The sequence below is a fragment of the Dendrobates tinctorius genome, unplaced genomic scaffold (genome assembly GCF_039654945.1).
Source record: "Dendrobates tinctorius isolate UK_male_01 unplaced genomic scaffold, ASM3965494v1 ptg000152l, whole genome shotgun sequence".
Classification (NCBI taxonomy): Eukaryota; Metazoa; Chordata; class Amphibia; order Anura; family Dendrobatidae; genus Dendrobates; species Dendrobates tinctorius.
In genome coordinates, this window is record NW_027361819.1 from 5815144 (window position 1) to 5887232 (window position 72089).

The following is a 72089-nucleotide window of genomic DNA, read 5'->3' on the forward strand; positions in this document are numbered from 1 at the left end:
CCCCTGCAGCAATGACGACTATACCACACACGACCGCTGCAGCAATGATGACTATGCCACACACGACCCCTGCAGCAATGACGACTATACCACACACGACCCCTGCAGCAATGACGACTATACCACACACGATCTCAGCAGCAATGACGGCTATGCCACACACGACCCCTGCAGCAATGACGACTATGCCACACACGACCCCTGCAGCAATGACGACTATACCACACACGACCCCTGCAGCAATGATGACTATGCCACACACGATCTCAGCAACAATGACGACTATACCACACACGACCCCTGCAGCAATGACGACTATGCCACACACGACCCCTGCAGCAATGACGCCTATGCCACACACGACCCCTGCAGCAATGACGCCTATGCCACACACGACCCCTGCAGCAATGACGACTATGCCACACACGACCCCTGCAGCAATGACGACTATACCACACACGACCCCTGCAGCAATGACGACTATGCCACACACGACCCCTGCAGCAATGACGACTATGCCACACACGACCCCTGCAGCAATGACGACTATGCCACACACGACCCCTGCAGCAATGACGACTATGCCACACACGACCCCTGCAGCAATGACGACTATGCCACACACGACCCCTGCAGCAATGACGACTATGCCACACACGACCCCTGCAGCAATGACGACTATGCCACACACGACCCCTGCAGCAATGACGCCTATGCCACACACGACCCCTGCAGCAATGACGCCTATGCCACACACGACCCCTGCAGCAATGACGACTATGCCACACACGACCCCTGCAGCAATGATGACTATGCCACACACGACCACTGCAGCAATGACGACTATGCCACACACGACCCCTGCAGCAATGATGACTATACCACACACGACCCCTGCAGCAATGATGACTATGCCACACACGACCCCTGCAGCAATGACGACTATACCACACACGACCCCTGCAGCAATGACGACTATGCCACACACGACCACTGCAGCAATGACGACTATGCCACACACGACCACTGCAGCAATGACGACTATACCACACACGACCCCTGCAGCAATGACGACTATGCCACACACGACCACTGCAGCAATGACGACTATGCCACACACGACCACTGCAGCAATGACGACTATGCCACACACTACCGCTGCAGCAATGACGACTATACCTCACACGACCACTGCAGCAATGACAACTATACCACACACGACCGCTGCAGCAATGACGACTATACCACACACGACCGCTGCAGCAATGACGACTATACCACACACGATATCAGCAGCAATGACGACTATGCCACACACGACGGCTGCAGCAGTGACGACTATGCCACACACGACCACTGCAGCAATGACGACTATGCCACACACAACCGCTGCAGCAATGACGACTATACCACACACGATCTCAGCAACAATGACGACTATGCCACACACGACCACTGCAGCAATGACGACTATGCCACACACTACCGCTGCAGCAATGACGACTATACCTCACACGACCACTGCAGCAATGCCGACTATACCACACACAACCGCTGCAGCAATGACGACTATACCACACACAACCGCTGCAGCAATGACGACTATACCACACACGTTCCCTGCAGCAGTGACAACTATACCACACACGATCTCAGCAGCAATGACGACTATGCCACACACGACCACTGCAGCAGTGACAACTATACCACACACGACCACTGCAGCAATGACGACTATACCACACACAACCGCTGCAGCAATGACGACTATACCACACACGACCCCTGCAGCAATGACGACTATGCCACACACGACCACTGCAGCAATGACGACTATACCACACACAACCGCTGCAGCAATGACGACTATACCACACACGACCCCTGCAGCAAAGATGACTATACCACACACAACCGCTGCAGCAATGACGACTATGCCACACACGACCCCTGCAGCAATGACGACTATACCACACACGACCACTGCAGCAATGACGACTATACCACACACAACCGCTGCAGCAATGACGACTATACCACACACGACCCCTGCAGCAAAGACGACTATACCACACACAACCGCTGCAGCAATGACGACTATGCCACACACGACCACTGCAGCAATGACGACTATACCACACACAACCGCTGCAGCAATGACGACTATACCACACACAACCGCTGCAGCAATGACGACTATGCCACACACGACCACTGCAGCAATGACGACTATACCACACACAACCGCTGCAGCAATGACGACTATGCCACACACGACCCCTGCAGCAATGACGACTATACCACACACGACCCCTGCAGCAATGACGACTATACCACACACGACCCCTGCAGTAATGACGACTATGCCACACACGACCACTGCAGCAATGACGACTATGCCTCACACGACCCCTGCAGCAATGACGACTATGCCACACACGACCACTGCAGCAATGACGACTATACCACACACGACCCCTGCAGTAATGACGACTATGCCACACACGACCACTGCAGCAATGACGACTATACCACACACGACCCCTGCAGTAATGACGACTATGCCACACACGACCCCTGCAGCAATGACGACTATACCACACACGACCCCTGCAGTAATGACGACTATGCCACACACGACCACTGCAGCAATGACGACTATACCACACACGACCCCTGCAGCAATGACGACTATGCCACACACGACCCCTGCAGCAATGACGACTATGCCACACACGACCCCTGCAGTAATGACGACTATACCACACACGACCCCTGCAGTAATGACGACTATGCCACACACGACCCCTGCAGTAATGACGACTATGCCACACACGACCCCTGCAGCAATGACGACTATGCCACACACGATCTCAGCAGCAATGACGACTATACCACACACGACCGCTGCAGCAATGATGACTATGCCACACACGACCACTGCAGCAATGACGACTATGCCACACACGATCTCAGCAGCAATGACGACTATGCCACACACGACCCCTGCAGCAATGACGACTATGCCACACACGACCCCTGCAGCAATGACGACTATGCCACACACGACCCCTGCAGCAATGACGACTATGCCACACACGACCCCTGCAGCAATGACGACTATGCCACACACGATCTCAGCAGCAATGACGACTATACCACACACGACCGCTGCAGCAATGACGACTATACCACACACGACCACTGCAGCAATGACGACTATGCCACACACGATCTCAGCAGCAATGACGACTATGCCACACACGACCCCTGCAGCAATGACGACTATGCCACACACGACCCCTGCAGCAATGGCGACTATGGCACAGTATTCGAGCACGCCGAAGACACTCAATTAGTGTATCAGTAATCGTGGCAGGGACGTCCATGTTTTCAGTTGTTGCCTTGTGTGGTAGGACGCACGATGTCACTGTCTTTGTGGTCTACAATGTCCCCAACAGATTTCATCCAAAGCCATTGCTTTTTCATGGTCCGCATCATCTGAGCCCTGAGGATTCCCCATATGTTCATTCACTTTGCAAACAAACACCAAACCCGTTGCTACTACATAAAAAGGGACAATTATATTTTTTGTGAGCTAAAAGAAGCCAAGCCAATACTTCTTCAGTTTCCAGACACCAAGCTTCTTGCTCTCCAAAAGAGATAATCTTTGAACAATGACTTATTAAACAGTCATGCTGCTGGTTCCCATCAGTCAGATATGTGAATGTTACTAAGACTGCGTTCGCATTAACAATCTTGAAAAAAGATAGATACAGTCCTAGGAGGCCTTAGTGTGTTACACCCGTATTTTCAGGGAAATGGGAGGCTTTGGAGCTCTTTCAGTTGGCAGTGAATCGATTCACCACAAATCGAATTTACTGCCAAAATTTAGTAAATCTGGGAAATTTGAATTTCAAAAGTTTGAGGATATCATTGGTATAATAGTCGTGTATTAATGAGCTGTGTGTTTCTATTCAGATTGTGAAATTCAGGCACCATGACGTCAGGAGCATCATGGACCATTGAACATCTGAGGTCGGAATTAATAGAAGCTTTGGAAGAAGATGTGGACCGTGTGTTGGATAAAATGAAATCTCTCTACCTCATCTCCCTGGAGGAAAGCATGGCTATTCAACGTGATGAAAACGCGAGAGTCCAAGTGGAAAAACTAATGGACCTTATTCTTCTAAAAGGAGAATCAGCCTGTGAAAAGTTCCTCAGTCACATAGAAAGCATTGTTCTTAGATTTTCGGCATTGCCTAATTTGTCTGAGGCCTTTGTGAAATGTAAGTAGCCTCCTATTGTGATTATAGTGACTTGTATACACACAACAGCCACAAAATAAAATGGGCAAGTGAAAGGATCAGAGTGACTTTGACAAGGAACATATTATGATGCCCAGTTAACTGGTTGAGAAAATCTCCAAATTAGCAGGTATAGCAGGCAGGGCTTGTGGGGTGTTCTCAGTATAAGTCAGGACTTGTGGAGCATTCGGCAGGTCTTGTAAGGACTTCCCAATTCATGGCAGGTCTTGTGGAGTATTCCTAGTATACAACCAAACTCTTATTGTCTTCACCTTATACAGAGTGTGTTGTGTGGTTTTCCTGGTGTATGACGGGTATTGTGGGGTGCTCCCAGGAACCAGCAGATTGTGGGTGTTCCCAGCATACATTGTCTTGTGTGGTGTTCCTGGTACACACCAGGTCTTGTTCTTGTGGGGTGTTTTTCATGTACACCAGGTCTTGTTCTTGTGGGGTGTTTCTGATATAACCCAGGTCTTGTTCTTGTGTGGTGCTCCTTTAATGTGGTTGGTCGGTTTTTTGGGGTGCCATGTGTCAGTTCCACCTACTGTATTATTCTCGTTCCCCTTCCCCCTCCATGACAACAAATGTGGGGGAGAAAAAATGTTGTCTCCTCCAGGTAGTATATGTGTTTTAGTCAACACAGGCATCATAGGAGCATTCGGGTGTGGGTGCCACACAATTAAAAAAACTGTCTCTCCATTCTGGATTCCATACTCTGCATACTGTACATGTCCACCCTCCCATCCCGTTGTAGGAAGTAGGTACTGATGTTTCTATCTGACTAAATTAATTCCATTGTTAAGACATTCATACAGCTTTCTATTTGGTTTCTCTACATCCTCCTCTAGTCATTCCTCAGCTACTTTCTTAAACTGCTCACTTTAGACATCAGACCATTGTCCAGTAACCAGCCGTTATCTCATGAACAGCTGCCACTTAGACACATCCTGACTCCCCTCTTCGGGGCATTCTGGCTTTTTTCCACATCTTTTTACAATCTGTTATAGCAGTCTTGCCTTCACCCTTCACATTCTCTGACCACTCTTTTTGATGTCTTTTCCTGGAGTCTTCCCTTTCTCCCCATCTACATAAGCAAGTTTCCAAATTTACTTCCAAGTTCCTCAGGTCTTGCTCAATGCACTTTAACACCTTGAGAGCTTGTTTCAGAGTGTCAGAACTCGATCGAGCGGCGAGCCTCAGGGTGCTCAGGTATGCTCAGTACTCGAATGAGTATCGCAAGTCCTCCAAAGCCATGCTTGAATCCTTGCCCCGCATGTTTTGCAGCTGTTAGACATCCAATAAACATGCCAGGATTGCCTGTCATACATGGTAATGCTGTAGCCATGTTGGCTACTGGTATTACTGTGATTGGCTGACCGCATCGCGTTTGGGTGTTATATAAGACAAGATGCTCCACACACTGTCCGCAGGAAGCAGTTCAGGGAGAGTTGATCTTAGAGGGAGAGTTTAGATTACAGCAGGCATTAAGGTAGTGTTTAAAGGGAATCTAAAAGCAGGATTGTGCTCAGTAACTACAGGCAGTGTCAGGTCGGCGCCGTTATAGTGATTATACTGATACCTGGTGATGAAATCCGTCTTGTGGTTGTTGCTTAATCTTTATTTGCAGTTTTCAGTAACTGAGATTCTCGTGCTGCGGAGAGGCCTGTGGGTGGGGTCACTGATCCTCCACTGACCTGCCCCCTATTTTACATACTGCATAGAATATTGTTTGGAAAAAAATTAACATTCATCAACATGACACAATGTATAATATGCATATATTCATTTTATTTAGTCATACAGTTTTGAAAAAAAAAATTATCTTAATAAAAATGGTGCCGGCGGCTGAGTGCGCAGTAGCATCTGTCATGTTCCAATAGATGCTACGGCACCATTTTGCTAGAGAGAAAAAACTGGCTCCATCAAGATGGCGCGGAATGCGATAGATGTTACTGCGCAGGTGCCGCCGACATTTTGATGGAACCAACATTTTTTTTCTCTAGCAAAATGGTGGCGGTGACACCTGCACAGTAGCATCTACAGTATCTCATTCCAATAGATGCTACTGTGCAGGTGCTGCCGGCGCCATCTTGATGGGGCCTAATTTTTTTTTCTCTAGCGAAATGGTGACTGTGGCGGTGCCTGCGGAGTAGCAATATTCTACGCACTATGTAAAATAGGGGGTAGGTCACTGAAGGATCAGTGACCTCTCATAAGCCCATAAGAATGAATATGTAAGCAGAGCAGCACATAAGGCCACTCCCACAGCCCCGCCTACAACCCACCCCTGAGCACAAGAATCTCATTAACTGAAAACTGCAAATAAAGATTAAACAACCACAAGACAGATTTCATCACCAGGTATCATTGTAATCAGTATAATAGCGCCAACCTGACACTGTCTGCAGTTTACCGAGCACAATCCGGATCACAGGGGCACTTTATTTGCTATTGTAGTACATTAAAACAAAAGTACTTTTCAGGGTGACTGTCCTTTCTCTAGAAAAAGTTCTGTTAATTGCATTTAGTATAGGGATAGCTAGCAGAGGGATAGTGTGAGATTAGAGGCAGGGTTTATTGCCTTACAGTCCCTCTATAGGTATATTGCTGCTGCAAGCAAAAAAACAAAAGTGATTTTCAGGGCTACGTATTTTTTTTTCCTATCAATACTGTAAGGCAGGGGTCCTCAAACTTTTTAAACAGGGGGCCAGTTCACGGTCCCTCAGACCATTGGAGGGCCGGAATATAGTTTTAAAAAAAAACTATGAACAAATTCCTATGGCCTGCCCTATGCACACTGCACATATCTTATTCAGAAGAAAAAAGAAACAAAACAAGAACAAATACAATTTTTAAAATGAAGAACAAGTGTTAAATCAACAAACTTACCAATATTTCAATGGGAACTGTGGGCCTGCTTCTGGCTAATGAGATGGTCAATGTCCGGTTCCATATTTGTCACTGCTAGTCGTAACAAGTGATGCAAATGTGCACCAGTTAGTCTAGATCTGGTAGGAGATTTCAGGTGTTTCATTCTGGAAAAAGTCTGTTCACAGACATAAGTGCTGCCAAAGATGGTTGCCATTTTGAGTGCATGGTTCCTGAGATTTGGGTATGTCTCAGAGGGGAGAGATGCATAGAAATTAGGAAGGCTGCTTGACTTGAACGCGTCTTTCAGAGAGTCACAATTCTGTAGTTCAGCCAGTTCCATTTGGTAAACTGTATCCACATTTTCAATGTCAATAGAAAATGGGTTACGGAAAAGCTGTATGTCCTGTCCATGGAGATGAAGCTCTTTAAATCTAAATTCGAATTGCTTTAGTAAGATTTCCAGTGAATCCACACATGTTTTGTTTGGGAATGCAACCAGTGGTTTTTGCGCTAACAGATTTTGAGTTGTGGGGAGATGGCAGAAATTTTCCTCCTTCACTTGTTTGATGAGGAGGCCTAATTTTACTTCAAATGCTTTCACATGTGATTGCATATCACAGATGAGCTTCCCCTTTCCTTGAAGTTGCACATTGAAACTGTTAAGTAACTCTGTTACATCTGTCAGAAAGGCGAGGTGCCATTTCCATTCTGCATCATTGAGCTCTGGTATTTCTTTGTTTTTTGAAAGCAGAAATTCTGTAATCTGTGGAAGCAAGTCATAGAAACGTTTCAAAACTCTCCCTCGACTCAGCCAACGGACTTCTGTGTGGTACAGAACATCTTCATAGCCAACATTTAGCTCAGACAGAAATTCCTGAAATTGTCTGTGGTTTAATGCATTAGCTCTAATGAAGTTAACACAAGATACCACAATTTTCATAACAGAGTCCCACTTCAGTGATTTACTACACAGCGCCTGTTGGTGGATTAAGCAGTGTATGGCTATTGGATGAGAATGGTTATACTTGTCCATCTCTTGGTTAATGCGAGCAATTACTCCTTTCTTAGACCCCACCATGCTAGGAGCACCATCAGTTGTCACACTGGCTAGTTTAGCCCAGTCCAGCTCCAAACCTTTTCATAGATATCTTCTCCTGTAGTTGTTCCTTTGATGCTTTGCAGTGCAGCAAGCTCTTCTGTGACTTCAAAATAATCATTCGTCCCACGAATAAAAATTAGAAGTTGTGCAGAATCACGAATATCATTACTTTCGTCGAGTGCCAAGGAAAAATAGGAAAGTTTTTTTTGCGGAGTTTTGCAAATGCTGATGCAAATTGTCTCCCATTTCTTCAATCCTTCGTGTAATTGTAGGTCCTGAAAGACTCACTGTACTAAATAAATCGACCTTCTCTGGACACATCTCTTTGGCTACAGAAAGAAGGCATTCTTTAACAAATTCTCCCTCCACTTAGGCAGAACAATGTCCCCACTAGGCAGAAAAATGTCCCCAATAGGTAGCACAGGTCCCCATTAGTATTATAGTAGTTATATTCTTGTACATAGTGGCAGTATTATAGTAGTTATATTCTTGTACATAGGGGGCAGTATTATAGTAGTTATATTCTTGTACATAGGAGGCAGTATTATAGTAGTTATATTCTTGTACATAGGGGCAGTATTATAGTAGTTATATTCTTGTACATAGGGACAGTATTATAGTAGTTATATTCTTGTACATAGGAGCAGTATTATAGTAGTTATATTCTTGTACATAGGAGGCAGTATTATAGTAGTTATATTCTTGTACATAGGAGCAGTATTATAGTAGTTATATTCTTGTACATAGGAGGCAGTATTATAGTAGTTATATTCTTGTACATAGGAGCAGTATTATAGTAGTTATATTCTTGTACATAGTGGCAGTATTATAGTAGTTATATTCTTGTACATAGGAGCAGTATTATAGTAGTTATATTCTTGTACATAGGAGGCAGTATTATAGTAGTTATATTCTTGTACATAGGGGCAGTATTATAGTAGTTATATTCTTGTACATAGGGACAGTATTATAGTAGTTATATTCTTGTACATAGGAGCAGTATTATAGTAGTTATATTCTTGTACATAGGGGGCAGTATTATAGTAGTTATATTCTTGTACATAGGGGCAGTATTATAGTAGTTATATTCTTGTATATAGGAGCAGTATTATAGTAGTTATATTCTTGTACATAGGAGCAGTATTATAGTAGTTATATTCTTGTATATAGGGGCAGTATTATAGTAGTTATATTCTTGTACATAGGGACAGTATTATAGTAGTTATATTCTTGTACATAGGGGCAGTATTATAGTAGTTATATTCTTGTACATAGGGGCAGTATTATAGTAGTTATATTCTTGTACACAGGAGCAGTATTATAGTAGTTATATTCTTGTACATAGGAGCAGTATTATAGTAGTTATATTCTTGTACATAGGAGCAGTATTATAGTAGTTATATTCTTGTATATAGGAGCAGTATTATAGTAGTTATATTCTTGTACATAGGGGCAGTATTATAGTAGTTATATTCTTGTACATAGGGGCAGTATTATAGTAGTTATATTCTTGTACATAGGGGCAGTATTATAGTAGTTATATTCTTGTACACAGGAGCGGTATTATAGTAGTTATATTCTTGTACACAGGAGCAGTATTATAGTAGTTATATTCTTGTACATAGGAGCAGTATTATAGTAGTTATATTCTTGTATATAGGAGCAGTATTATAGTAGTTATATTCTTGTACATAGGGACAGTATTATAGTAGTTATATTCTTGTATATAGGAGCGGTATTATAGTAGTTATATTCTTGTACATAGGAGCAGTATAATAGTAGTTATATTCTTGTACATAGGGGCAGTATTATAGTAGTTATATTCTTGTACATAGGAGCAGTATTACAGTAGTTATATTCTTGTACATAGGGGCAGTATTATAGTAGTTATATTCTTGTATATAGGAGCAGTATTATAGTAGTTATATTCTTGTACATAGGGGCAGTATTATAGTAGTTATATTCTTGTACATAGGGGCAGTATTATAGTAGTTATATTCTTGTACATAGGGGCAGTATTATAGTAGTTATATTCTTGTACATAGGGGCAGTATTATAGTAGTTATATTCTTGTACATAGGGGCAGTATTATAGTAGTTATATTCTTGTACATAGGAGCAGTATTATAGTAGTTATATTCTTGTATATAGGAGCAGTATTATAGTAGTTATATTCTTGTACATAGGAGCAGTATTATAGTAGTTATATTCTTGTACATAGGAGCAGTATTATAGTAGTTATATTCTTGTACATAGGGACAGTATTATAGTAGTTATATTCTTGTATATAGGAGCGGTATTATAGTAGTTATATTCTTGTACATAGGAGCAGTATAATAGTAGTTATATTCTTGTACATAGGGACAGTATTATAGTAGTTATATTCTTGTACATAGGAGCAGTATTATAGTAGTTATATTCTTGTACATAGGAGCAGTATTATAGTAGTTATATTCTTGTATATAGGAGCAGTATTATAGTAGTTATATTCTTGTATATAGGAGCAGTATTATAGTAGTTATATTCTTGTACATAGGGACAGTATTATAGTAGTTATATTCTTGTATATAGGAGCGGTATTATAGTAGTTATATTCTTGTACATAGTAGCAGTATAATAGTAGTTATATTCTTGTACATAGGGGCAGTATTATAGTAGTTATATTCTTGTACATAGGGGGCAGTATTATAGTAGTTATATTCTTGTACATAGGAGCAGTATTATAGTAGTTATATTCTTGTACATAGGGGGCAGTATTATAGTAGTTATTTTCTTGTATATAGGAGCAGTATTATAGTAGTTATATTCTTGTACATAGCAGCAGTATTATAGTAGATATATTCTTGTACATAGCAGTATTATAGTAGTTATATTCTTGTACATACGGGCAGTATTATAGTAGTTATATTCTTGTACATAGGAGCAGTATTATAATAGTTCTATTCTTGTACATAGAGGGCAGTATTATAGTAGTTATATTCTTGTACATAGGGGGCAGTATTATAGTAGTTATATTCTTGTACATAGGAGCAGTATTATAGTAGTTATATTTTTGTACATAGCAGTAGTATAGTAGTTATATTCTTGTACATACGGGCAGTATTATAGTAGTTATATTCTTGTACATAGGAGCAGTATTATAATAGTTATATTCTTGTACATAGAGGGCAGTATTATAGTAGTTATATTCTTGTACATAGGAGCAGTATTATAATAGTTATATTCTTGTACATAGAGGGCGGTATTATAGTAGTTATATTCTTGTACATAGAGGGCGGTATTATAGTAGTTATATTCTTGTACATAGGAGCAGTATTATAATAGTTATATTCTTGTACATAGAGGGCAGTATTATAGTAGTTATATTCTTGTACATAGGAGCAGTATTATAGTAGTTATATTCTTGTACATAGGGGCAGTATTATAGTAGTTATATTCTTGTACATAGGAGCAGTATTATAGTAGTTATATTCTTGTACATAGGAGCAGTATTATAGTAGTTATATTTTTGTACATAGCAATATTATAGTAGTTATATTCTTGTACATACGGGCAGTTTTATAGTAGTTATATTCTTGTACATAGGAGCAGTATTATAATAGCTATATTCTTGTACATAGAGGGCAGTATTATAGTAGTTATATTCTTGTACATAGGGGGCAGTATTATAGTAGTTATATTCTTGCCTATAAGGGCAGTATTACAGTAGTTATATTCTTGTACATAGGGGCAGTATTATAGTAGTTATATTCTTGTACATAGGGGCAGTATTATAGTAGTTATATTCTTGTACATAGGAGCAGTATTATAGTAGTTATATTCTTGTACATAGGAGCAGTATTATAGTAGTTATATTTTTGTCTATAGGGGCAGTATTATAGTAGTTATATTCTTTTACATAGGGGCAGTATTATAGTAGTTATATTCTTGTACATAGGGGCAGTATTATAGTAGTTATATTCTTGTACATAGGGGGCAGTATTATAGTAGTTATATTCTTGTGTATAGGAGCAGTGTTATAGTAGTTATATTCTTGTCTATAAGGGCAGTATTATAGTAGTTATATTCTTGAACATAGGGGCAGTATTATAGTAGTTATAATCTTGTACATGGGGCAGTATTATAGTAGTTATATTCTTGTACATAGGAGCAGTATTATAATAGTTATATTCTTGTACAAAGAGGGCAGTATTATAGTAGTTATATTCTTGTACTTAGGGGGCAGTATTATAGTAGTTATATTCTTGTACATAGGAGGAGTATTATAGTAGTTATATTCTTGTACATAGGGGCAGTATTATAGTAGTTATATTCTTGTACATAGGAGCAGTATTATAGTAGTTATATTCTTGTCTATAGGGGAAGTATTATAGTAGTTATATTCTTGTACATAGGGGAAGTATTATAGTAGTTATATTCTTATACATAGGAGCAGTATTATAGTAGTTATGTTCTTGTCTATAGGGTCAGTATTATAGTAGTTATATTCTTGTACATAGGGGCAGTATTATAGTAGTTATGTTCTTGTACATAGGGGCAGTATTATAGTAGTTATATTCTTGTCTATAGGGGCAGTATTACAGTAGTTATATTCTTGTACATAGGGGACAGTATTATAGTAGTTATATTCTTGTACATAGGAGCAGTATTATAGTAGCTTTATTCTTGTACATAGGGGCAGTATTATAATAGTTATATTCTTGTACATAGGGGCAGTATTATAGTAGTTATATTCTTGTACATAGGGGCAGTATTATAGTAGTTATATTCTTGAAAATAGGGGGCAGTATTATAGTAGTTATTCTTGTACATAGTAGCAGTATTATAGTAGCTATATTCTTGTACATAGGGGCAGTATTATAGTAGTTATATTCTTGTACATAGGAGCAGTATTATAGTAGTTATATTCTTGTACATAGGAGCAGTATTATAGTAGTTGTATTCTTGTACATAGGAGCAGTATTATGGTGGCTATATTCTTGTACATACGGGCAGTATTATAGTAGTTATATTCTTGTACATAGGAGCAGTATTATAGTAGTTATATTCTTGTACATAGGGAGCAGTATTATAGTAGTTATATTCTTGTACATAGGAGCAGTATTATAGTAGTTGTATTCTTGTACATAGGAGCAGTATTATGGTGGCTATATTCTTGTACATACGGGCAGTATTATAGTAGTTATATTCTTGTACATAGGAGCAGTATTATAGTAGTTATATTCTTGTACATAGGGAGCAGTATTATAGTAGTTATAGAATCATACTATATTCTTGTACATAGGAGCAGTATTATACTAGTTATATTCTTGCACATAGGGGGCAGTATTATAGTAGTTATATTCTTGTACATAGGAGCAGTATTATAGTAGTTATATTTTTTATACATACGGGCAGTATTATAGTAGTTATATTCTTGTACATAGGAGCAGTATTATGGTGGTTATATTCTTGTACATAGGAGCAGTATTATAGTAGTTATATTCTTGTACATAGGAGCAGTATTATAGTAGTTATATTCTTATACATACGGGCAGTATTATAGTAGTTATATTCTTGTACATAGGAGCAGTATTATAGTAGTTATATTCTTGTACATAGAGGCAGTATTATAGTAGTTATATTCTTGTACATAGGAGCAGTATTATGGTGGTTATATTCTTGTACATAGGGAGCAGTATTATAGTAGTTATATTCTTGTACATAGGGGCAGTATTATAGTAGTTATATTCTTGTACATAGGAGCAGTATTATAGTAGATATATTCTTGTACATAGGGGGCAGTATTATAGTAGTTATATTCTTGTACATAGGAGCAGTATTATGGTGGTTATATTCTTGTACATAGGGAGCAGTATTATAGTGGTTATATTCTTGTACATAGGGGCAGTATTATAGTAGTTATATTCTTGTACATAGGAGCAGTATTATAGTAGATATATTCTTGTACATAGGGGGCAGTATTATAGTAGTTATATTCTTGTACATAGGAGCAGTATTATAGTAGTTATATTCTTGTACATAGGGGCAGTATTATAGTAGTTATATTCTTGTACATAGGAGCAGTATTATAGTATTTATATTCTTGTACATAGGGAGCAGTATTATAGTAGTTATATTCTTGTACATAGGGGCAGTATTATAGTAGTTGTATTCTTGTACATAGGAGCAGTATTATAGTAGTTATATTCTTGTACATAGGGGCAGTATTATAGTAGTTATATTCTTGTACATAGGGAGCAGTATTATAGTAGTTATATTCTTGTACAAAGGGGCAGTATTATAGTAGTTATATTCTTGTACATAGGAGCAGTATTATAGTAGATATATTCTTGTACATAGGGGGCAGTATTATAGTAGTTATATTCTTGTACATAGGAGCAGTATTATAGTAGTTATATTCTTGTACATAGGGGCAGTATTATAGTAGTTATATTCTTGTACATAGGAGCAGTATTATAGTAGTTATATTCTTGTACATAGGGAGCAGTATTATAGTAGTTATATTCTTGTACATAGGGGCAGTATTATAGTAGTTGTATTCTTGTACATAGGAGCAGTATTATAGTAGTTATATTCTTGTACATAGGAGGCAGTATTATAGTAGTTATATTCTTGTACATAGGGGCAGTATTATAGTAGTTATATTCTTGTACATAGGAGCAGTATTATGGTGGTTATATTCTTGTACATAGGGAGCAGTATTATAGTAGTTATATTCTTGTACATAGGGGCAGTATTATAGTAGTTATATTCTTGTACATAGGAGCAGTATTATAGTAGTTATATTCTTGTACATATGGGCAGTATTATAGTAGTTATATTCTTGTACATAGGAGCAGTATTATAGTAGTTATATTCTTGTACATAGGGGCAGTATTATAGTAGTTATATTCTTGTACATAGGGGCAATATTATAATAGTTATATTCTTGTACATAGGAGCAGTATTATGGTGGTTATATTCTTGTACATAGGGAGCAGTATTATAGTAGTTATATTCTTGTACATAGGGGCAGTATTATAGTAGTTATATTCTTGTACATAGGAGCAGTATTATAGTAGTTATATTCTTGTACATATGGGCAGTATTATAGTAGTTATATTCTTGTACATAGGAGCAGTATTATAGTAGTTATATTCTTGTACATAGGAGCAGTATTATAGTAGTTATATTCTTGTACATAGGGGCAATATTATAATAGTTATATTCTTGTACATAGGAGGCAGTATTATAATAGCTATATTCTTTTACATGAGAAACAGCGTTATAATGGTTATATTGTTGTATATATAGTGTGGTAGATCAGCTCACTCAGCTGTACATGGAGGTAGACACGGGAACACTGGCGCTTTTAGGAATGTCCTTGGTTTATTAGCACTAACCACAGTTCTTGTATTAGCGGGGATCAGCCCGCTCAGGGTTAGCAAGACCCACGGTTCAGGAATTAGCAAAACACAAACACTTCTCTGGAGTGTTTCCCTCCAGACACTGAACACTGCTGCTTCTGGAAGCCAGCTACTTAAGCCCCAGACCAAACCCTGGGGAGGAGATAAGGTGGACATCTTCCCACCCACTCTATGATTGTCCACAAAAATCCCAGCCATTATACAAATTAGCTGTTAACCCTTCACAGCACTTAGTGTGCTGGAGGAAAATCTCTGGGTCTTACATCACTGATGCCATTAAGCGCAGTGAAACATATCTCCCTTCCAGCACCTTGCCAGTGACTTTGTCATGATGGGCAGTAGTTGACTTTTGACTTTAATGTAATTTACTATGTACCCATTCAGAATGGTTGTAGTTTCTTTTTTAACTTCCACTTATTTCAGTATTGAATATTTCTTTATATTTTTATTTTCATCTCTGCAGATAAAGAGAAAGTATTTCAACAATTGGTGGAACAGCTGGATGTGAAGACACACTTGACAACAAAGCTTTCCTTGAGTGAAGTCCTAAGTATTGGCCCAGAGAACATAAATGTTCTACCACAACAGATTAAGGATATTATATGGCATGTCCTGAGAAAACTTATGGCTTTAAACCAAACAGCACGGAATATTGAGCTGCAGCAAGATCCTTCTACCCAGGAACCTAATGATGAAGATGATGATAACTATGAAGATATGTTTGAAGATTGCATAAAAAAATATCAGTCTTGTCCCATCAACCCACTGGACATTCTTTGTGTTCTCCTTCATTGTTCAGACAGTTTTCTTCAACAGGAAATTTTAAAGAAAATGTCCATGTGCCAGTTCTCAGTTCCACTTTTGCTTCCCTCTGGTGATGGTTCAAGATTCACCTTCATGCTTTGGGCAATGAGAGATATTGTGAAGAAATGGAGACCTCAGTCTCTAGCAGATAGTAAAGGGTTCAGAGAAGACAATGTGGTGAATATTGAGATGCCGATCTTCTCTTTCGTCAGGTTGGGGCCAAATAAATTATCTAAATCTAAACTACTAAACCAGGTTCTTAACCCAGCTCAACATCATCACGAGTTCTTCATACATGACAACATGGAAGGAGGAAACATTGAGAGGAAGATATCTGATGGGCTGGTGGAAATGTCCTGGTATTTTCCTTGTGGAAATTCTGATGTTTTCTCAGAGCCGATTGCTGTGGTCAATCTACGTGGAGACCTGGAGTCCAACAGGGAGCAGTTCACCTTCCTCACTCGGATCTCATCGGCCACCTTTATATTTATTGAGACTATGAGTGAGAGACAATTCAGGTTGCTATCCTCCTTCAATCCCAATGACACTGAATTTTATTTCATAGTTTCTCCAGGTAAAGACAAGGTTGTCGACTCAGAGACAAGAAAACATCTGATGAACCTGATGAAAAGGTTTCAAATTGGTAAAAAACATATTTTAACAAAGGGAAGCAATGCCAACGATGCTGAATTCGTGAAACAAATACAAATAACCATTGAAAGGTTTTTTAGAGCAGATCACAAAACTTCATGTATAGAAAGTCTGAAAAACCACAGATACGAACTTCACATTGATGTGGATGAAAATTTTCCGGAATGTCAAAAAGCGAGAGCGCATGCATGTAACATCACTTCACTCATCACAAATGTGGAAGAATATAAAAGGGAGACACTGAAACTTCAAGGGGATCTTTGGAAACAATTGGCTAAAGTGGAAAAAGAGCTATGTAGAATGACAAAACAAGGAGGGCGAGACACACATACGTATGAGACTGAATTAAAACAGCAGCGGATCTCACTGCACCGGGAACAGAACCAACATGACTTGCCGAATGGCATTATGTTATTCATCAACGCTATAACTCATTTGTCTCGGGAAGAAAAACACTATTTCTTAAAGTGGATGAAGTTTGAACTTGATTTAATAGCTAGAATAAATGTAACTGAACTACAAGTGGAATACAAAGAAAAATCCAAGTCCAATAATTCAGAAGAGCTTAAAAAGATAGACCAGAAATTATCTGATAGTTCCCTCGGGTTAGAACATTTCCTTCGAGAGTTGGGACAATTTTATGAGGCAGAATGTTCCATGATAAAAGAAGACATACTTCCAGAGCACAGGAGACAGTTTGGTGGACTGCCAGCAATAGCTGCCGACTTACTTCTCGATGGTTTTCCATTGGAATTAATTGATGGAGATGCTTCTAATATCCCCATGAAATGGGTAACTGATGTATTGACTGAACTAAATGAAAAAAATGGACTAAAAAGTAAGATGGCAGTGATAACTGTGCTGGGAGTGCAGAGTACGGGGAAGTCCACTCTCCTGAACACCATGTTTGGTCTACAGTTCCCTGTGGCCAGTGGTCGATGTACACGAGGAGCCTTCATGACTCTAATTAAAGTGAAGGAGAACTTCCAGCAGGTGATGGGTTGTGCATGCATTCTAGTTATTGACACTGAAGGGTTGAAAGCTCCTGAATTGGCTTCTCTTGATGACAGTTATGAACATGACAATGAATTAGCAACATTAGTCATTGGGTTGAGTGACATTGCTATAGTCAACATGTCCATGGAAAATGCAACAGAAATGAAAGATATTTTACAGATTGTGGTCCATGCGTTCCTTAGGATGAAAGAAGTTGGAAAGAAGCCAAGCTGTCAGTTTGTTCATCAGAACGTAGGTGATGTGTCCGCACATGAGAACACGCTGAGAGACAGGAAAACACTTCTGGAACAGTTAGATGAAATGACAAAAGTGGCTGCAGCTATGGAAAAGAGAAGGGGAATCACAGCATTCACTGATGTGATGGACTACGATGTCGAGAAGCACAACTGGTATATTCCTGGGTTGTGGCTTGGAGACCCACCAATGGCTCCTGTGAATTCTGGCTACAGTGAAAATGTATTCAAGCTAAAACAGTATCTGCTTGATTTCATGAAATCCCAAAACAGATCTTCCAACATTCTGGGGTTTATTACTTGGTTAGAAAGTTTGTGGAATGCTGTGAAACATGAGAAATTCATTTTTAGTTTCCTAAACAGTTTGGTGGCTGAAGCTTACAATAACTTGTCTGTGAATTTTTCTCATTGGGAGTGGGAGTTTCAGAAAAAGGTCTACAACTGGATCACCAGCACAGAAAACAAAATAGAGAATCAGTCAGCTGAGAACTTGGGCAGACACACGGTTACCGAGTACAGGGGCGACCTTGAACAGCTGCTGCTCAAGGAGGAAACTAAAATGCTGGAACAGCTGGAAAAGTATTTTGAAAATAGGTTGGAAAATGTGAATCTTGTAGAACGGCATCGAGAAGATTTCATACAGAGTGCAAAATTCTTAAGAAAAGAACTTGAAAGAAACGCTGTCAGTAAATGCAACGAGGCTATTTCTATTAAAAAAGGGAAGTATGAGATCCAGAAGATCCAAAATGAGTATCAACAACTCATAGAAGAAAAGATCACAAATCTCCTGGAAAGCTGTAAAAAGAAGAACCTGGAACTGAGCGATGAAGAAATAAAACAGGAATTTGAGTGGATGTGGGAAGAGACACTATCAGAATTACAGATAGAGACATTGCATCGGAGAAATGTGTGCGAAGCAATGTTACACCAGGTGAAGACTGACCTCAGCAGAAGAGGACCTGTCATAAGTCAGACTTTGGTCCACATAAATGATTTAGAAGACTATGCAAATCAACCTTTTTCCATGAATAAAAACTATGTTGATCAGTCTATGGTTTCACATATTGCAAACAGATTGGGTTTTGGTAACGAACCTTATGATAAGGTAGGAGATCTTGCCACCTCACTGATAGACATGTGTAATAAATATGTCACAGAGAAAGTAAGAACCTCTTCAGACTATGATGATATGTACAGCCAGGAACTATTGTACAAGATTAACACAAAACTTCAGAGTAGAAACAAAAAGCTTAACTTCTCACCAGAGTTTGAGTTGCACATCAAACTTTTCATCTTCGCGAAGGCATCAAAAATGTTTCAGAAGATGCATGACGTCTTCATACAAAAAAACGACCCTAAAAAATGTTTAGAAAACCTGAAACCTCAGTATTTGACAACATTTCTCAGTATATTTAAAGAGAAGGATGAAAGCTGGACTAGAGTCAGACAGTTTTGTGAGAGATGTCTAAAGCCGGCCATCATGGAATACATCTTCAAACATCTGGGAGAAAAGATGGTAGATGACATTTTAAATGGTGTCGATAATATGAGGTTCAGCAGCAGAAGTTATTTTCAATGTAATATGTTGACAAATTTACTGGAAGAAATGTCTTTTGAAAAATATGTACAATACATCAATTCATATGAGGAATTTTCAAAAACCTGGATCCTGAATTATATCACAGACAAATATCAATTCACGGAAACCTTAGGACCATTGTACGAAAATATCTTTTCTTTCATTTGTGCCAAAATTATAATTGTTCTGCAAGATAAAACTTTTCTTCAAAGTGAGAATGTTTCTTCATTTTTGGAAAGTATTTGCGAGAAGTTGAACGGAGAATTAGTGATTTCACAGACCGAAATGAAAGTCATTAAGTTCCATAACACAGTGAAGGTGGAGCAATTTGCCTCTAAGATTCAGGATTTACTGACAGAAATGAAAGATCAAGTCCTATCAGATCTGAAATCTATGAATCTGGACACCGTGCTTTCCAGAGTCACACTGAAACCTCAGGATGAGTTATTGAAGAAAGTGATTGGATGTGGACATCAGTGTCCGTTCTGTAAAGTCCCCTGTGAGGCCGGAGGAGCCGACCATAGGGAGCACTTTGCGTCTGTCCACAGACCTCAAGGTTTGGGGAAATACAGATGGGAAAAAAAAGAAGATTTAGTGACAGATATTTGTTCCATGGCCGTTGTGTCTGCAACCAGTTTTAAAAACTCTGACACTGGTGGTAAATATCACCCCTACAAAGAGTATCGCACATACTATCCAAACTGGACCATCCAACCCGACCCCAGCATCGAGTCTTCGGATTATTGGAAATTTGTCGTTGCCCAATTTAATGAAGAATTTGCTAAAGAATATAAAGCTAAACCAGCTAAACTGCCCGAGGACTGGCACCAAATCATGGATATTCAGGCTCTTGAAAGTCTACAGAAAGTTTTCAATTTGTATTAACTAGATTAAGTGAAGGAACCTTGGCTTCTGATCTTCCTTGTAATATCTGTTTTCGTTACTTTCAATATTTCAATCTAAATATCAACCAATGAAAATGTCGTTAAAACAACACAATCTATAAAAAAAAAACCTTGTTATACAATGATACTATATAGATATAGTACAGGATCGGCCATTTATATGGCTACATCTGAGTGGACCATTTATAAAGCTGCATCCAAAATGGCCAACTTCAAAATGGCCGCCATGGTCACCACCCATCTTGAAAAGTTTCCCCCCTCCCATATGCTAATGTGCCACAAACAGGAAGTTGATATCACCAACCATTCCCATTTAAGTTAGGTGTATCCATATACATGGCCCACCCTGTATATAACTGGTAGCTATTATACAGTATATTGGAAATAATTGATAATTTTCTATAAATATCATACACTCATTAATAAAATCTTTTCATCACAATTTGAATTTGTTGGGAATGTTTTATTGAGAAACTCTAAGCAATCAACACAAGAACGGGTTGCTTGGACAGAAATACAAACCTTACAGATTATAATTCTGCACACGGATGCTCTTCGGGATTTCTGACTTGATCCTTCACAAGCATCTAGTATTGACCAACAAATAAAGGGAAAATCCCACAGAACCGTTTTTTTAGAATATGAAAAAAATGTTTATTACAATAATTTTATTTTTCCTGCTTCTTTTATCTCCACTTTTTGTAAAGTAAATACAAATTATGCCAAACCCATTAATGAAGAATTAAGAAAATTGCTAAGAAACTAAAGAAAATACCAAACCACCTACCTCATTACAACTTGCATGGTTTCCTTATTAACATCCCTTCTTCAGTTGACCCCACAGTGATGAAATATTTTGTATTTTGAGTAACCAGCCCCATTTACATTATATATTTATAGGGATGGATCTGGCTTAGAGTTGAGCGACTTTTGGTTTTTTAGGGTCGCGTTTCGTTTCGTGAAACCCGACTTTTCCAAAAGTCGGGTCGAGCAAGATCGTCCGATTATAGGGAAAAGTCGGGGTCGTCCCGAAACACGAAACCCAATGTAAGTCAATGGGGAATAAAAGTCGGCAGTGAGAGGAGGACAGGAAACACACCTACAGTGCCCATTTGAATGCCAAAAGCATCAATTCTTCTTACTTAAGCTTGTCAACCTTAATTAACTTCATAATACAAGTTACGCACTGAAAAATGGGGGTTATTTGGCTACAAACTGTGGGGGGGGAGGGCTGGCTCCAGGTTTTCATGTGCCCTGGGTGAAAGAGCGCCCCTTTAACACATAATACCACAACTCATCATGCTCCGATACGGCAGAGAAATAGCGGTATAGTACAATGAAAAATACCTCACTTTTTACATCTCATTACGAGGCCCATCTATTTCTCCATACAGAATCATTGGTCCCATATAATGTTTGAAACAGTATATGATGAGCTCCACATAATGCTACAGTATATGTTGGTCCCCATGGATGAAGCTCCACTGTCTTATGGGCCCAAATAATGCTCCAAACATAATGGGCCCCAATTCTAATGCTCTAGTGTATAATGGGCCCTGTAAATGCTGCTCCAGTGTCTGATGTCCACCTTTGGAATGTTCCAGTGTATGGTGGGCCCCATCTATCATTCTCCAGAGTATAGTGCTCCCCAAAAATTGCTGTCCCAACATTGAAAACAATCAAATAAGTCTCCTCGCTAGGGAATCCCTGTACTTGTCTGGACAGGTGCTGTAGCTTGCTTAACAGCTCGCCAGCCGTTCTCACGCCCAGTATGGATTACACGTGATTGCACAAAGGTGAGAAAGGGTACCGTATCCCCAGATAACATGTATGGATAGCGTACACATTCAAAATATATGTCTCAGGCAGGCTCAGACGGTGTTAGGCCCAGTATGGATTGCACGTGATTGCACAAAGGTTAGAAAGGGTACCGTATCCCTTGATAACATGTATGGATAGCATACACATTCAAAATATATGTCTCAGGAGGCAGGCTCAGACGGTGTCAGGCACAGTATGGATTTGACGGCCCAGATTACACAGCGGAGGAGCAGGGAGAGGTAAAGATTGCAAATGCTGGGGCCCTGCCCAAGCAAGGGGGGCCCACTCGTGGGCGTCGGTACTGGCACTGGGCCCCTCATAGTACAGCGGTGTGTCTGACGGCGGGTGTGCACCACCACCGTCAGAGACACTTGATTGCACTATGAGGGACCCTGTGCCAGTGCCCGCGCTCAAGAGTCGGCCTACCCACCTGTCCAGGGGAACGGCACTCGCACGGTGTCGTGCGGTAGGTGGTGACCCCGGCCATGGGGGGGGAGACAGCACAGTTAGGGAGTTTTAGAAAGTGGCATATGTTGATGTTGGACATTCAGCTGATGCAAAAGGCGAAATAGGTGAAGTACCAGGAAGAGGTGGACCAAAGCAAGCCATTTTTCTGTCACCCTATGTGTCATCAGGGGAAGGTGGGACAAAATCCTTGGAAACCCATGCGTGGTTCATTTTAATGAAGGTTAGATCATCCACATTTTGGGTTGACAGACGGGTCCTTTTTTCTGTCAGGATTGATCCAGCTGCACTGAAGACTCTTTCCGATAGCACACTTGCAGCTGGGCAAGCGAGCTCCTGTAAGGCATATTGGGCCAATTCAGGCCAGGTGTCCAGTTTAGCGGCCCAATAGTCAAAGGGGAATGACCTGTGTGGGAGAACATCGATATGGGAGGAAAAGTAGTTTGTTACCATAGTTGACAACTGCTGTCTCCTGTCACTTTCCATCGATGCAGTATTACCAGTTGTGTGAGCGGTATTTGAAAAATCAGTCCACAACATTGTCATGAAACCCCTGTCTCCAACGCCACTTCTGCTGTGTGCACCACGAACACCTCTGCCAAGCTGCCCCCGGCCCGTACGGCTCGTGTGAGAACCATCACCGCTGCTGTGTGCTGGGAATGCCTCAAGCAACCGATTTACCAGAGTTGCTTGTTTATTAGCCAATATTAGGTCAAGGTTCTCCTGTGGCATGATGTTTTGTAATTTGCCTTTATAGCGTGGATCCAGGATGCTGGCCAACCAGTAGTCGTCATCGTTCATCATTTTGGCAATGCGGGGGTCCCTTTTTAGGATCTGCAAGGCATAATCTGACATGTGGGCCAATGTTCCCGGTGTCAATGATGCACTGCGAGTGCTGGGTGGAGGAGCACTTTCTGGCAAATCCACATCCCTCCAGTCACGCACAAACCCTGTACCAGACCTTGCCACGCCAACATTTTCACTTGCCCCACGAGATGCATCCTCCTCCCCTAAGTAATCATCCCCATCATCCTCCTCCTCCTCTTCTTCCTCCACCTCGTCCAGGAGAGGTCCCTGAGCAGACAATGGCTGAATGTCATCAAGGATTCCCTCCTCCTCTTCCTCCTCATCAACATTGGCTGCAGACGCCTGCTCCTTAAGGTGCGTCAAAGTTTGCATGAGCAGACGCATAAGTGGGATGCTCATGCTTAGGATGCCGTCGTCTGCGCTTACCAGCCGTGTGCATTCCTCAAAACACTGAAGGACTTTACAAAGGTCTTTCAGCTTCGACCACTGCACACCTGTCAACTCCATGTCTGCTCTCAAAGTGCCTGGCCGTGTATCCTCCCACAAATGCATTATGGCCTGCCTCTGCTCGCACAGCCGCTCCACCATGTGCAGGGTGGAGTTCCACCTTGTTGCAATGTCGATAATGAGGCGGTGGTTGGGAAGGTGGAGCAATCGCTGCAGCTTCTGCATACGAACGGAGTGTACAGGCGACCGGCGGATGTGCGCGCACAGTCTTCGCACCTTCTGGAGCAGGGCTGTTAACTCCGGATAATTTTTGAGGAAGCACTGCACCACCAGGTTCAAGGTGTGAGCCAAGCAAGGTATGTGGCTGAGTTTTGAAAGGGCTACGGCTGCCACAAAATTACGGCCGTTATCACTAACTACCTTGCCTGCCTCAAGATGTACACTGCCCAGCCATGACTCAGTTTGTCGCTTCAAGTACTCGGCCAGCACCTCGGCGGTGTGTCTGTCGCCCAAACACATCATCTGCAACACAGCCTGCTGACGCTTTCCACTAGCTGCTCGATAGGGGGGACACATCGTGTGCAACAGTGGCAGCTGCAGATGGAGTGCTCGTACGACTGCGCTCTGTGGACGAGCTTTCGCTTCTGGAGGAGGTGGAGGAGGAGGAGGGTCGAACGCCTACAGCCAACTGTTTCCTATACCGTGGGCTAGGCAGCACTGTCCCACCACCGCTGTCCCCTGTGGACCCTGCATCCACCACATTAACCCAGTGCGCAGTGATGGACACGTAACGGCCCTGACCATGCCGTCTGGACCATGCATCAGTTGTGAGGTGCACCTTTCCGCTCACTGACTGCTTGAGTGCATGGACAATGCGGTCTTTCACATGATGGTGGAGGGCTGGGATGGCTTTGCGAGAGAAGAAGTGGCGACTGGGTAGGTCATAGCGTGGTACTGCATAGGCCATGAGTTCGCAGAAAGCTGTGCTTTCCACCAACCGAAAGGGCATCATCTCAAACGAGATTAGTTTGGCAATGTGGGCGTTCAAACCCAGTGTACGCGGATGAGAGACTGAGTACTTTCTTGACCTACTCATAGTGTCTGGGAGGGTGTGCTGGACTTGAGAGCTGCATATGGTGGAAGTAGCGGTGGACAGGGCGGACTGAGAGAGGGTTGATGATGGTGATGGAGTTGGTGTTCTTTCTGATGGCCTAGAATCAGTCTTTCGTTGATATAACAGTGGGATTCCCTGACTGCTGTAGCCTTGCAACGACACCTCAACATTTGCTGCTGTGCTAACCGGTGGGCTTACAGTGGGGGAAACAATGTAGCGTTGCTGACTACCTTCGTTGTGATCAGTTGCACATGTGGCACTTGAGGTTTGGTGTTGTGTCCATGCTTGCAAGTGCATGGTGTTTAAATGTCTAAGCATGCAACTCGTATTCAAATTTTTCAGATTTTTCCCTCGGCTAAAGGTCTTTGCGCACTTCTTACAGATAACCTTGGCCTGATCATGAGGATTTTGTTCAAAAAAGTGCCACACTGCACTCTTCCTACTTTGGCAGACATTTTGCGGCCTAGCACGCTGTGATCTTTTGACCCTCTGGACAAGCTGTCCAGCAACTCTTTTGATTTTTGGAACCTGTCTTTGGAGTGCTCCGGGCCTGCCGGATAACAGCTGTTGCGATGTCGATGTCTGCTGTGGATGCTCCTCATCTGAGCTATTGGAAGCAGCACCCTCTTCCCCCAATGGATGCCAATCTGGGTCAACAACTGGGTCATCCATCACCTCCTCTTCAATGTCATGTGCACCTTCCTCTGTGTCACCGTGTATGGTGGTATAGTGTGCGGGAAGGGGCACCTGAGTCTCATCAGGGTCAGAATCTGGCTCTGTACACTGCGAGGACAATGTAGTGCTCTGAGTGAATGTACCAGCAGAATCATCCATCAGCGGCTGTGCATCAGTGCACTCCATGTCAGATTCATCTTGGCCTGGGTAATTCACCATTTCACTTGATAATCCAGGCATGGTATGTGAAAACAGCTCCATGGAGTAATCAGTAGTATGGCCTGCGTCATCCTTCAATCTTGGTTGGGGTGAAGGACACAAGGAAAGGTGTGGTTCATGAACATGAGCCTCCAATGACGACTCAGTGCTTTTACTTTTTACAACTGAAGAAGAGGAGGCGATAGAGCTGGAGGCTGAGTCAGCAATGTAAGACAAAACACATACATACATACATACATACATACATACATACATAGGAGCAGTATTATAATAGTTATATTCTTGTACACAGAGGGCAGTATTATAGTAGTTATATTCTTGTACATAGGGGGCAGTATTATAGTAGTTATATTCTTGTACATAGGAGGAGTATTATAGTAGTTATATTCTTGTACATAGGGGCAATATTATAGTAGTTATATTCTTGTACATAGGGGCAGTATTATAGTAGTTATGTTCTTGTCTATAGGGGCAGTATTATAGTAGTTATATTCTTGTACATAGGGGCAGTATTATAGTAGTTATGTTCTTGTACATAGGGGCAGTATTATAGTAGTTATATTCTTGTCTATAGGGGCAGTATTACAGTAGTTATGTTCTTGTACATAGGAGCAGTATTATAGTAGCTTTATTCTTGTACATAGGGGCAGTATTATAATAGTTATATTCTTGTACATAGGGGCAGTATTATAGTAGTTATATTCTTGTACATAGGGGCAGTATTATAGTAGTTATATTCTTGTACATAGGGGGCAGTATTATAGTAGTTATTCTTGTACATAGTAGCAGTATTATAGTAGTTATATTCTTGTACATAGGGGCAGTATTATAGTAGTTATATTCTTGTACATAGGAGCAGTATTATAGTAGTTATATTCTTGTACATAGGGAGCAGTATTATAGTAGTTATATTCTTGTACATAGGAGCAGTATTATAGTAGTTGTATTCTTGTACATAGGAGCAGTATTATGGTGGCTATATTCTTGTACATACGGACAGTATTATAGTAGTTATATTCTTGTACATAGGGAGCAGTATTATAGTAGTTATATTCTTGTACATAGGAGCAGTATTATAGTAGTTGTATTCTTGTACATAGGAGCAGTATTATGGTGGCTATATTCTTGTACATACGGGCAGTATTATAGTAGTTATATTCTTGTACATAGGAGCAGTATTATAGTAGTTATATTCTTGTACACAGGGAGCAGTATTATAGTAGTTATATTCTTGTACATAGGAGCAGTATTATAGTAGTTATATTCTTGCACATAGGGGGCAGTATTATAGTAGTTATATTCTTGTACATAGGAGCAGTATTATAGTAGTTATATTTTTTATACATACGGGCAGTATTATAGTAGTTATATTCTTGTACATAGGAGCAGTATTATAGTAGTTATATTCTTGTACATAGGGAGCAGTATTATAGTAGTTATATTCTTGTACATAGGGGCAGTATTATAGTAGTTATATTCTTGTACTTAGGGGCAGTATTATAGTAGTTATATTCTTGTCTATAGGGGCAGTATTACAGTAGTTATATTCTTGTACATAGGGGACAGTATTATAGTAGTTATATTCTTGTACATAGGAGCAGTATTATAGTAGCTTTATTCTTGTACATAGGGGCAGTATTATAATAGTTATATTCTTGTACATAGGGGCAGTATTATAGTAGTTATATTCTTGTACATAGGGGCAGTATTATAGTAGTTATATTCTTGTACATAGGGGGCAGTATTATAGTAGTTATTCTTGTACATAGTAGCAGTATTATAGTAGTTATATTCTTGTACATAGGGGCAGTATTATAGTAGTTATATTCTTGTACATAGGAGCAGTATTATAGTAGTTATATTCTTGTACATAGGGGCAGTATTATAGTAGTTATATTCTTGTACATAGGGGGCAGTATTATAGTAGTTATTCTTGTACATAGTAGCAGTATTATAGTAGTTATATTCTTGTACATAGGGGCAGTATTATAGTAGTTATATTCTTGTACATAGGAGCAGTATTATAGTAGTTATATTCTTGTACATAGGGAGCAGTATTATAGTAGTTATATTCTTGTACATAGGAGCAGTATTATAGTAGTTGTATTCTTGTACATAGGAGCAGTATTATAGTGGCTATATTCTTGTACATACGGGCAGTATTATAGTAGTTATATTCTTGTACATAGGAGCAGTATTATAGTAGTTATATTCTTGTACATAGGAGCAGTATTATAGTAGTTGTATTCTTGTACATAGGAGCAGTATTATGGTGGCTATATTCTTGTACATACGGGCAGTATTATAGTAGTTATATTCTTGTACATAGGAGCAGTATTATAGTAGTTATATTCTTGTACATAGGGAGCAGTATTATAGTAGTTATATTCTTGTACATAGGAGCAGTATTATAGTAGTTATATTTTTTATACATACGGGCAGTATTATAGTAGTTATATTCTTGTACATAGGAGCAGTATTATGGTGGTTATATTCTTGTACATAGGAGCAGTATTATAGTAGTTATATTCTTGTACATAGGAGCAGTATTATAGTAGTTATATTCTTGTACATAGGAGCAGTATTATAGTAGTTATATTCTTGTACATAGGGGGCAGTATTATAGTAGTTATATTCTTGTACATAGGAGCAGTATTATGGTGGTTATATTCTTGTACATAGGAGCAGTATTATAGTAGTTATATTCTTGTACATAGGAGCAGTATTATAGTAGTTATATTCTTGTACATAGGGGGCAGTATTATAGTAGTTATATTCTTGTACATAGAGGCAGTATTATAGTAGTTATATTCTTGTACATAGGAGGCAGTATTATAGTAGTTATATTCTTGTACACAGGAGCAGTATTATAGTAGTTATATTCTTGTACATAGGAGCAGTATTATAGTAGTTATATTCTTGTACATAGGGGCAGTATTATAGTAGTTATATTCTTGTACATAGGAGCAGTATTATAGTAGTTATATTCTTGTACATAGGGAGCAGTATTATAGTAGTTATATTCTTGTACATAGGAGCAGTATTATAGTAGTTATATTTTTTATACATACGGGCAGTATTATAGTAGTTATATTCTTGTACATAGGAGCAGTATTATGGTGGTTATATTCTTGTACATAGGAGCAGTATTATAGTAGTTATATTCTTGTACATAGGGGCAGTATTATAGTAGTTATGTTCTTGTCTATAGGGGCAGTATTATAGTAGTTATATTCTTGTACATAGGGGCAGTATTATAGTAGTTATGTTCTTGTACATAGGGGCAGTATTATAGTAGTTATATTCTTGTCTATAGGGGCAGTATTACAGTAGTTATATTCTTGTACATAGGGGACAGTATTATAGTAGTTATATTCTTGTACATAGGAGCAGTATTATAGCAGCTTTATTCTTGTACATAGGGGCAGTATTATAATAGTTATATTCTTGTACATAGGGGCAGTATTATTGTAGTTATATTCTTGTACATAGGGGCAGTATTATAGTAGTTATATTCTTGTACATAGGGGGCAGTATTATAGTAGTTATTCTTGTACATAGTAGCAGTATTATAGTAGTTATATTCTTGTACATAGGGGCAGTATTATAGTAGTTATATTCTTGTACATAGGAGCAGTATTATAGTAGTTATATTCTTGTACATAGGGAGCAGTATTATAGTAGTTATATTCTTGTACATAGGAGCAGTATTATAGTAGTTGTGTTCTTGTACATAGGAGCAGTATTATAGTGGCTATATTCTTGTACATACGGGCAGTATTATAGTAGTTATATTCTTGTACATAGGAGCAGTATTATAGTAGTTATATTCTTGTACATAGGAGCAGTATTATAGTAGTTGTATTCTTGTACATAGGAGCAGTATTATGGTGGCTATATTCTTGTACATACGGGCAGTATTATAGTAGTTATATTCTTGTACATAGGAGCAGTATTATAGTAGTTATATTCTTGTACATAGGGAGCAGTATTATAGTAGTTATATTCTTGTACATAGGAGCAGTATTATAGTAGTTATATTTTTTATACATACGGGCAGTATTATAGTAGTTATATTCTTGTACATAGGAGCAGTATTATGGTGGTTATATTCTTGTACATAGGAGCAGTATTATAGTAGTTATATTCTTGTACATAGGAGCAGTATTATAGTAGTTATATTCTTGTACATAGGAGCAGTATTATAGTAGTTATATTCTTGTACATAGGGGGCAGTATTATAGTAGTTATATTCTTGTACATAGGAGCAGTATTATGGTGGTTATATTCTTGTACATAGGGAGCAGTATTATAGTAGTTATATTCTTGTACATAGAAGCAGTATTATAGTAGTTATATTCTTGTACATAGGGGGCAGTATTATAGTAGTTATATTCTTGTACATAGAGGCAGTATTATAGTAGTTATATTCTTGTACATAGGAGGCAGTATTATAGTAGTTATATTCTTGTACACAGGAGCAGTATTATAGTAGTTATATTCTTGTACATAGGGGCAGTATTATAGTAGTTATATTCTTGTACATAGGGAGCAGTATTATAGTAGTTATATTCTTGTACATAGGAGCAGTATTATGGTGGTTATATTCTTGTACATAGGGAGCAGTATTATAGTAGTTATATTCTTGTACATAGGGGCAGTATTATAGTAGTTATATTCTTGTACATAGGAGCAGTATTATAGTAGATATATTCTTGTACATAGGGGCAATATTATAATAGTTATATTCTTGTACATAGGAGGCAGTATTATAATAGCTATATTCTTTTACATGAGAAACAGCGTTATAATGGTTATATTGTTGTATATATAGTGTGGTAGATCAGCTCACTCAGCTGTACATGGAGGTAGACACGGGAACACTGGCGCTTTTAGGAATGTCCTTGGTTTATTAGCACTAACCACAGTTCTTGTATTAGCGGGGATCAGCCCGCTCAGGGTTAGCAAGACCCACGGTTCAGGAATTAGCAAAACACAAACACTTCTCTGGAGTGTTTCCCTCCAGACACTGAACACTGCTGCTTCTGGAAGCCAGCTACTTAAGCCCCAGACCAAACCCTGGGGAGGAGATAAGGTGGACATCTTCCCACCCACTCTATGATTGTCCACAAAAATCCCAGCCATTATACAAATTAGCTGTTAACCCTTCACAGCACTTAGTGTGCTGGAGGAAAATCTCTGGGTCTTACATCACTGATGCCATTAAGCGCAGTGAAACATATCTCCCTTCCAGCACCTTGCCAGTGACTTTGTCATGATGGGCAGTAGTTGACTTTTGACTTTAATGTAATTTACTATGTACCCATTCAGAATGGTTGTAGTTTCTTTTTTAACTTCCACTTATTTCAGTATTGAATATTTCTTTATATTTTTATTTTCATCTCTGCAGATAAAGAGAAAGTATTTCAACAATTGGTGGAACAGCTGGATGTGAAGACACACTTGACAACAAAGCTTTCCTTGAGTGAAGTCCTAAGTATTGGCCCAGAGAACATAAATGTTCTACCACAACAGATTAAGGATATTATATGGCATGTCCTGAGAAAACTTATGGCTTTAAACCAAACAGCACGGAATATTGAGCTGCAGCAAGATCCTTCTACCCAGGAACCTAATGATGAAGATGATGATAACTATGAAGATATGTTTGAAGATTGCATAAAAAAATATCAGTCTTGTCCCATCAACCCACTGGACATTCTTTGTGTTCTCCTTCATTGTTCAGACAGTTTTCTTCAACAGGAAATTTTAAAGAAAATGTCCATGTGCCAGTTCTCAGTTCCACTTTTGCTTCCCTCTGGTGATGGTTCAAGATTCACCTTCATGCTTTGGGCAATGAGAGATATTGTGAAGAAATGGAGACCTCAGTCTCTAGCAGATAGTAAAGGGTTCAGAGAAGACAATGTGGTGAATATTGAGATGCCGATCTTCTCTTTCGTCAGGTTGGGGCCAAATAAATTATCTAAATCTAAACTACTAAACCAGGTTCTTAACCCAGCTCAACATCATCACGAGTTCTTCATACATGACAACATGGAAGGAGGAAACATTGAGAGGAAGATATCTGATGGGCTGGTGGAAATGTCCTGGTATTTTCCTTGTGGAAATTCTGATGTTTTCTCAGAGCCGATTGCTGTGGTCAATCTACGTGGAGACCTGGAGTCCAACAGGGAGCAGTTCACCTTCCTCACTCGGATCTCATCGGCCACCTTTATATTTATTGAGACTATGAGTGAGAGACAATTCAGGTTGCTATCCTCCTTCAATCCCAATGACACTGAGTTTTATTTCATAGTTTCTCCAGGTAAAGACAAGGTTGTCGACTCAGAGACAAGAAAACATCTGATGAACCTGATGAAAAGGTTTCAAATTGGTAAAAAACATATTTTAACAAAGGGAAGCAATGCCAATGATGCTGAATTCGTGAAACAAATACAAATAACCATTGAAAGGTTTTTTAGAGCAGATCACAAAACTTCATGTATAGAAAGTCTGAAAAACCACAGATACGAACTTCACATTGATGTGGATGAAAATTTTCCGGAATGTCAAAAAGCGAGAGCGCATGCATGTAACATCACTTCACTCATCACAAATGTGGAAGAATATAAAAGGGAGACACTGAAACTTCAAGGGGATCTTTGGAAACAATTGGCTAAAGTGGAAAAAGAGCTATGTAGAATGACAAAACAAGGAGGGCGAGACACACATACGTATGAGACTGAATTAAAACAGCAGCGGATCTCACTGCACCGGGAACAGAACCAACATGACTTGCCGAATGGCATTATGTTATTCATCAACGCTATAACTCATTTGTCTCGGGAAGAAAAACACTATTTCTTAAAGTGGATGAAGTTTGAACTTGATTTAATAGCTAGAAAAAATGTAACTGAACTACAAGTGGAATACAAAGAAAAATCCAAGTCCAATAATTCAGAAGAGCTTAAAAAGATAGACCAGAAATTATCTGATAGCTCCCTCGGGTTAGAACATTTCCTTCGAGAGTTGGGACAATTTTATGAGGCAGAATGTTCCATGATAAAAGAAGACATACTTCCAGAGCACAGGAGACAGTTTGGTGGACTGCCAGCAATAGCTGCCGACTTACTTCTCGATGGTTTTCCATTGGAATTAATTGATGGAGATGCTTCTAATATCCCCATGAAATGGGTAACTGATGTATTGACTGAACTAAATGAAAAAAATGGACTAAAAAGTAAGATGGCAGTGATAACTGTGCTGGGAGTGCAGAGTACGGGGAAGTCCACTCTCCTGAACACCATGTTTGGTCTACAGTTCCCTGTGGCCAGTGGTCGATGTACACGAGGAGCCTTCATGACTCTAATTAAAGTGAAGGAGAACTTCCAGCAGGTGATGGGTTGTGCATGCATTCTAGTTATTGACACTGAAGGGTTGAAAGCTCCTGAATTGGCTTCTCTTGATGACAGTTATGAACATGACAATGAATTAGCAACATTAGTCATTGGGTTGAGTGACATTGCTATAGTCAACATGTCCATGGAAAATGCAACAGAAATGAAAGATATTTTACAGATTGTGGTCCATGCGTTCCTTAGGATGAAAGAAGTTGGAAAGAAGCCAAGCTGTCAGTTTGTTCATCAGAACGTAGGTGATGTGTCCGCACATGAGAACACGCTGAGAGACAGGAAAACACTTCTGGAACAGTTAGATGAAATGACAAAAGTGGCTGCAGCTATGGAAAAGAGAAGGGGAATCACAGCATTCACTGATGTGATGGACTACGATGTCGAGAAGCACAACTGGTATATTCCTGGGTTGTGGCTTGGAGACCCACCAATGGCTCCTGTGAATTCTGGCTACAGTGAAAATGTCTTCAAGCTAAAACAGTATCTGCTTGATTTCATGAAATCCCAAAACAGATCTTCCAACATTCTGGGGTTTATTACTTGGTTAGAAAGTTTGTGGAATGCTGTGAAACATGAGAAATTCATTTTTAGTTTCCTAAACAGTTTGGTGGCTGAAGCTTACAATAACTTGTCTGTGAATTTTTCTCATTGGGAGTGGGAGTTGCAGAAAAAGGTCTACAACTGGATCACCAGCACAGAAAACAAAATAGAGAATCAGTCAGCTGAGAACTTGGGCAGACACACGGTTACCGAGTACAGGGGCGACCTTGAACAGCTGCTGCTCAAGGAGGAAACTAAAATGCTGGAACAGCTGGAAAAGTATTTTGAAAATAGGTTGGAAAATGTGAATCTTGTAGAACGGCATCGAGAAGATTTCATACAGAGTGCAAAATTCTTAAGAAAAGAACTTGAAAGAAACGCTGTCAGTAAATGCAACGAGGCTATTTCTATTAAAAAAGGGAAGTATGAGATCCAGAAGATCCAAAATGAGTATCAACAACTCATAGAAGAAAAGATCACAAATCTCCTGGAAAGCTGTAAAAAGAAGAACCTGGAACTGAGCGATGAAGAAATAAAACAGGAATTTGAGTGGATGTGGGAAGAGACACTATCAGAATTACAGATAGAGACATTGCATCGGAGAAATGTGTGCGAAGCAATGTTACACCAGGTGAAGACTGACCTCAGCAGAAGAGGACCTGTCATAAGTCAGACTTTGGTCCACATAAATGATTTAGAAGACTATGCAAATCAACCTTTTTCCATGAATAAAGACTATGTTGATCAGTCTATGGTTTCACATATTGCAAACAGATTGGGTTTTGGTAACGAACCTTATGATAAGGTAGGAGATCTTGCCACCTCACTGATAGACATGTGTAATAAATATGTCACAGAGAAAGTAAGAACCTCTTCAGACTATGATGATATGTACAGCCAGGAACTATTGTACAAGATTAACACAAAACTTCAGAGTAGAAACAAAAAGCTTAACTTCTCACCAGAGTTTGAGTTGCACATCAAACTTTTCATCTTCGCGAAGGCATCAAAAATGTTTCAGAAGATGCATGACGTCTTCATACAAAAAAACGACCCTAAAAAATGTTTAGAAAACCTGAAACCTCAGTATTTGACAACATTTCTCAGTATATTTAAAGAGAAGGATGAAAGCTGGACTAGAGTCAGACAGTTTTGTGAGAGATGTCTAAAGCCGGCCATCATGGAATACATCTTCAAACATCTGGGAGAAAAGATGGTAGATGACATTTTAAATGGTGTCGATAATATGAGGTTCAGCAGCAGAAGTTATTTTCAATGTAACATGTTGACAAATTTACTGGAAGAAATGTCTTTTGAAAAATATGTACAATACATCAATTCATATGAGGAATTTTCAAAAACCTGGATCCTGAATTATATCACAGACAAATATCAATTCACGGAAACCTTAGGACCATTGTACGAAAATATCTTTTCTTTCATTTGTGCCAAAATTATAATCGTTCTGCAAGATAAAACTTTTCTTCAAAGTGAGAATGTTTCTTCATTTTTGGAAAGTATTTGCGAGAAGTTGAACGGAGAATTAGTGATTTCACAGACCGAAATGAAAGTCATTAAGTTCCATAACACAGTGAAGGTGGAGCAATTTGCCTCTAAGATTCAGGATTTACTGACAGAAATGAAAGATCAAGTCCTATCAGATCTGAAATCTATGAATCTGGACACCGTGCTTTCCAGAGTCACACTGAAACCTCAGGATGAGTTATTGAAGAAAGTGATTGGATGTGGACATCAGTGTCCGTTCTGTAAAGTCCCCTGTGAGGCCGGAGGAGCCGACCATAGGGAGCACTTTGCGTCTGTCCACAGACCTCAAGGTTTGGGGAAATACAGATGGGAAAAAAAAGAAGATTTAGTGACAGATATTTGTTCCATGGCCGTTGTGTCTGCAACCAGTTTTAAAAACTCTGACACTGGTGGTAAATATCACCCCTACAAAGAGTATCGCACATACTATCCAAACTGGACCATCCAACCCGACCCCAGCATCGAGTCTTCGGATTATTGGAAATTTGTCGTTGCCCAATTTAATGAAGAATTTGCTAAAGAATATAAAGCTAAACCAGCTAAACTGCCCGAGGACTGGCACCAAATCATGGATATTCAGGCTCTTGAAAGTATACAGAAAGTTTTCAATTTGTATTAACTAGATTAAGTGAAGGAACCTTGGCTTCTGATCTTCCTTGTAATATCTGTTTTCGTTACTTTCAATATTTCAATCTAAATATCAACCAATGAAAATGTCGTTAAAACAACACAATCTATAAAAAAAAAAACCTTGTTATACAATGATACTATATAGATATAGTACAGGATCGGCCATTTATATGGCTACATCTGAGTGGACCATTTATAAAGCTGCATCCAAAATGGCCAACTTCAAAATGGCCGCCATGGTCACCACCCATCTTGAAAAGTTTCCCCCCTCCCATATGCTAATGTGCCACAAACAGGAAGTTGATATCACCATCCATTCCCATTTAAGTTAGGTGTATCCATATACATGGCCCACCCTGTATATAACTGGTAGCTATTATACAGTATATTGGAAATAATTGATAATTTTCTATAAATATCATACACTCATTAATAAAATCTTTTCATCACAATTTGAATTTGTTGGGAATGTTTTATTGAGAAACTCTAAGCAATCAACACAAGAACGGGTTGCTTGGACAGAAATACAAACCTTACAGATTATAATTCTGCACACGGATGCTCTTCGGGATTTCTGACTTGATCCTTCACAAGCATCTAGTATTGACCAACAAATAAAGGGAAAATCCCACAGAACCGTTTTTTTAGAATATGCAAAAATGTTTATTACAATAATTTTATTTTTCCTGCTTCTTTTATCTCCACTTTTTGTAAAGTAAATACAAATTATGCCAAACCCATTAATGAAGAATTAAGAAAATTGCTAAGAAACTAAAGAAAATACCAAACCACCTACCTCATTACAACTTGCATGGTTTCCTTATTAACATCCCTTCTTCAGTTGACCCCACAGTGATGAAATATTTTGTATTTTGAGTAACCAGCCCCATTTACATTATATATTTATAGGGATGGATCTGGCTTAGAGTTGAGCGACTTTTGGTTTTTTAGGGTCGCGTTTCGTTTCGTGAAACCCGACTTTTCCAAAAGTCGGGTCGAGCAAGATCGTCCGATTATAGGGAAAAGTCGGGGTCGTCCCGAAACACGAAACCCAATGTAAGTCAATGGGGAATAAAAGTCGGCAGTGAGAGGAGGACAGGAAACACACCTACAGTGCCCATTTGAATGCCAAAAGCATCAATTCTTCTTTCTTAAGCTTGTCAACCTTAATTAACTTCATAATACAAGTTGCGAACTGAAAAATGGGGGTTATTTGGCTACAAACTGTGGGGGGGGAGGGCTGGCTCCAGGTTTTCATGTGCCCTGGGCGAAAGAGCGCCCCTTTAACACATACCACAACTCATCATGCTCCGATACGGCAGAGAAATAGCGGTATAGTACAATGAAAAATACCTCACTTTTTACATCTCATTACGAGGCCCATCTATTTCTCCATACAGAATCATTGGTCCCATATAATGTTTGAAACAGTATATGATGAGCTCCACATAATGCTACAGTATATGTTGGTCCCCATGGATGAAGCTCCACTGTCTTATGGGCCCAAATAATGCTCCAAACATAATGGGCCCCAATTCTAATGCTCTAGTGTATAATGGGCCCTGTAAATGCTGCTCCAGTGTCTGATGTCCACCTTTGGAATGTTCCAGTGTATGGTGGGCCCCATCTATCATTCTCCAGAGTATAGTGCTCCCCAAAAATTGCTGTCCCAACATTGAAAACAATCAAATAAGTCTCCTCACTAGGGAATCCCTGTACTAGTCTGGACAGGTGCTGTAGCTTGCTTAACAGCTCGCCAGCCGTTCTCACGCCCAGTATGGATTACACGTGATTGCACAAAGGTGAGAAAGGGTACCGTGGGCTAGGCAGCACTGTCCCACCACCGCTGTCCCCTGTGGACCCTGCATCCACCACATTAACCCAGTGCGCAGTGATGGACACGTAACGGCCCTGGCCATGCCGACTGGACCATGCATCAGTTGTGAGGTGCACCTTTCCGCTCACTGACTGCTTGAGTGCATGGACAATGCGGTCTTTCACATGATGGTGGAGGGCTGGGATGGCTTTGCGAGAGAGGAAGTGGCGACTGGGTAGGTCATAGCGTGGTACTGCATAGGCCATGAGTTCGCAGAAAGCTGTGCTTTCCACCAACCGAAAGGGCATCATCTCAAACGAGATTAGTTTGGCAATGTGGGCGTTCAAACCCAGTGTACGCGGATGAGAGACTGAGTACTTTCTTGACCTACTCATAGTGTCTGGGAGGGTGAGCTGGACTTGAGAGCTGCATATGGTGGAAGTAGCGGTGGACAGGGCGGACTGAGAGAGGGTTGATGATGGTGATGGAGTTGGTGTTCTTTCTGATGGCCTAGAATCAGTCTTTCGTTGATATAACAGTGGGATTCCCTGACTGCTGTAGCCTTGCAACGACACCTCAACATTTGCTGCTGTGCTAACCGGTGGGCTTACAGTGGGGGAAACATGTAGCGTTGCTGACTACCTTCGTTGTGATCAGTTGCACATGTGGCACTTGAGGTTTGGTGTTGTGTCCACGCTTGCAAGTGCATGGTGTTTAAATGTCTAAGCATGCAACTCGTATTCAAATTTTTCAGATTTTTCCCTCGGCTAAAGGTCTTTGCGCACTTCTTACAGATAACCTTGGCCTGATCATGAGGATTTTGTTCAAAAAAGTGCCACACTGCACTCTTCCTACTTTGGCAGACATTTTGCGGCCTAGCACGCTGTGATCTTTTGACCCTCTGGACAAGCTGTCCAGCAACTCTTTTGATTTTTGGAACCTGTCTTTGGAGTGCTCCGGGCCTGCCGGATAACAGCTGTTGCGATGTCGATGTCTGCTGTGGATGCTCCTCATCTGAGCTATTGGAAGCAGCACCCTCTTCCCCCAATGGATGCCAATCTGGGTCAACAACTGGGTCATCCATCACCTCCTCTTCAATGTCATGTGCACCTTCCTCTGTGTCACCGTGTATGGTGGTATAGTGTGCGGGAAGGGGCACCTGAGTCTCATCAGGGTCAGAATCTGGCTCTGTACACTGCGAGGACAATGTAGTGCTCTGAGTGAATGTACCAGCAGAATCATCCATCAGCGGCTGTGCATCAGCGCACTCCATGTCAGATTCATCTTGGCCTGGGTAATTCACCATTTCACTTGATAATCCAGGCATGGTATGTGAAAACAGCTCCATGGAGTAATCAGTAGTATGGCCTGCGTCATCCTTCAATCTTGGTTGGGGTGAAGGACACAAGGAAAGGTGTGGTTCATGAACATGAGCCTCCAATGACGACTCAGTGCTTTTACTTTTTACAACTGAAGAGGAGGCGATAGAGCTGGAGGCTGAGTCAGCAATGTAAGACAAAACTTTTTCCTGATGCTCTGGCTTTAAAAGCCGTTTGCCAACTCCTAGAAAACTAAGCATTCGAGGCCTTATGTAGCCAGACGATGACGCAGGCTCAACACCTCCTGCATTCGGTCCTATTTTGCTCTTGCCACTACCATCAGATCCACCACCAACACCATCATTACCAGCTGCCAACCCCCGCCCAATTCCACGGCCTCTTCCACCAGCCTTCCTCATTTTTGGTAGAAATGTAGACAAAATCCAACAAACTATATAGTATGTAAAACAAGGTGTCTATAGGACAGGGGAGATTTTGAATTTCTGCACACACTTTTGGACACTGGACACTTTTGGATTGTGTGAGGCCCAATGAATATCTGAGCGCTATGTGACAAGCTCGATGGCACAGCTGTGACCTAAGTGACTAGAGGATAAGTGAGAGTTTGAATCTCTGCACACACTTTTGGACACTGGACACTTTTGGATTGTGTGAGGCCCAATGAATATCTGAGCGCTATGTGACAAGCTCGATGGCACAGCTGTGACCTAAGTGACTAGAGGATAAGTGAGAGTTTGAATCTCTGCACACACTTTTGGACACTGGACACTTTTGGATTGTGTGAGGCCCAATGAATATCTGAGCGCTATGTGACAAGCTCGATGGCACAGCTGTGACCTAAGTGACTAGAGGATAAGTGAGAGTTTGAATCTCTGCACACACTTTTGGACACTGGACACTTTTGGATTGTGTGAGGCCCAATGAATATCTGAGCGCTATGTGACAAGCTCGATGGCACAGCTGTGACCTAAGTGACTAGAGGATAAGTGAGAGTTTGAATCTCTGCACACACTTTTGGACACCGGACACTTTTGGATTGTGTTAGGCCCAATGAATATGTGAGCGCTATGTGACAAGCTCGATGGCACAGCTGTGACCTAAGTGACTAGAGGATAAGTGAGAGTTTGAATCTCTGCACACACTTTTGGACACTGGACACTTTTGGATTGTGTGAGGCCCAATGAATATCTGAGCGCTATGTGACAAGCTCGATGGCACTGCTGTGACCTAAGTGACTAGAGAATAAGTGAGATTTTGAATCTCTGCACACACTTTTGGACACTGGACACTTTTGGATTGTGTGAGGCCCAATGAATATCTGAGCGCTATGTGACAAGCTCGATGGCACAGCTGTGACCTAAGTGACTAGAGGATAAGTGAGAGTTTGAATCTCTGCACACACTTTTGGACACTGGACACTTTTGGATTGTGTGAGGCCCAATGAATATCTGAGCGCTATGTGACAAGCTCGATGGCACAGCTGTGACCTAAGTGACTAGAGGATAAGTGAGAGTTTGAATCTCTGCACACACTTTTGGACACTGGACACTTTTGGATTGTGTGAGGCCCAATGAATATCTGAGCGCTATGTGACAAGCTCGATGGCACAGCTGTGACCTAAGTGACTAGAGAATAAGTGAGATTTTGAATCTCTGCACACACTTTTGGACACTGGACACTTTTGGATTGTGTGAGGCCCAATGAATATCTGAGCGCTATGTGACAGGCTCGATGGCACAGCTGTGACCTAAGTGACTAGAGAATAAGTGAGATTTTGAATCTCTGCACACACTTTTGGACACTGGACACTTTTGGATTGTGTGAGGCCCAATGAATATCTGAGCGCTATGTGACAAGCTCGATGGCACAGCTGTGACCTAAGTGACTAGAGGATAAGGGAGATTGGATTGCTTTTAAAAAAGCAGTTTGCGGAGCAGTGGGTAAACAGCAATGCCAGCCTGTCAGGAAGCCTTAGAAGGCAGCCCAACAACCAACACCACTGATACACCACTATATAGCCTCCCCTTGCACTGCACACACAGTGACTGGTGTGTTGTGCAGGCCAAATCGCTAGCAGCAGAAGCAGTTTTTTGGTCTTCTTCCCTGCCTAACGCTCTCCCTACAGAATCAGCAGCAACCTCTCCCTATACTGAGATCGGCAGAAGTAAGATGGCGGTCGGCGTGCACGCCCTTTTATACCCCCTGTGACGCCCACCAAAGCAAGCCAATCACTTGCATGCCCTTCTGAAAGATGGTGGTGACCCGAGCCTAAGTCATCACGTTGCCCACAGTGTCCGTGGATCCTGATTGGCGCAAAACAAACTTTTGAAACGCGACTTTGGCGCGTAAGTCGCCGACCTCGTGGCCGACCTCATCCTAGGGTCGGGTTTCGTTTCATGAAACCCGACTTTGCCAAAAGTCGGCGACTTTTGAATTTTTTCGACCCGTTTCGCTCAACTCTAATCTGGCTCAGTTTACTTCCTCATGGGAGGTGAGAGATACCGATGATGTTACGACTCTATGACTCTGCTTACCTGCTGAGACTTATGCACCATCAGCAGATACCGTGCACTTGTCCTGTTCATTAAAATAGGACACTTATATCATACTTACCAATTGTGCATGTTTTGGCAGCATTATGGGGCTGTAATGTCATCGGCACTGGAAGATACCTCAGGAAGTGTGCGAGCCCTGAACTGGGAATTACAACAGGAAGTGTGTGAGTGCTGAGCTGGGAGTTACCTCAGGAAGTGAACGAGCCCTTACAGCTGTGGCCAAAAGTATTGACACCCATGCAATTCTGTCAGATAATACTCAGTTTCTTCCTGAAAATGATTGCAAACACAAATTCTTTGGTATTATTATCTTCATTTAATTTGTCTTAAATGAAAAAACACAAAAAGAATTGTTCTAAAGCCAAATTGGATATAATTCCACACCAAACATAAAAAAGAGGGTGGACAAAAGTATTGGCACTGTTCGAAAAATCATGTGATGCTTCTCTAATTTGTGTAATTAACAGCACCTGTAACTTACCTGTGGCACCTAACAGGTGTTGGCAGCCAGTTGACATGGATTAAAGTTGACTCAACCTCTGTCCTGTGTCCTTGTGTGTACCACATTGAGCATGGAGAAAAGAAAGAAGACCAAAGAACTGTCTGAGGACTTGAGAAACCAAATTGTGAGGAAGCATGAGCAATCTCAAGGCTACAAGTCCATCTCCAAAGACCGGAATGTTCCTGTGTCTACCGTGCGCAGTGTCATCAAGAAGTTTAAAGCCCATGGCACTGTTGCTAACCTCCCTAGATGAGGATGGAAAAGAAAAATTGACAAGAGATTTCAACGCAAGATTGTGCGGATGTTGGATAAAGAACCTCGACTAACATCCAAACAAGTTCAAGCTGCCCTGCAGTCCGAGGGTGCAACAGTGTCAACCAGTACTATCCGTCGGCGTCTGAATGAAAAGGGACTGTATGGTAAGAGACCCAGGAAGACCCCACTTCTTACCCCGAGACATAAAAAAGCCAGGCTGGAGTTTGCCAAAACTTACCTGAAAAAGCCTAAAACGTTTTGGAAGAATGTTCTCTGGTCAGATGAGACAAAAGTAGAGCTTCTTGGGCAAAGGCATCAACATAGAGTTTACAGGAGAAAAAAAGAGGCATTCAAAGAAAAGAACACGGTCCCTACAGTCAAACATGGCGGAGGTTCCCTGATGTTTTGGGGTTGCTTTGCTGCCTCTGGCACTGGACTGCTTGACCGTGTGCATGGCATTATGAAGTCTGAAGACTACCAACAAATTTTGCAGCATAATGTAGGGCCAAGTGTGAGAAAGCTGGGTCTCCCTCAGAGGTCATGGGTCTTCCAGCAGGACAATGATCCAAAACACTCTTCAAAAAGCACTAGAAAATGGTTTGAGAGAAAGCACTGGAGACTTCTAAGCTGGCCAGCAATGAGTCCAGACCTGAATCCCATAGAACACCTGTGGAGTTATCAAAAAATGGCAGTTTGGAGAAGGCACCCTTCAAATATCAGGGACCTGGAGCAGTTTGCCAAAGAAGAATGGTCTAAAATTCCAGCAGAGCATTGTAAGAAACTCATTGATGGTTAACGGAAGCGGTTGCTCGCAGCTATTTTGGCTAAAGGTTGTGCAACCAAGTAATTAGGCTGAGGGTGCCAATACTTTTGTCTGGCCCATTTTGGGAGTTTTGTGTGAAATGATCAATGTTTAGCTATTTGCTTCATTCTCTTTTGTGTTTTTTCATTTAAGACAAATTAAATGAAGATAATAATACCAAAGAATTTGTGTTTGCAATCATTTTCAGGAAGAAACTGAGTATTATCTGACAGAATTGCGGGGGTGTCAATACTTTTGGCCACAACTGTAGCTGGGAGTTATCTCAGGAAGTGTGCGAACCCTTAGCTGGGAGTTTCCACAGAAATTGTGTGAGCGCTGAGCTGGGAGTTACCTCAGGAAGTGAACGAGCCCTTAGGTGGGAGTTACCTCAGGAGGTTTGCGAGCCCTGAGCTGGGAGTTTCCTCAGAAATTGTGTGAGCCCTGAGCTGGGAGTTACCTCAGGAAGTGTGCGAGCCCTGAGCTGGGAGTTTCCTCAGAAATTGTGTGAGCGCTGAGCTGGGAGTTACCTCAGGAAGTGAACGAGCCCTTAGGTGGGAGTTACCTCAGGAAGTGTGATAGCCCTGAGCTGGGAGTTTCCTCAGAAATTGTGTGAGCCCTGAGCTGGGAGTTACCTCAGGAAGTGTGCGAGCCCTGAGCTGGGAGTTACCTCAGGAAGTGTGCGAGCCCTGAGCTGGGAGTTACCTCAGGAAGTGTGCGAGCCCTGAGCTGGGAGTTTCCTCAGAAATTGTGTGAGCCCTGAGCTGGGAATGATCTCAGGAAGTGTGCAAGCCCTTAGTTGGGAGTTACCTCTGGAAGTGTGCAAGCCCTGAGCTGGGAGTTACCTCAGGAAGTGTGTGAGCCCTGAGCTGGGAGTTACATCAGGAAGTGTGCGAGCCCTGAGCTGGGAATTACCTCAGGAAGTGTGCAAGCCCTTATCTGGGAGTTACCTCAGGAAGTGTGCGAGCCCTGAGCTGGGAGTTACCTCAGGAAGTGTGCGAGCCCTGAGCTGGGAGTTACCTCTGGAAGTGTGCGAGCCCTGAGCTGGGAGTTACCTCAGGAAGTGTGTGAACTCTGAGCTGGGAGTTACCTCAGGAAGTGTGCGAGCCCTGAGCTGGGAGTTACCTCAGGAAGTGTGCGAGCCCTGAGCTGGGAGTTACCTCTGGAAGTGTGCGAGCCCTGAGCTGGGAGTTACCTCAGGAAGTGTGCGAGCTCTGAGCTGGGAGTTACCGCAGGAAGTGTGCGAGCCCTGAGCTGGGAGTTACCGCAGGAAGTGTGCGAGCCCTGAGCTGGGAGTTACCGCAGGAAGTGTGCGAGCCCTGAGCTGGGAGTTACCGCAGGAAGTGTGCGAGGCCTGAGCTGGGAGTTACCTCAGGAAGTGTGCGAGCCCTGAGCTGGGAGTTACCTCAGGAAGTGTGCGAGCCCTGAGCTGGGAGTTACCTCAGGAAGTGTGTGTCCTGAGCTGGGAGTTACCTCAGGAAGTGTGTGTCCTGAGCTGGGAGGCTTCTCTCAGCCGTTTCTATGGCAGCTTGTTGTGAGAATAATTAACTTTCATACAGGAAAGATCTATATCTTTGTACCGTGTTAGCCAGTAGATAGAAGAATATTCAGAATTGAGAGTCCTCAGCGGTTGATACCTTTTAATGGCTACCTGAAAAGATGGTGACACATTGCAGCTTTCAAGACTACTCAGGTCTCTTCATCAGGCACAGACTAATACAACGTCTGAAGAATCACATATTTATATGGAAAACAGCACAGAAATAAGGCTATACTTTCATACACACATTGGCCAGTAGATGGCAGCAAAGCACATTTATGTCTCCTCAGTATACAGTGCAATGTATTACATCCCATAACTCACAGCGCCCAAACTAATCCTGACACACTGGAACAAATCTACTGCCACAAGACAGCTGCCTCATCCAGCAGCAGTAGAACGGGCATCGGGATACCACAAATCCATTCTTGAGATATTAACATTTTCTTTTATTCTAAGCTAGTTGCCTAGGAGACCGACCACCACTGCCATCTAGCTTGTAAGCAGTGTGCTAATGCTGGCTGGGATTAGGAGTTAGCATTGTGTTCCAGCAACCCTGGCCAGCTTCCAACCAGAGCTTACACGTTCCATAGAAAATTGTTTGCAAACCTTGTGCAAGTTCTGTTGTCTAGGAGAAGTGGTCGGTCTCCAAAGCAACCATCTGTAAACAAAGAAAAGTGTCAATATTTCAAGAATGTCTGAAAATTTTAATGAGCAGTGAATTGCAGATTTGCTTGCATTTACAAGCTGTATCCGATAAATTCCATTTGTGAAGATGGAGTAAAGCTCCTTTAATTCTGTAAAATGAATAAACATTATGTGAGAACTTAACCCCTTAACGACCGCCGATACGCCTTTTAACGGCGGTAGTTAAGGGTACTTAAACCAAAAAAAGTGTATAGCGCCTCTCAGAGTCGGATTCTCTCCGGGGTCTCTGCTGCCAGGGGTAGCCAAGACCCCAGAGAACATGATTTGGGTCGGTTTTTACCAACTCCGCTTTTGCGATCGCCATCATTAACCATATAACTGCGACCGCAAAAAAAAGCCGCTATTTTGCATTAACTTTCTCTCTCCTCTGATGTGATTGCACATCAGAGGAGAGAGAAATAAGGTCCCCGGTGGTCCTCTCGGTCCTCGGGCCCTCCTGCATCCTCCGGTGGGCGCCACCCTCTTCTTCCTGGAAGAAAATGGTGGGCGCATGCGCGGTGCACCCGCCGAATCTGCTCACCACACATCTAGATAAGCTCCTTGAGGGGGTCTACTTTTCAAAATGGGGTCACATCTGGGGGGTTTAAGCACATCAGGGGCTCTGCAAACGCAACATGATGCCCGCAGAACATTCCATCAAAGTCTGCATTCCAAAATGGCGCTCCTTCCCTTCCGAGCTCTCCTATGTGCCCAAACAGTGGTTTACCCCCACAGATGGGGTATCAGTGTACTCAAGACAAATTGCACAACAACATTTGTGGTCCAATTTCTCCTGTTAGGCTTGTGAAAATAAAAAATAGCAGGCTAAAAAATAATTTTTGAGGAAAAAAAATAATTTTTTTTATTTTCACTTTGTTGCGTTATAAACTCTTGTGAAGCGCACTTGTGGGTTCAAAGTTCTCACCACACATCTAGATAAGTTCCTTAAGGGGTCTAGTTTCCAAAATGGGGTCACTTGTGGGGTTTTTTCACTGTTTAGGCACATAAGATGCTCTCCAAACGTGACATGGCGTCCAATCTCAATTCCAGCCAATTCTGCATTGAAAAAGTCAAACGGCGCTCTTTCACTTCTGAGCTCTGCCATGTGCCCAATCAGTGGTTCCCCCCACATATGGGGTATGGGCATATTCAGGAGAAATTGTACAACAACTTTGGGGGTCTAATTTCTCCTGTTACCCTTGTAAAAAAAATAAAAATTTGGGGGTGAAAAGATAATTTTTGTGGGAAAAAAAATGATTTTTTATTTTAACGGCTCTACATTATAAACTTCTGTGAAGCACTTGGAGGTTCAAAGTGCTCACCACACATCTAGGTAAGTTCCTTAAGGGGTCTAGTTTCCAAAATGGGGTCACTTGTTGGGGGTTTCCATTGTTTAGGCACATCGGGGGCTCTCCAAATGCAACACGGCGTTCGATCTCAATTCCAGCCAATTCTGCATTGAAAAAGTCAAACGGCGCTCCTTCCATTCCAAGCTCTGCTGTGCGCCCAAACAGTGGTTTACCCCCACATATGGTGTATTCAGGAGAAATTGTACAACAAATTTTGTGGTTCATTTTCTCTTTTTACACTTGTAAAAATAAAAAAAAAATTGGTTCTGAAGTAAAATGTTTGTAAAAAAAAGTTATAATATTTCCGTTTTTTTCATAAATAAATTCAAGTCATATCGAAGAAATTTTATCATAAAGTACAATATGTCACGAAAAAACAAATTGGCCTGGTGATTGAGCTGAAAATTGGCTCTGTCACTAAGAGGTTAATTAGTGTAGGAAAAAAAATATTTAGCAGAGGAAGTTGTGAACTGGCATGGGAATGTTCCCTTAGGTATACAGTGTAATTGTTAGGGCAGCCTAATATTTGATGTGAAGCCTGTGGCTCCATTTGTAACCATCGCAGAGGCGTTTACCGCTCCTGATTCACGGTTATTTTCATGCTGTTTTCTTCACTTATTTCGCGACATTCTACTGTTACGGAGTCACTGCCACTGATGAATATTTCCGCAACCGCTTTGAAATATTAAAAACTTATTCTTTTTGATAATTTGACAAACTGCAAACCCTAAAACCTAATGGTGCTAGATAATGTCAGAAGCCACATTACAGTAAAAACTCAAAAGAAAGCCATAAAAATCTAACCGAGGTTAATTACAGCCTCCCAGTACAATATATGGTTGTAAAATTCGCTTTTCACCATGGTAATATGTGGCCTCCTCTATTGCAGTGTTTCTTTTCCACGCTAATTAAGCAATTAAAGTCCGATCATAGTATTAATACTATAATAATTTTCACTTTGGACCTGGAGCGCCACCTGATGGTGAAAAACTGCTATATGGATTCTTCATTTTTGAACAAGCAGCTGGGAAAACGGTAAATTTCCATTACAGGGGTGGCCAGTGTTGGACTGGGTTGGCAAAAGCCCACCAATAACATTGTCCGTCAAGCTACATGCATAAATATCCTGCGTCTTGTATAGAAATTTACCTTTGCTTCTATGTAATATTAAATCAGACCTTTTTTCTACAAATTGTGTAGTCAGCATTCCTTCACAGGGGCCTACCAGTGGATTCTCCTGTTCCCCAGTGGGCCAGTCCGAGCCTGGAGGTCGTTCACTTTTGGTGTCAGTTTTTTTTGTCTTACCTAAATACATGTAATTTTTGGTTAAAAATCATTTTTATAATTGGGTTATGTTAAACATTTTGAACCATTTACCATCTTAACCCTCTGTCTATTGCTGGCTGCAGAATAATTAAACTGAAAATCCATCAGTTAACTAATTATGGGGCTACAATGGGAAAGTTTGTATTTTCTTATGTGTTTTTTTTATTTTTAACGCCTCTCAATAATCTATGACCTCATCAAAGTTAAATGTGCAAGAAAACAAAAAGCCTGTAAAAGCCAAATAGATCACCATGTTTAATGAAAAACAACAGAAAAAAATATTTTTACCTCAAAATACATGCATTTAAATTAAAAAAACAAAAAACGTTCCCCCAGAGGAGGACAATCTCAAACTGAACGTTCCGCCAGAGGAGGACAATATCAAACTGAACATTCCCCAGAAGAGGACAACCTCAAACTGAATGTTCCCCCCGAGGAGGACATCCTCAAACTAAACGTTCCCCCAGAGAAAGACAACGTCAAAGTGAACGTTCCCCCAAAGAAGGACAACATCAAACTGAACGTTCCTCCAGAGAAGGGCAGCCTCAAACTGAACGTTCCCCCAGAGGAGGACAACCTCAACTCAAACTGAATGCTCCCACAGAGGAGGACAACCTCAAACTGAATATTCCCCCAGAGGAGAACAACTTAAAACTGAATGCTCCCACAAAGGAGGACAACCTCAAACTGAATATTCCCCCAGAATAGGACAACCTCAAACTGAATATTCCCCCAGAGGAGGACAACCTCAAACTGAACGTTCCCCCAGAGGAGGACAACCTAAAACTGAATGTTCCCTACTAGAGGACAACGTCAAACTGAACATTCCTTCAGAGGAGGACAGCCTCAAACTGAATGATTCCCCAGAGGAGGACAACCTCAAAAATTGAATGCTCCCCAGAGGAGGACAACATCAAACTGAACGTTCCCCCAGGGGAGGACAACGTCAAACTGAACATTCCCTCAGAGGAGCAGTCTCAAACTAAAAGATCACCCAGAGGAGGACAACCTCAAACTGAATGTCCCCCTAGAGGAGGACAACCTCAAACTAAACATTCCCCCAGAGGAGGACAACATCAAACTGAACGTTCCCCCAGGAGAGGACAATGTCAAACTGAATGTTCTCTCATAGGTGGACAGCCTCAAACTGAATGTTCCCCCAGAGCAGGACATCCTCAAACTGAACGTTCCCCCAGAGGAGGACAACGTCAAAGTGAACGTTCCCCTAGAGGAGGATAACATCAAATCAAACTGAATGCTCCCACAGAGGAGCCAACCTCAAACTGAACATTCCCCCAGAAGAGGACAACGTCAGACTGAACGTTCCCCCAGAGGAGGACAATCTCAAACTGAATGTTCTCCCAGAGGAGGACAACATCAAACTGAACGTTCCCCCAGGGAAGGACAACGTCAAACTGAACGTTCCCTCAGAGGAGGACAGCCTCATACTGAATGTTCCCCCATAAAAGGACAACCTCAAACTGAATGTTCCCCCAGAGGAGGGCAACCTCAAAAATTGAACGTTCCCCCAGAGGAAGGCAACATCAAACTGAACGTTCCCCCAGGGGAGGACAACGTCAAACTGAATGTTCCCTCAGAGGAGCATAGCCTCAAACTGGACATTCACCCAGAGGAGGAAAACGTCAAACTGAACGTTCCCCCAGAGGAGGACAACCTCAAAATGAACATTCTCTCAGAGGAGGACAACCTCAAACTGAACGTTCACCCAGAGGAAGGCAACCTCAATCTGACTGTTCCCTCCAAGGAGTTCAACCTCAAACTGATGCTTAAATATTTAATTTTTTTATTACATTTTTTAATATCTTAAATGGTCCTTTTCTCTAATCTTTAATGAGTTGCTGTCACAAAACCCCCAAAGCACAAATCAACCTCCCCCTGACATCCTTCCATCACGGCTCGCCTTCCTTTCGGTCCCTGGATTGGCACCTGACGCTCCAGATCCTGAAAAAAAATACAGCTAGTTTCACATCTTTTTATATCATTTTCACATTATGTCCATATTTATTTCTGCCAGTAATTAGTGATAATTTATTTCATCTGTCTGTAATACAGCTTATCAGACGATTTTGGGACATGAAATCTTCTTTCCTGTTTTCAGCTACTAAATTCATCTGAGGAAGACTCATTTTCAGAGCAGAAACATGCATCTATCTCAGAATCCCGACCCAATGACAAAGCTGTAAAATCATTTCTATTGTATCCTACTGAAACTTAGAGTCAGTTAAATCCCATCCTTTCCTCTGCCTCAAATAAGACAAGTCTATATTATTATGGAGGTCCCCAAGGACCCCACAGGATGAGCCTGATAATGCAGTATATGTCCCCTGCAGTCCCATGTAACATCAATGATAACAGAGTGATACCTCCAAGTACAGATAATGTACTAGATGTCACCTGCAGTCCTATGTAACACCACAGATAACACAGTGATAACTCTCTCAGTACAGATAATGTATTAGATGTCACTGGCAGTCCTATGTAACAACACTTGACTATGTCTCCTATTTTATTTAGATTGCAGCCAGAATCACTACTTTTAGCTGCTGGGGCTCAGAGATGTAGAGAGGCTACTGCTAATTCTGTTTCTCCCCTTAGTGGCCCTCAGACCCACAGGGTACATGTCCCTGACTCTACCTTCCCCCTCAGATTTCTCTCTAGGGGTCGCCTTCTTTACCTTGATCTCTGGGTCTGGGCACCTCAGAGTGGGAGCAGATCAGAATGTTATGTCTGAGGTCATCTACTAATGAAGGATCATTCAATGTCCAAGGTCTGTTGTCGTGTACAGGTAAAGGAGCAGCAATGTTATGTCTGAGGTCAGATAAAGGAACATTCAATGTCCAGTTTGTGGCTATCTACTATAAAAGGAATATTCATTGTCCAGTCTATGGTTATCTGCTGGTTAAGGAGCATTCAATGTCTATTCTGTGGTCATCTGTATAAAGGAACATTCACTGTTTAGTGTGTGGTCATCTAATGATAAAGGAACTGTGATGACAGAGCATTTTATCTAGATTAACCAGATGTCTATTTTCAGCAAGCCAGGTGGAATAGACTATTATCTGTATGTTGACTTTTGAATTTAGGTGTTTTTTTCTGGTTGGTCAAGAAAACACAGACTTTTGTTTGTTTAAGCCTGTAATATTGACTCATAAGTTGACATTTGATGTAACATATTGTGCTGTTATCCTGGATAACTATAGACTCAGGATAACTGAACAATGATGTTTGCTGGTGTGTTGATTACACATTGTCCAGGTCAGCTAGCTCATTTACTTGCAAAACAGAGGAGTAAAACCTATGCAAATATATTAAAGTGTCCCTGTCAGCAGGATTGTGCACAGTAACCTACAGACAGTGTCAGGTTGGCACCGTTATACTGATTAAAATGATATCTTGGTTAATGAAATCCATCTTATGGTTGTTCTTTAATCTTTATTTTCAGTTTTGTGCTAATGAGAAGCTCATCCTCTGGGGCAGTCTGTGGAGTGGGCTGTGTTGGGTCTTCATGTGGTGCTCTGATTAGATATTCATAATGCAGACTGCTGTGCTGACAGGTCACTGATCCCTCACTCAAGCAAAACTGATCCCTCGCTGACCTGCACACCTAGTTTGCATAATGAATATCTGTACATACTTTAAAAAAAAAAATCTTCTGCAGGCAGGTGCCAACCAAGGCCCCTGTGCTCCAGCATAATTGCATGTTTCATGTGCCAGTAATATATGTTCTTCATGTTATTCAGCTAGAAAAAAAATCAATTCGAAAATGGCGCCCGCCGAGCCTGCGTCGGCACCATCTTGTTGGAGAAGAAAAAAAAAATTCCTCCTCCAAGAGGGCGCCACCGAGCCTGCATAGTAGCAGCTATTTGATCATTGCTATATACACCTGTGATGAATAAAGCAGGATTTTGTGCTCCAATGTTGAATAGCAAGGCCTTTTAGTGTGATAATGAGAGAAGGCCAAAACAGAACTTCAAAGCTTGAGTAGTAGCCATGCCAGCAAGGGGCAGGAAGGTGCCTGGGGGCTTCAATTAGAAAATACCTGCCAGCTGGACACAGAAATACACATCCATTGTCTCTCCCAGCCGCTCCGACTCCATCCTAGGATCATGGATTATGAGCACACCTTTCGAGTTATAGACTCATAAAAAATATCCGCGTGACCCTGAGGAAATCGCGCATCTGTCAGTGCGACTCCTGAGTCCGTGAGGGCCCTGGGACCTGAGATATAGAGATTGGCCCTCCACAGCGACCCAATGGGGCCATGTTTGCTCTCCACATGAAAGGCAAAACAAACCGCATTCACTGGTACCTCTTGTGTCCTGATCCGATCATGCTGTAGAAAGTTACCCCTTTGTTAGATATTAGGAATAAGTTCTGCAGGGAGCTAAAGGGTGGAGATTATTAGCCCACCCTCTGACACAGGAGGAGGAACCCAGCATGCTTAAGAACTAGCAGCACATGGCAGAGAGAGTCACTCTCACAGAAGAACCAAATGATGATGATCTAAGAAGGAACTGGGGACAGATCTGCCAAGGGGAGCAGCGGCCCACGCTTTGGGGTCTGTCCAGCAACTAAGATTCTTATACCTGAGCTCCCGGCATCCACATGCAACCTACAACCTGACAAATTGACCTCCAGCTTAATATCTCTAAGTCTTGTACCCTTAGGCTACTTTCACACATCAGTTTTTTGCCGTCAGGCAGGATCCGGCTTTTTTTAGAAAAAACGGATCCGGCATAAATTTTGGAGAACTGTAGAAACGGATCCGTTTTTTTGCTGGATCCGTCTCTGTTCCTGGGGGCTGGCCAATTGGATCTGAGCATGCGCAGACTTAAAAAAACCGGATCCGGTGGCTGGATCCGTCTTTTTCTGGATCCGGCACATTCCGGCGCCCATAGACTTTCATTGTAGCAAAATGCTGGAAGCGCCGGATCCGGCGCTTCCGGCTTTTTCGCTGGAGACAAAAAACGTTACAGTAGCCGTTTTTTCCAGACGCCGGAATGAGACAAGTTGCCGGATCCGGCAAAAAACGGATGAAACGCAATGCCATCCGGCACGATCCGGCGCTAATGCAAGTCAATGGGGAAAAACCGGATCCGGCATTGCATTTTGCCGGATCCGGTTTTACAAAAAAAAGCCGGATCGCGCCTGAAGGCAAAAAACTGATGTGTGAAAGAGGCCTTATTGTTATATTTTACTCTGATTGCAAATCCACTGTAATTTGATTGTATAGCTTACTGTATATTTCTGTAATTATCTAGTGCACCCTTAAGGCAATTAAACCATAAAATTAATCTTGGGCTGATGCTTTTACTCTGATTAGGAATCTTAGAATACCCAGCGGGTAACAGGACATCCTCCCCGGCGTCCATTTGCTCTAGGTGCAGTTCCCTTACTGACCTGAGAGACAAAGGGGGCGCCGGAGAGCTGTGCCTGTGTAGTTACGTCACATTGGTGACGTGGGAGGAACTGGTCTCTCCTCCACAACACCAATAGCTGCTTCTGCGTAGGCGCGGCAGGCGCCATTTTCAAATTAATTTTTTGTTTTTTTCTTGCTGAATAACATGAAGAACATGTATTATTGGGACACGAAATATGCGATTATGCAGCAGCGCAGATGACACGGTCGGCACCTGCCTGCAGAATTTTTTTTAAAATTATGTACAGATATTCATTGTGTAAAATAGGGGGAGAGGCAGTGAGGGATCAGAGATCTGTCAGCAGTCTGTATTATGAATATCTAATTAGAGCACCACATAAAGAACCCCCAAAGCCCACCCCACAGGACGCCCCGGGGCACGAGCATATTGTTAACTGGAAACTGAAAATAAAGATTAAAGAACAACCACAAGACGGATTTCATCAACCAAGGTATCATTTTAATCAGTATAATGTCACCGACCTGACACTTTCTGTAGTCACTGAGCACAATCCTGCTGACAGGCTCCCTTTAAATAATTAAACAATGCTTCTCCTTCTTCTCCTGGACCTGTCTTCTGCCTTCGACACCGTGGACCATTCCCTCATGCTGCAGATTCTCTCATCTCTTGGCATCACAGACTTGGCCCTATCCTGGATCTCATCATACCTAACAGACCGAACATTTAGTGTCTCCCTCTCACACACACCACCTCACCTCGCCCCCTGTCTGTCGGTGTTCCTCAAGGCTCAGTCCTCAGACCCCTACTCTTTTCCATCTACACCTTCGGCCTGGGTCAGCTCATAGAATCCCACGGCTTGCAGTATCACCTCTACACCGATGACACGCAGATCTACCTATCTGGACCTGACCTCACCTCCTTACTGACCAAAATCCCACAATGTCTGTCCGTTGTCTCAGCCTTCTTCTCTGCTCGCTTTCTCAAACTGAACATGGACAAAACAGAATCCATCATCTTTCCCCCATCTCACTCTACCCCTCCACCAGACCTATCCATCAATGTCAATGGCTGCTTTCTTTCCCCAGTCCTGCACGCTCGGTGCCTTGGGGTGATCCTTGTCTCTGCGCTCTCTTTCAATCCACATATCCAAGCCCTTGCCTCCTCCTGCCACCTCAAACTCAAAAATATTTCCCGGATCCGCGCATTGCTCAACCAGGAAACCACAAAAACACTAGTGCACGCTCTTATCATCTCCTGCCTCGACTACTGCAACCTCCTACTCTCTGGCCTCCCCTCCAGCACTCTGGCACCACTCCAGTCTATCCTACACTCTGCTGCCCGACTAATCCACCTGTCTCCCCACTGTTCCCCTGCCTCCCCCCTATGCGAGGCCCTTCACTTGCTTCCTATTGTCCAGAGGCTCCAGTTCAAAACCCTAACCATGACATATAAAGCCATCCACAACCTGTCTCCTCCATACATCTGTGATATGGTCTCCAGGTACCTACCCACATGCAACCTTCGATCCTCTCAAGATCTCCTTCTCTGCTCCCTCTCATCTCTTCTTCCCACAACCGCATGCAAGACTTCTCCCGTGCTTCCCCCATACTCTGGAACTCTCTGCCGCAACACATCAGACTCTCACCAACAACGGAAACCTTCAAGAAGAACCTGAAGACCCACCTGTTCCGACAAGCCTACAGCCTGCAATGATCCTTGGTCTACTGAACCACCGCACAACCAGCTCTACCCTCTCCTACTGTATCCTCACCCTCCCTGTAGACTGTGAGCCCTTGCGGGCAGGGTCCCCTCTCCTTCTGTACTTGTGTGTCCCTTGTCTTGCACATGTTTATTGTACTTGTCTATAATTCCCCTTTTACCTGTAAAGCGCCATGGAATAAATGGCGCTATATAAATGTATAATAATAATAATAATAATAATAATAATAATAATAATAATAATAAAAATGTGATGTGGTCTCATCACCATTCTTCCCCTTTATCTGAATGCTGGTTTGAAGGACAGTTGTTAACTATAGAAAGAGGATATATGCGCCTCTATAACAGATAAATCCATATATACATATACATCCAGAGATCCAAGCTTTCAAAGTACCAGAGACTCTTTACAAGACAGCAGCCAAGACATCATGGCTCCTTCGTGAGGGACACATATTTGTCATTCTACAGGATGCTAGTTTAGTGGACCACAGCCCCAGGTGAAAGAATACAGATCTGCTCCATTGACCAACACTAAACCATGGTTATGTTTGGGGTAGTCAGAATTTGGACCCACCAGTCACATGAGCCCCATGGATACGTTTGTGAATGCAAAGATTGGGACCCACCGATCACCTGGCTCCATGGAGATGTTCAGAGAAACCAGGTTGTGATCCTCTGGTCAGCTGGCCTTGTACCTCAGTGGACTGTCATCTTGCTAAGCTTGTCATTACCTTCTCTCTGTGTGTACCACAGGTGGGGTAGTCAGCCCTGGAAGCTCTGAAGTCACAGCTGCTCCTATACCGGCGAGTCAACGGAAGTGTGAGACTCTGTCACATGCACCATCTTACTGTAGGTATTTTGCTGGGGCTGTTCTTTGTCTTATTTGCCTCTTTTGTTGTTCAGCAAATTATTGCCATACTGTTTTACCCTCACCCTGTGGTGTCTGAGTAGTATTACATCAATGGGGAAAGGAGAGTGGGCGCTCGGTGGAAGGATCCCAGGTCCATGCGGTTTCGGCTAGCGGACTAGGTTGCCTCCCGTGTCTCCACAGGAACATTCAATGTCCAGTCTGTGGTCCTATTGTCTCATTTCATATTTTGAGATGAGATAATCATGTTGTCTGCAGCTTATGTGTTATGTGTAGATGGCAACATTTGTGCTAATATTTATTTGATAGGTAATTAATTAGTACTAAATGATACATAGCCTGGAATTTCCTGCGGCAACTAACAGTTACATGATTACCATGATCAATAGTAACATTATATACAGTAACAATCATTTATAATTATGTGCTATAAAGCTGTGGGAGGACAATGACGATGGTGTCTGCTGTATGTGACCATGTAGTCCATGACGCGTGTGGTCATCCGTGGTGCACCATGATATTCCAGTAAATGAGACTATAGTTTCCATACAAAACCCAAACTAGTGGCATTTTTTCTAAGAGACTTCAGCAAGATGACACATTTTCACACTTGAAGGGAGCAGGAACAATAGCTGTGGTGAAGAACAGTCATATTCTCTACTGAAATCCATTTACACCCTTGAGTCTTCAGCAGAAGATTTGTTACAGTGTTTCAAAAATAGAAATTCTTTTCTACAAATCTGATTCTGGAACTGATCATTCGTTATGGTAATTCACAGACCTGCACCCCATAATGGAGACGCACATACTGAAAAGATATTTGCCATCACAGCTGCTGCTTGGCATCGAGAGCTGCTTCTCACCTTACTTGTATCCGGTACTGCTAAGTCTAAAGAGCCTGGCACACTAAGCGATATCGCTAGCAATATCGCTATAACTTGTGACGTTATAGCGATATTGCTAGCGATATCGCTGTGTCTGATACTTACCTACGACCGGCTCCCCCGCTGCTTATCGCTGATTGCGCGAGAACGTTCAGGACTGTTTCTCGTCGCCAGCTTCCTGCGGCACTTCCTGTGGAGAGACGAGCGACGCGGGGACGCCGGCGGGAGGACGCAGGATCGCCTAGTGTGACAGGTAAGTAGCGACCCCCGACCCCAGCGATGTCGCTGGTGAGATCTGCCTGTGTGGCAGCTCACTAGCGACCACTTAGCGATGTACCAGCGTCATATCGCTGGTCGGTATCGCTGGTACATCGCTAAGTGTGACAGTACCTTTAGGAGCACTCAGTGTTATGTCTGAGGTAATCTACCGATAAAGGAGCATTCAATATCCGGTCAGTGGTCATCTACTGATAAAGGAACATTCAGTGTCCAGTTTGTGGTCTTCTATTGATAAAGGAACATTCAATGTCCGGTATGTGGTCATTTACTGATAAAGGAGCATTCAATGTCCAGTTTGCGGTCATCTACTGATAAAGGAACATTCAATGTACAGCGTGTGGTCTTCTATTGATAAAGGAACATTCACTGTTCAGTCTGTGGTCATCTACTGATAAAGAGGCATTCAATGTCCAGTTCTATTGATAAAGGAACATTCAATGCCCAGTTTGTGGTCTTCTATTGATAAAGGAACATTCAATGTCCAATTTGTGGTCTTCTATTGATAAAGGAACATTCAAAGTTCGGTTTGTGGTCATCTACTGATAAAGGAACATTCAAAGTCGGGTCTGTCGTCATCTACTGATAAAGTAACATTCAATGTCCAGTCTGTGGTCAGCTAATGATAAAGAATCATACATTGTCTGGTCTATTGTCATCTGCTGTTTTATATTAAATGTATTACAGAGATTGTGAAAGACTTAATAACATGGCCACTTTTTTTGACAGTGTCTCTCCTGGCAGAGAGATTGTACATGGTATTACAGCTTATTCCTATAGACTTGAATGGAGCCACAATATTTCATGAAATAAACCCTTTATATTGAATTATATATTAACAACATGATCATCACCCATTACATTGCTGTTTCCTACCTGTGCATCCTCCCCCCACCTCCGCACAGTGCTCTTATATTACACAGTAGCTCCTGGCCACATCCTGTGAGATTCTAGCCTCTGTGCAGATATCATCTCCGAGCCGCCGTCCAGAACCTACACAAGGTAATGTCTTGTTTTCCATATTTTGAGATGAGATAATGATCGTTTCTGCAGCTTGTGTGTAGGTGGTTGATAGGTAATTAATTAGTAGTAAATGATAAGAAGCCTGGATTTTCCTGCAGTAATTAACAGTTACACGATTAGATGTCAACACCAGGGGGAGCTTTAGAGCGTAGCGCGTACTGTATACACTGACCTCAATAGTAACACTGTATACAGTAACAATCATTTACAATTATGTTTTATAAAGCTGTGGGAGGACAATGACGATGGTGTCTGCTGAATATGACCATGTAGTCCATGACACGTATCGTCATCTCTGGTTGCCCTATGATATTTCAGTAAATGAAAATATAGTTTCCATACAAAAACCCAAACTAGTGGCATTTTTTCCTAAGAGGCCTCAGCAAGATGAGTCATTTTCACACTTGAAGGGAGCAGTCATATTCTCTACTGAAATCCATTTACACCCTTGAGTCATCAGCAGAAGCTTCGTTACAGTGTTTCAAAAATAAAATTTATTTTCTACACATCTGATTCTGGAAGTGATCATTAATTATGGTAATTCACAGACCAGCACCCCATAATGGAGACGCGCCTCCTGAAATGTTACTTGCTGTCGCAGCTGCTGCTTGGCATTGAGGGCTGCTTCTCACCTTACTTGTATCCGGTACTGCTAAGTCTTCATATGAAGGTGGCTAGACCAGGGGTGGGCAATAAGAAAACCTCTTTTAAATGCCCCCCAGACTGCAGAATAAGTGTTTTTTGGTCATAGATTTCTGACCTCCAATGACCTACACTGGGTTAAAATATTAACATCAGTTGTTACTTATCCTGAATGATTGGAGCACTGCCTCCCTGCTGCTGCATCGGTCTCTGTTTACAGGCTGCGGCAGTGACGTCACAACTACAGCGGACAACTCCTCTGCAGCCAAACATTCTACAGCAGAACAACTGCAGATCACAGTGATTGGCGGCAGAGGTGATGTGTGCTCTAGTTGTGCCATCACTGTTGCAGCCTGTAATCAGTGACTGGAGCATCGGCAGAGAGGCAGTCCTCTCGTGTACTTTTTTGACATATAGTAAAAGATATTTGAGACTGATACACATGTGATATGTGGATCTGTGCACGGATTGGTGCATTAGACCATAGTACATAGGAATGGGCCCTCTGCCCAGCGACCCTGACAAGCAGCCAAATTTGCCCATACTAAACTACGAAACATTGTGTGTCTTCTGTTGCTGGTTATTAGCTCTTAGCAGTGAGATGTTACTTAATCAGCTGGATCACTTACCATGGACTCGATATTTAGTACCATAACTTTTTCTGCAATTATTTTCAGATTTTGGACCATGTTCTTCATCTTCGCTCTTCTCGTTTCTGTTTCCGGTGCGTCCACTCCTCCTCCGTTGACTTACGCCTGCCGGTCAGCAAAGATTGAAGAGTGCAATAAGCTTCACTTTGTACCAGGTCATACACTTCTCGGAGAGGGAGTAGATATTGTGACAATGCGGAAGAAAGGGTCCTATCTGCTAAATCTTCAGAAAGTTATCACTTCTGAGGAAACCTGTACGGTCTGTAGGAACCATTACATGAAGAATGCCTGGCAGAAGCTGCCACGTGGGGTGGTGGATTGGAAGCCTCAGTCCACGTGTGTTAAGAAGATCAGCGGAGAGACCTCACGGTCAACTTCTGCTTTGGCCGAAGAGTCGGCATCGAGCATTCAGAATAACTGGGAGGCCGGCCTGGAGCTGCATCACAAAGCGGGAGAAGCTAAGATGGTGTTGGCTGGATCTCAGTCCCAGCTCTCACAGTTTGGTCAGAGTAAGACCAACGGAGATCGATACACCTTTGTCAGGCACAAGCTGAGTTGCGCCTACTACAGGTACAATGTCTCCACTAATGTATTACTGTGCATAGAGGGTGAAAGCAGAAAATAATAATAATTGTTCAGGGTCAGCGGTGGAGTCATCTCATTATTATTAGAGGGCGGGGACAGTAGAGCGATCTCATTATTAGAGAGCAGGGACAGCAGAGCGATCTCATTATTATTAGAGGGCAGGGGCAGCAGAGTCATCTCATTATCATTAGAGGGCAGGGCCATGAGAGTCATCTCATTATCATTAGGGTGCGGGTTCAGCAGTCATCTCATTATCATTAGAAGGCGGGGTCAGTAGAGTCATCTCATTATCATTAGATCGCGGGTGCAGCAGAGTCATCTCATTATCATTAGAAGGCAGGGTCAGGAGAGTCATCTCATTATCATTATTGTGCGGGTTCAGCAGTCATCTCATTATCATTAGAAGGCGGGGTCAAGAGAGTCATCTCATTATCATTAGGGTGCGGGTTCAGCAGTCAACTCATTATCATTAGAAGGCGGGGTCAGCAGAGTCATCTCATTATCATTAGAAGGTGTGGTCAGGAGAGTCTTCTCATTATCATTAGAGGGCAGGGTCAGCAGAGTTATCTCCTTATCATTAGAGGGTGGGGTCAGCAGAGTCATCTCATCATTGGAGGGCAGAGTCATCTCATTATCATTAGAATCCGGGGTCAGGAGAGTCATCTCATTATCATTAGAGGGCGGGGTCAGCAGAGTCATCTCATTATCATTACAGGGTGAGGTTATCAGAGTCATCTCATCATTGGAGGGCAGGGTCAGCAGAGTCATCTCATTATCATTAGAGGGCAGGGTCAGCAGAGTAATCTCATTATCATTAGAGGGCGGGGTCAGCAGAGTCATCTCATTATCATTAGAGGGCAGGGTCATCAGATCACATTACATGGTGGGCTGCTGGTTTCTTAATTACGGTAGTGTAAGGCTTTACGTGCACCTCCTCTGTCACTCCCTGGTATCTGGGGAATGATCTCCTCTTGTAGACTGTACTAGTTCCTGACACTCCTGCACTGTCCGTACATTGTGATACACAGAAAAGACGACTGCATGAGAAAATACAATTTTTAACTGAGACTCAAATCAGGTGACAGATTGGAGAGTTTTGGGGTCACACTCCAGATATAAGACCATATACATTCTCCTACACACTGTACAGATTACAGTGATAGCGTCTTTATTTGGGGATATTACAATGTAAGTGGGGATCCAGCCCCCGTCATTAATCACTGTTGTCTCTTTCCAGCCTCCGGCTGTCATATCGGCCGCCACTGAGCCATGATTTTTTGGAAAGATTAAAGTCGCTCCCTGCCACATATGACATGAAGACCCAGGAGAAATATAGACACCTAATAAGCACCTATGGGACCCATTATATCACACAAGCCAATATGGGAGGGGAAGCGCAACAGGTCACTGCGATTAGGACGTGCCATGCAACAATGGACGGCGTGTCCTTAGATGAGCTGAAGGACTGTCTAAGCATTGAGGCCTCTGCTGCCATCACCGGTAAAGCAGAAGCTAACGCCAAAGCCAACACCTGCAAAGAACTGAGCCAAAAAGCCAACCATGGAGAGACCTTCCATCAGGCGTATAACGAGAGGATGTGGAAGGTAAGAGGCAGGGAAGCTTTGTGAAGTAAACAACTACCTACCATAGCGGCTGTCACAGGACTCGTGGACCGAATGTGGCCCAGTACCAGCCATTGTCTATTAGATTAGCTCAGATCCATAATGGCCAGTGTCATGTGCTGCTCCTCAAGCAGTCCTAATTATAGCCAAAAATGAGGACTCTGTGTGTGGTTGGGTCCACCACATCCTGATAATGGCTGGTAGCAGGACACTATATGTGGCAGTGCTTGAAAATTAAATGGACCCTGAATTCAGTAAGTTAAGAGAGGGGTCTGGTCTGAGGTCTGGAGTAATTTTTTGAAGTCTCATTTTTAATTTTGGCTCTCTTTTCGGGGGTCATACCTTATTCTGGGGTCTTGTCTGCACAGTATATGATATACATATATCAGCAAGGGACAATATAAATCTTTGGGGACATATTGGGCATTGAAAACAGCAGTGTATGGGTAGTATGCAATGGCGTAGAAGGTTGACAATTAGTGCGTTTTTACCGTCAGGACTCCAACATTTTTATGGGACATTTAGTAGATAGAGTGTTCTGGAAAAAAGGAGGACCACATTCCAAAGACTCGTCATACCTGTAGTTACAGTATTAAAAGGGTTATCTGGGACTATTTAATCTTTTTAGAATGTACTGAAGAACTAACAAGTAGGTAGCTGCTGACAACCTGCCCCTTTGGAGGATTCAAATATGACAAAAAGTGGATTACTCAGGGGAGCAACAGGAAAAAAATAAGAACAAAAACTGCCGACTTAAGTACAACACAAAAATAATACTTAGAAAGTAATGAAGGTAATAATGTACTGTAGACTTTCAGGAGGTCCTGTGGCCAGATTTTCCTTATTTTATTCCAACTGCCTGAGTATTCATTTTCACTTGCTACACAAGAATATGACGCCTTCTTTGTCCCCTACGTTTCAGATCACTGGTGGACAGATCACGTATGACCTTCTTTCATTTGACTCCAAAAACAGTGAGAGCGCTTCGGTCTTTGAGAAATGGATGGACAGCCTCAAGACAGAGCCCGATATTGTATCGTATTCCCTGGAGTCTATCCACAACCTTGTGAGGTTCAGGGGACCTCAGAAAGAGAACCTGAAGAAGGCCGTGAGTGACTATATCATGGAGAAGGCTCTTAGACAGAACTGCTCCTGTCCTTCTGGGGCTATGCAGAGTCTCGGTGCAGAATGCTCTTGTGTCTGCCAAGGAAATGCCCACCGCAATGCCAACTGCTGCCCATCAAAGAAAGGATTTGCTAAATTAGTAGTGAACATCGAAAGTGCCTCGAATCTTTGGGGAGACTACACATCCAAGACTGATGCCTTTGTTGTGGTGAGTTATGGTTCAGCTAAAGTTCAGACCTCAACTATATGGAACAACAACAATCCCTCATGGAAAGCGCGCTTTGACCTGGGGGTCGTGGAGCTCAGCCCTGCGCCCTTATTGAAGGTTGAAGTTTGGGATGAAGATAATAAATATGATGATGATCTCCTCGGATCATGCACAAAAAGTTTAAACAGTGGAGTAAAGTCTGAGGTCTGCTACCTGCAGCACGGGAGTGTGAGCTTTGTGGTGAGTACCGAGTGCCTCCCTCACCTTACCGGACATCTCTGTAGGGAGTATGCAGCCTCCACTAAATAAAGATCTCAAGTGTTCATGAAAAGTCAAAAAGAAACACCAAGAACTATCATAATTCAACTCGCATTACACCCGGACACCTCAACATTTCCTCAACCTCATCTCACGGTATCAGCGTCCATAGAGCAATACTTGTTTGTCTACTGAGTAAATAAGTATCACTGCAGCAAAAGTATCGTGAAGATGCAGTTATTACTACGGCAGTTAGTCACGGCAGGAATCAGGACCTCTCACTATACACCTGTCTCTTTTGGGTATGTCTTCTGAGTAAGCACTAGTTATTACTTGGATCAAGCTTTTCTATTAACCCTCTTACTCCTTCACCATGTTTACATATGCCCTCACAGTGTTTGCTCCATTAATCCTCACTCTCCTTTATTATCCCCAAACCCCAGCACCTTCTAACCAAATAATGATCTCCCCTTCCCGATTCCCTCCCCACCTGACCTCTTCTACTGAACTGCTCCTCAACCTCAAACCTGTCCGAATGAAACATAAAACAAGCTGCCCACTCTCCTTCTCCCATCTGCTCTCCCATTCTCTGCTTCTCCTCACTGCTGGCGACATACCGTATCTCCCAATCCTGGACCCCCACAGCTCATACCCCACATTACTACCCCTTCCTACCGCTCCCTATCTAATAAGAACCACCGCAATCTTTCCAACTTAAAACCTGGGCCTTTGACACCCAACCCCCTGCTCCCTCTCTTTTGAATGCCCACTCCATCTGCAATAAGCTCCATGTGATTCATGACCTCTTTCTCTCTCGCAATCTTGCCTTCCTTGGCCTCACATAAACATAGCTGACACCCTCTGACACAGCCTCCCCTGCTGCATTGTGTTATGGTGGCCTCCACTTCTCCCACACTCCTCGCCCTGGCAATAGACATGGTGGAGGAGTGGGTCTTCTCCTTTCTTCCAACTGCACCTTTAACCCAATCCCACCTCTTCCCTCCCTTATCCTCCCCTCCTTTGAAGTCCACTCTGTCCGCATCTACGCTCCCTCCAACCTCCAAGTGGCCGTCATATACCGACCTCCAGGCCCGACCACTGCCTTCATTGACCAATTCTCTACCTGGCTTCTTCATTTTCTTTCAACTGACATCCCCACTATCATCATGGGTGACTTCAACATCCCCACTGATACCCTTCAGTCAGCAGCCTCCAAACTCCTGTCCCTTGGTGGCTGCCAAAGCAAACAGGATCATGGGGTGCATTAAAAGAGGTATGGATACACATGATGAGAGCATTATACTGCCTCTGTACAAATCTCTGGTTAGACCGCACATGGAGGACTATGTACAGGTTTGGGCACCGGTGCTCAGGAAGGATATAATGAAACTAGAGCGGGTACAAAGGAGGGCAGCAAAATTAATAAAGGGGATGGGGGAACTACAATACACAGAGAGATTAGCTAAATTAGGATTATTTAGTCTAGAAAAAAGATGACTAAGGGGCGATCTAATAACCATGTATAAGTATATAAGGGGACAATACAAATATCTCTCCGAGGACCTGTTTATACCAAGGAAGGTGACGGTCACAAGGGGGCATTCTCTGCGTCTGGAGGAGAAAAGGTTTTTCACCAACATAGAAGAAGATTCTTTACTGTTAGGGCAGTGAGAATCTGGAATTTCCTGCCTGAGGAGGTGGTGATGGCGAACTCAGTCAAAGAGTTCAAGAGAAGTACTGCAAAAAAAGCGGTCTATAGGAGCGCTAAAGGAGAGGCAAAGACCAATAAAAAAAGTTTAAAACTCAGCTTTTAATCTTCCTCCAATACCCACAACGCGTTTCCACAGTCACAGCTGTCTTCCTCAGGTGGAGTGCCCTCCCTAGGTGAGAGGAGACGTTCCCCACCCACCACTAACGTTTACACCGGAGTTGTGGAAGGGTGGCACAACCCCCCAAGGTGAGCACCCTGTTTATTTAGTTACGGAAGCCAATTTTAACAAAGGTACACTCATTGTGCCTCTCTTTCCATTTTTTTTTCCATGAAGGGTTCAAGAGAGGCCTGGATGTCTTCCTGGAGCATAACAATATTGTATCTTACAGTTATTGTTAGGTTCTTTAGAAGGATGTAGATCTGGGGATTTATTCTTACAGAATTTTATAGGATGAACTGGATGGACTAATGTCTTTTTTCGGCCTTACTAACTATGCTACTATGTTACTTCATCCTTTGGACTTACTCAGTGGTCCTCCTTAGCCACCAACACAGACGGACACACATTAGACCTGGTCTTCAACTGCCTCTGCTCTCTTTTTAACTTCACCACCTCCCCTCTCCCTCTATCTGACCACCATCTACTCACTTTCTCATCCCTGTCCTCCTCACCTGTCACCCATGTCCAGCAACACGCGCACCCCCGCAGAAACCTTGCACACCTAGACACCCACACGCTCTCTGACTCTATTCTACCACTGGCATCCATATCCTCACTTCACGACACAGACACTGTCACTGCTTTCTACAATGCATCTCTCGCATCAGCTATTGATGCGGTTGCCCCTCTCATTCATGGCAGAATGCGACGTATCAACAGACAACCCTGGCACAATAACACCACTAAAAAGCTCCGGCAAGTGTCCAGGATTGCAGAGCGGCACTGGAAGAAAACAAATTCGCAAGACGACTTCACCGCATTCAAACAGGCAACACTCGCTTTCAAATATGCCCTCACCTCTGCTAAACAGGCCTACTTCACAACCCTCATATCTTCCCTATCTTACAACCCCAAACAGTATTCAAAACTTTTAACTCCCTCCTCCGCCCACCACTGCCCCCTCCAACCTCCCTCATCTCTGCCGAGGACTTTGCCACACACTTCAAAAATAAGATTGACCAAACAAGGCAAGTCTTCATCATTCAACCACCACAACCCCTTTGTACACCAGACCAATGCCCAAACCCCATAACCTCACTCTCCAACATTACTGAAGGGGAGCTTAATTGTCTCTTCTCCAAATCTCACCTCTTAACCTGTGCACTCGACCCCATCCCATCCCACCTCCTCCCCAACCTCACCACCACACTTATCCCATCCCTAACCCACCTCTTCAACCTATCACTAACGTCCGCTACCTTCCCTTCTGCTTTCAAACATGCCACAATCACGCCTATCCTTAAAAAGCCAACCCTCGACCCAACCGCTATGTCCAGCTATCGCCCAATATCGTTGCTCCCATTCGCTTCCAAACTCCTGGAGCAGCATGTCCACGCTAAACTTTCCTCCCACCTATCATCTAACTTTCTCTTTGACAATCTACAATCTGGTTTCCGCCCCCATCACTCCACTGAGACAGCCCTGACCAAAATTACTAACGACCTACTTACAGACAAATCCAATGGACAATACTCTATACTCCTGCTTCTAGACCTGTCCTCTGCATTCGACACAGTTGACCACTGCCTCCTACTACAGATCCTCTCCTCCTTCTGCATCAAAGACCTCGCCCTATCCTGGATCTCCTCATACCTTTCCAACTGCACCTTCAGCATCTCCCACTTCCACACCACCTCCTCATCCCACCCTCTCTCTGTTGGAGTCCCCCAAGGCTCTGTTTTAGGACCCCTACTCTTCTCAATCTATACACGTGGTCTGGGGCAACTCATAAAGTCCCACGGATTCCAGTACCACCTTTATGCTGATGACACTCAGATCTACATTCCAGGTCGGAGAACTCACCTCTCTGCTGTACAGAATCCCAGAGTGTCTATCAGCCATATCCTCCTTCTTCTCCTCTCGCTTCCTCAAGGTCAGTGTGGACAAATCACACTCATCATCTTTCCTCCATCTCACAGATCTTCCTTACCCGACCTAGCCATAACAATTAATGACATCACGCTTTCCCCAGTACCGGAAGTCCGCTGCCTTGGAGTAACCTTTGACTCTGCCCTGTCCTTCAAACCACACATCCAAGCTCTTTCTACCTCCTGTTGCCTCCAGCTGAAAAATATTTCCAGAATCTGTCCTTTCCTCAACCCTCAATCTACTAAAATGCTTGTGCATGCCCTCATCATCTCCCGCCTCGACTACTGCAACATCCTTTTCTGTGGTCTCCCTGCTAACACCATCGCACCTCTCCAGTCCATCCTTAACTCTGCTGCCTGACTAATTCATCTCTCTCCTCGCTACTCCTCCACTTCTCCCCTCTGCAAATCTCTTCACTGGCTCCCATTCCCTCAGCGTATCCAATTCAAATTACTAATACTGACCTACAAGGCCATCTATAACCTGTCTCCCCCATATGTCTCTGAACTAATCTCCCGATACCTTCCCTCATGTAATCTCCTGTCCTCCCAAGACCTCCTTCTCTCCTCCACACTTATTCGCTCCTCACCCAACCGCCTCCAAGACTTCTCCCGAATCGCCCCTATCCTCTGGAATTCTTTGCCTCAACAAGTCCGACTATCAACCACATTTGGATCCTTCAGACGGAACCTGAAAACCCACCTCTTCAAGAAAGCCTACAGCCTGCAATGACCCCGCTACCTCCTTCTCTTTCACTACTACCAGAGATATCACCTCATCCAACACCAGAACTCCTGCAACCCACCAACCTACTGTCTCCTTCCCCACAATCCTGTAGCATGTAAGCCCGAAAGGGCCGGATCCTCTCCCCTCTGTTTCAGTCTGTGATTGTTAGTTTGTTTACTGTAAGTGATATCTGTAATTTGTATGTAACCCCCTTCTCATGTACAGCACCATGGAATCAATGGTGCTATATAAATAATAATAATAATAATACTGAATTCTCACCAATTAGGCGATGTCTCGTGTGTGATTGTCATTGCACTCATTATTGCATTTTCTTATATATTTGTAAGTTGCAGATTTTATATAATTATTTGAAAAACTCCCATAATGGAGGCACATAACTCCGACCTATATTTTTAGCATAGGAACGACCATATTGGAAAGACAGATTGTCTGTCTTGTCTGTATACAGTATGGCAACAAGTACACGCAATAAAGCTGATCCTATCTCCCCCACCGCCTAATGATAATGAGATGGCTCTGCTGACCTCTCCTTCTACTGATGAGATGACTCTGCTGACCTCTCCCTCTATTGATGAGATGACTCTGCTGACCCAGCCCTCTAACAATGAGATGACTCTGCTGACCTCTCCCTCTATTGATGAGATGACCCCACCCAATAATGAGATGACTCTGCTGACCCCGCCCTCTATTGATGAGATGACTCTGCTGACCCTAAACTCTATTAATGAGATGATTCTGCTGATCCCGACCTCTATTGATGAGATGACCTCATCCAATAATGGTAATGAGATGACTCTGCTGACCCCGCCCTCTATTGATGAGATGACCCCACCCAATAATGGTAATGAGATGACTCTGCTGACCCTACCCTCTTGATGAGATTACTCTGCTGACCCCACCCTCTATTGATGAGTTTACTCTGCTGACCTCGCTGTCTATTGATGAGATGACCCCACCCAAAAATGGTAATGAGATGACTCTGCTGACCCCGCCCTCTTGATGATATTACTCTGCTGACCCTGTCCTCTATTGATGAGATGACTCTGCTGACTTCACACCTTAAAACCTCTTGGGCTTTACTAGCAGAAGGAATGTGTTTGTTGTAATCCCACATTCTGAGGTTTATGCATTTATTATTTTTTCTCCTGAGACTTTCTAAATTGATGTTTTAGGGTAAAAAAAATGCTATTTTTCTTCTATTTATTTTTTTTGACTGGTGAAGTGCAAAAAAACTGCAATTGTATGAGGTCATTTTTCTTGTTTACTGATTGCACAATAAACGGTAGATGACACGTTATCATTTCTGTACAGGTTGTTACTATCCCTGGGATGCTATGGTATATATGTATACATGTCTTGTTTTATGTGCTTTGTTACATTTTGCTGGCTTTTATGAAATAAAAAATAATTTGTGGAACAAATTTATTCTCTTTTTTTATCTTCATTTTTATTTTGCAAACTTAAAAAAAAAATGTTCTACCTTTTTCCATAAATTTGTATTTTTCAACACTGAAATTCTTCCAGTTTATTTCATGGACTGGTTTCTTCCCTGAAATGTCCCAGGTATTGACATATTGAAAAAATTGTGGAACACGTATTTTGGAGCAGAACGTGGATCCATAGTAATCCGATACACATAACAACAGAGGGAAACGGGCAGGAGGAAGACTGTCCCCTGGATGGGCCGAGGTGAAAATGTAATTTATAAATCAGGGATGTTTGTTTGGTTTTTTGGCAGAGTGGAGTTCACCCGAAGTCGTTTTTGAAACTCGTCTGCTCCCATAGTTCATCCTCGTCATGGGGTGAACAATTGTGTTATTTTATCAGTTCATTTTGATTATTTTTTTTTTAGTATTTAGTTTTTATTTTTTTATCACTTTTTTATATACTTTCATATTCCTACAGTTTTTGCCTAATTCTTTTTTTATAGCTCGGGAGTTGTATATACATGTGTACGTGTCTTCTATAGATTATTTATTACTTTTTTTTGTCTTTTCCTCACATGATATAAGTTGTACGGACTCAGTTTATCACTTATCATCAGCTGTATGACACCAACATCTATGAATACAAGTAGAGGATGAATATTAGAAATCGATCGCGATCGAGTAACAGCCTTCGTAATAAAGACAAATATTTCAGAATTAATCTAGAGCGGAAGTGTTGTTATATTATTATATTTATTATTTGTATATGTTATTATAATTTGTCTTATTATATTCATTATATTATATTATTTTAGAATAATATGAAAATAATATAAGTTGCAGTAATCATAATAATCATTTTTATTATTTACATTGCTAACATATTTTGCCACATTTTACAGTCATTGGAAACAATTTTAAAAGATTCAGTTTTATCAACAATTTTCTTAACAATTTGTGTAAAGTAGAATAATAATTTATATAATATATATTATTTATTTATGTATATTATATTTATATATAATATATTTCTATATAATAATTTGTGTAAGTCATAATAACCATAAGGGGCTCTCCGGCACTGATCACTTCCACACTTCCACTTTCTGGGAGACACGAACGATGGACAGTCATGGAGCATGTAGTTATCTGCAGACGTGGTGTCATTAGTGCCGCTCTCCTCCTGATGTGAAAGTGTGCAGCCGGAGGACCCCTTTAAGATGTTCACAGTAAAACGAATACACACTGAGGATTCAAACAGACAAAAACTGATAGAATGTTATGTGCGAAGCTTCCGGCTTCCACCAGCGCTTGTTTTATCTCATTTTTATCTCTCCTTGCGTTTATATTTGCATTCCACGTGAAATAACAATTTTGGAGCGTGGTTACTTCGCTCTTAATGCCGCCACGTCCCTCTGTTATTCCTCCTGAATATTTGTGAATAAATTGACTACTGGGTGTGACCATTCTCTCTTGTAAAAGGGGTGTGTCTCTACCTAGTCAGCACTGATTGGCCAGTGTCACATGGTATAGTTGGTAACACCCAGTTGTCAATAAAACTAGACTTTCCCAAAAGGAATAACGAAACACGGCTGTAAGAAATGTTGATATAAAGTGGGGGATACAATTATTTTTCTAGACAGTTGACAGGACAAAAAGCTCCCGATGCCCACATCAAACATGTCCGCCTGGTAAGCAGCAGAGTAAGTAATGAAGGGAGTACAATGGCCCCTTACACAGCTGATCAGTGCCGACAGCGATACCCCACCGATCTGATGTTGTTGATGATATGCCCTGAAAATTGCAAAATCTTTTAGGAACTAACCCCGAGACACAATGTGTTTTTCTGACTTTACGACCCAATGTCTGGCCAGTCTCAGTGAATTAGATATGGACACTCCATGTAAAGTTCTTAGATACTCTTCGATCTGAATTCTTCCTGAAGTTGTTTTTCTAATTTACTTACAAAACATTCCAGATATGAGGCCCACTGTGCAACCGAAGCTGTGACACTGTAAGGGGCGTTTAAGATGTCTCTTCTTACCCCGGACTGGTCCACTGGTAGGACTGACCACAGAGCTGACAAAAGGTCCTTAATATTCCCTCTTTTCAAGACATCTGGGTGGGTT

At 42.1% G+C, this 72089-nt stretch overlaps 4 protein-coding genes across 4 annotated transcripts in view; 3 read left to right on the forward strand and 1 right to left on the reverse strand.

Annotated features, from left to right (window-relative positions):
- The first annotated feature begins 3959 nt into the window (after positions 1 to 3959).
- LOC141050825 (up-regulator of cell proliferation-like) lies at positions 3960 to 21316 on the forward strand. The gene is made up of 2 exons (XM_073547495.1): positions 3960 to 4289; positions 16149 to 21316. Exons 1-2 carry the CDS (start codon positions 4001 to 4003, stop codon positions 20852 to 20854), a joined length of 4995 nt encoding a protein of 1664 aa, XP_073403596.1. The 5' UTR covers positions 3960 to 4000; the 3' UTR covers positions 20855 to 21316.
- A 10495-nt stretch (positions 21317 to 31811) lies between these two features.
- On the forward strand, positions 31812 to 37001 carry LOC141050826 (up-regulator of cell proliferation-like). The gene has a single exon (XM_073547496.1). The coding sequence runs from the start codon at positions 31994 to 31996 to the stop codon at positions 36536 to 36538; it is 4545 nt and encodes a 1514-aa protein (XP_073403597.1). The 5' UTR covers positions 31812 to 31993; the 3' UTR covers positions 36539 to 37001.
- Positions 37002 to 58833: 21832 nt separating this feature from the next.
- On the forward strand, positions 58834 to 64037 carry PRF1 (perforin 1). The gene is made up of 4 exons (XM_073547497.1): positions 58834 to 58872; positions 60213 to 60755; positions 62008 to 62374; positions 63315 to 64037. The coding sequence occupies exons 2-4, from the start codon at positions 60223 to 60225 to the stop codon at positions 64032 to 64034; spliced, it is 1620 nt and encodes a 539-aa protein (XP_073403598.1). The 5' UTR covers positions 58834 to 58872; positions 60213 to 60222; the 3' UTR covers positions 64035 to 64037.
- Positions 64038 to 70934: 6897 nt separating this feature from the next.
- The window catches only part of LOC141050641 (up-regulator of cell proliferation-like), a 5385-nt gene continuing 4230 nt past the window's right edge, over positions 70935 to 72089 (reverse strand). Inside the window, exon 2 of the mRNA XM_073547227.1 lies at positions 70935 to 72089. This exon is cut by the window's right edge and continues 2790 nt beyond it. Within this exon, the coding sequence (XP_073403328.1) occupies positions 71873 to 72089 (217 nt within the window). The 3' untranslated portion in view covers positions 70935 to 71872.

Excerpts from the sequence above, each read along its gene's own strand:
- LOC141050826 (XM_073547496.1), top strand. The coding sequence starts at position 31,994 with ATGGCTTTAAACCAAACAGCACGGAATATTGAGCTGCAGCAAGATCCT.
- PRF1 (XM_073547497.1), top strand. The coding sequence starts at position 60,223 with ATGTTCTTCATCTTCGCTCTTCTCGTTTCTGTTTCCGGTGCGTCCACT. Across the intron at positions 60,756-62,007 it reads CTGAGTTGCGCCTACTACAG|CCTCCGGCTGTCATATCGGC; the intron begins GTACAATGTCTC and ends GTCTCTTTCCAG. Across the intron at positions 62,375-63,314 it reads ATAACGAGAGGATGTGGAAG|ATCACTGGTGGACAGATCAC; the intron begins GTAAGAGGCAGG and ends CCTACGTTTCAG.
- LOC141050825 (XM_073547495.1), top strand. The coding sequence starts at position 4,001 with ATGACGTCAGGAGCATCATGGACCATTGAACATCTGAGGTCGGAATTA. Across the intron at positions 4,290-16,148 it reads GTCTGAGGCCTTTGTGAAAT|ATAAAGAGAAAGTATTTCAA; the intron begins GTAAGTAGCCTC and ends TCATCTCTGCAG.